This window comes from Calidris pugnax, unplaced genomic scaffold, assembly GCF_001431845.1.
Source record: "Calidris pugnax isolate Ruff unplaced genomic scaffold, ASM143184v1 scaffold94, whole genome shotgun sequence".
Taxonomy (NCBI): domain Eukaryota; kingdom Metazoa; phylum Chordata; class Aves; order Charadriiformes; family Scolopacidae; genus Calidris; species Calidris pugnax.
In genome coordinates this window covers 614601-675157 of record NW_015090822.1, presented here as the reverse complement: position 1 = coordinate 675157, position 60557 = coordinate 614601, and the positions used below count along the sequence as shown (strand labels likewise).

General features: G+C 45.1%; 4 protein-coding genes across 7 annotated transcripts in view; all 4 read right to left on the bottom strand.

The window, feature by feature from the left end:
• Positions 1 to 710, bottom strand: part of EIF4A2 (eukaryotic translation initiation factor 4A2) — a 6641-nt gene extending 5931 nt beyond the window's left edge. The window contains exon 1 of the mRNA XM_014939854.1: positions 599 to 710. Coding sequence (XP_014795340.1) covers positions 599 to 627 — 29 coding nt within the window. The 5' untranslated portion in view covers positions 628 to 710. The remainder of the gene's footprint in view (positions 1 to 598) is intronic.
• A 15213-nt stretch (positions 711 to 15923) lies between these two features.
• Positions 15924 to 31118, bottom strand: KNG1 (kininogen 1). 3 transcript variants are annotated; one of them, XM_014939827.1, is made up of 11 exons: positions 30750 to 31113; positions 27772 to 27882; positions 26735 to 26819; positions 23983 to 24155; positions 22225 to 22332; positions 21551 to 21632; positions 20327 to 20490; positions 19314 to 19421; positions 18671 to 18760; positions 17029 to 17188; positions 15924 to 16680 (listed from the first exon to the last, which is right to left on the bottom strand). In XM_014939827.1, the coding sequence occupies exons 1-11, from the start codon at positions 30942 to 30944 to the stop codon at positions 16475 to 16477; spliced, it is 1482 nt and encodes a 493-aa protein (XP_014795313.1). In that variant the 5' UTR covers positions 30945 to 31113; the 3' UTR covers positions 15924 to 16474. The 3 variants fall into 3 exon arrangements, with proteins under 3 accessions (XP_014795313.1, XP_014795314.1, XP_014795312.1); XM_014939828.1 differs by having other exon boundaries at positions 17035 to 17188; positions 30750 to 31111; XM_014939826.1 differs by having other exon boundaries at positions 15924 to 17188; positions 30750 to 31118.
• A 1346-nt stretch (positions 31119 to 32464) lies between these two features.
• HRG (histidine-rich glycoprotein) lies at positions 32465 to 40689 on the bottom strand. The gene is made up of 7 exons (XM_014939910.1): positions 40422 to 40689; positions 38408 to 38515; positions 37373 to 37460; positions 36708 to 36874; positions 36381 to 36497; positions 34891 to 34977; positions 32465 to 34286 (listed from the first exon to the last, which is right to left on the bottom strand). The coding sequence occupies exons 1-7, from the start codon at positions 40617 to 40619 to the stop codon at positions 32958 to 32960; spliced, it is 2094 nt and encodes a 697-aa protein (XP_014795396.1). The 5' UTR covers positions 40620 to 40689; the 3' UTR covers positions 32465 to 32957.
• Positions 40690 to 47173: 6484 nt separating this feature from the next.
• Positions 47174 to 55670, bottom strand: FETUB (fetuin B). 2 transcript variants are annotated; one of them, XM_014939911.1, is made up of 8 exons: positions 55337 to 55670; positions 53448 to 53558; positions 52224 to 52311; positions 51511 to 51677; positions 50433 to 50546; positions 49430 to 49519; positions 48864 to 48956; positions 47174 to 47576 (listed from the first exon to the last, which is right to left on the bottom strand). In XM_014939911.1, exons 1-8 carry the CDS (start codon positions 55556 to 55558, stop codon positions 47286 to 47288), a joined length of 1176 nt encoding a protein of 391 aa, XP_014795397.1. In that variant the 5' UTR covers positions 55559 to 55670; the 3' UTR covers positions 47174 to 47285. The 2 variants fall into 2 exon arrangements, with proteins under 2 accessions (XP_014795397.1, XP_014795398.1); XM_014939912.1 differs by lacking the exon at positions 48864 to 48956 and having other exon boundaries at positions 47174 to 47669.
• Positions 55671 to 60557: the final 4887 nt, after the last annotated feature.

Genomic DNA, 60557 nt, shown 5'->3' with positions numbered 1-60557 from the left:
CCCCTGGGATTGCGCAAATGGCCGCCGGGCGCAGGCGGGGGAAGGCGCCGGGCGAGCGCCCGGGGGCCGCGCCCCTCCCTCCCTCTCGCCCCCCTCCTCCCCCTCCCCCGGCAAAATGGTCTCGCCCTCAGCCCAGGCCCGCTCCGCCGGGGCGAACCAACGGAGGAACGCGCGGGGGGGGACTCGGGTGGGCAACACGATTTAAAAGAAAAAACCAAAACCCTAAACGAGGCGTTTAAACACAGTAATTACAACTCACGCGGTAGATACGGCGAAATTAAAAATATCCCTTTTTTCAGGGGTAGGGATCGTTCAGAAAAATCAGCAGCGGAAAACCGAACCCCAAAGAATATAACTAAACCCTCGCCGAACAGCGGGGAAGGCGCAGACGGGACCGAAAGGTCTAGAAGCGGGAGGGGCCGGGGCAGGAGGCGCCGTCTGACCGCAGCGCCCAGCCGCCCTCAGAGCGCCGCTCCGAGTGCGCAGGCAGCCCCACACGCGCAGCCCCCTTCCCCTGACCATCCCCGGCCGCCCCCACACAGCCCACCGAGCCCCCTTCCGAGGAAAAGGCCCGGGGCCTCGGCACGCCGCGCCGTACCTGCTATAATCCGCGGAGCCGCCTGACATGTTCCGAACACCAGCTCTGTCCTCAACTGAAAAGGCAATGCCTCCGCGGCGCCCGCCTTATATACCCGCCCCGCTGCCGGACTCGTTTCGCTCGGCTCTGCGCATGGATATACACCTCACTCCACAGCGAAAAAAGCACGAATCCCCCCGGATTGAGCCCCCTTCCCAAGAGGGTCCCCTCTCCCCGCTTCCTGAGGTACTCCGGAGGGGGTGCCTGAGCCGCTCGGGGCCACCAGCTCGGGGGAATGGGGAACTACTTTTTCCCCTCCAGAGCGCGGAAGGATATTGCAGCATTGACGGTGTGACAGCGTCTCGCTCCTTCCTCCCGCTCTCCCCCCCCGCTGCTCCTGCGCACGGGGTTTCCCGCTCCGGCCCCTGCTGCAGCGCAGGGGAGGGGGAGCGGGGGGGCGGCGGGAAGGGGCGAGGGCGGCCCGGGCATGGCGGGGGGCAGCCGCGCCGAGGGCAGCACCGAGCAGGCCATGCGGCAGCAGCCGGGGTGCACAGAGCGGTTCCCTGTCATGGCTGCGTTTCCTCCGCCATGTCGGTTATTTTTAAAGCCCTAGAGCTGGGGAGGAGAGCGGGTTCCTGAGGCGGGGGGGCGGCGGCTCCTGGGCCGCGGGGCTCGCCCCCTCTTCCCCGCAGGCAGAAATGGTTCCCTCCTCCCTGCTGGGCAAAACGCACCCCGAATTCTGCCTCCTCGCCTTCTGGTGAGGGGCAGGCCCGGTTAGCGAGGGGGGGCGGCCGGAAAGGCCGCGAGGTGAGGTGAGGTGAGGGGAGGGAAGATGGCGGCGCCTGAGGGGGCTGGGGGCGGCCTGCGCTCCCCGCCGGGCCCGGCCCGGCCCGCACAGCCCGGGGATGGGGGCTGCGGGATCCCCCCCGGGCCCGCCCGCCCGCAGATTTGTCAGGGGGTGTTCGAGGTGGATAATTGCTAAAGGTGGCGAGGGCGGATTTGGGGAGTATCCGAAGGAAATAGGCAGGATGGCTCTCGGGGAGGACGCGGGGCTGGGATAACGCCGCAGCTCGTAGCCGTGTCCGCGGAGAAAAACCTGCCGAGGCTGAGGTAAAGGTTAGTGCAACCAGGGAAAGCAGCAGGGAAAGTGTTATGTGCAAAGCCACGCACTGAAATCACCGGGGAGCGTGCCCCTTGGTTTTGTACTGTGGAATAAATATCAATCATTTTAACACTCTTCTCAGGTTTTACAATAATCCCTTCATCAATATCTCGTATGTAGGCAAATAATATAAATTGTAAGCAATAATTTGTGCTCGCTTTAATGGCTCTATGTGTGTCACTTCTCAGCCTTGTTTCCATAGCGATTATATATGAACAAATGGAGACGGTGCTTGAAAAACGCAACCCTTTACTAAACGTCTAGAATACTGTAAGTTGTCTAGAATGATCTAGAATATCCATGAAGGGAATCTCTAAGAGACTAGATGTACATGAGCTCTGGCTGTGGTAGCATCTGCTGGGACAATGTTATCTGCAGAGACAATGCAACCCTTAGGAGCAGCCCAGCTGTATTATATAAATGCAGCTCTTCTCTCCACCCGCCTCGATGCTCTCAAGTGTTGTCCATCCGTGCTGGGTAGAAAATATGGAGGATGCTTCTTGTACTCGCAATCCAGACAGCCCCACAACAATAACTGGTGGCCTTTTGAAACGGCTGGTGGGCTGATGTGTGACCCATGAACCTCTGGTTGTAAAAGAGACAGGATGGACTGAAGAAAGAACATGAGCACAGGCTGGGGCTGGCACAGTTACTTTTGCCATTAAAAATTACTTCGTGTCTAAATGGAGGAAATACTAGTATGGAATATTTGTTTTTATTAAGGATCCTGAACATTTATTAAGAAAGCTGTAAAATGTATATACTTTTTATTAAAGTATTGCAATTAGGCCTTAGTGTATTTTCAAACCTGAGTGGAAAAGATTTCTTGACACATGGGAATTTCAGGAAGGTGAGCCACCATTTTCCACAGACTTTAAATGTCTTTTTAAAAAAAAACCTTTGTCGTCTCAGAAACAAGTATCTAGTTTATCTTTTCCTGTAAAGAAATTAGAGTCGTTTCAGATTAGCTGTGTATTCAAACAACTTTGGAAGTTGGGTTTTGACGAAAGTAGTTTTTAGCCAAGAAGGCTTTCCTAGCTTGCTTTGGGGATGGTTATAGGAGAAACTTCCTGTTGCTGGGAGTCTTTGTTTTACTGCACTTGACCAAACTTCAACCTGTTCAAAAAAAAAAAGAAGAAGAAAAGCCCCCCAAAACCCCTCAGAAAATGTTTTTTTGACTATTAACTTTGGTCAAGGGACAATTTTTTAAATTGTTTCTGTTATTTACTGTCTGTGGTAAGGGGCACCTGGGAGTCTCTCAGTCAGATGCAGAGATTTCTTTAAGCAGCCAAAGAGCCTCACTTGCCCATCACCGGCCTTTATAGGGGGCTTGAAACTTCCACGTCTGGGAGGATTTTGTTCATCTGTGGTTTACTTGATACTGGAATATAAAGGAAAGTCTGTGGGCGCGCTGGTATCTCCTGTCACGTGGTCGTGGCAGAGTTTGACAAATCTGATTAGTTGGCCGTGTTATTTGCTCTAGTTCATCGGTATTTTAATCCACTGCTATAAAATCAGATAGTCCCCAGTCAGGTGGCCTCTCGTCAGATGCTCAGCATTTGCCTTAAATGTTGTAGGCTGGAACTATGAAATTACATTTTAAGAAACAAATCATCAGTTCCCACGTTAAAGAAATTCACGTGGATGTTCCAGATGGAGGGATCTGAGGCAAGGAATCCAGCGTTTCCCCCACTGAAAGTCATTGAGGTGTTTCACCAAATGAAAAGAGGAAAGAAATTTTGTTTCATTAACTTTGGATGAGCAAAGGGTTGGAAACACTGAATCAGTCCTCTCTTTTTGTGAAACAAGATAGCAGAGCTCCAGGATCCTCACCCTGGCTGTGACCCTCCCTGCACTAGAGGAAGACCTTGCCATGCGGTACTGGTTAGCCCCGTGTGCCCCAGTGCAGCCTGTGAGGGGTATGGTTATAGCTGGGCAAATGGCCATTTCATGTGTGACCTCCTATCTGGTTTGTGTATTTTTAGACTGGTGGTAGCTGTGCTCTGCCTGGGATTATTTGTGTTCTGGACACGAAGCATCATAGTGAGAAGTATCGAAAGGTCAGATTTTGTTACTGACAAAATCTTTGATCGACCCTGGGATTTGTTATAGCCCCCAACCTGAAATGTTCCTAAGCTTTCCAGAGCAGTCCCCACTGAAAACTTACTCCTCAAGGGCCAGGTTCGTGTCATCATGAGGCAGAAGAGATACCAAAAGATACTGAATAATATGTCTGTGCTGCTAAAGATAGGATCCAGGGCCACATTTATATGTGCACACTATATACTTCAGTAGATGTCGCCCCAAAAGGCAATCCTGGTGAATCATGAGCTCTTTAGAGAGAGTGAACATAATTACACATTTATTACCAGGGGCTAACAGATGGACTAGCTGGTTTGGCAGCTGGCTTTCCAGTCATTATTCATGCAGATTGAAGTAAAGAATGATGTTTCTAAAGAAAGCAGTAGGAGCTGACACCTCCTGAAACCCAGCTCTGGTTGAGCAGTCCCTGCTCACCAATGTTCTGGCAGAGGCGATGTCACAGTTTGCATTAGGAAATTGCAGAAATCTCCTGTTAGAAATCTCACACCGTGATTTGATTTTGTGATGGAACTGCCACGTACTGCACAGGAGTCCTGGAAGGTCCCCAGTCCCTGTGTGTTTGCAAGCCTGCTGCCGGAGTGTACAGTGTATTACTGCATTGCCAAACTGGCAGGGCAGGGAGTCATCGCACACAGACAGAGTTTATTCATAGCAGGTCATGTTGAGGATCAAGATGATTTGTTAGGGTGATGTGAGCAAGAAGTAATGTTTTCCAGTTCATCGTTCCCAGAGGATCCTGCCTAAACAAAAGCTGCTTCCTCGGCTGCAGGGGGGATAGGAGAGGCTCTGGAACATCTCCAGGGGAGAGGGAAAGTCCAAATTCCAGGAGTCCCATGCTTGTTATTTAAATGCAGTCACAGGGTTTATTTATTTCTAACTTACGCTTTCTTCAATCATTCCATTGCAATTGTAATCTAAACAAACTGCATAAAAAGAATTTGTAAGATGCAATGGTTTTAATGCTCTGAAAAATACTGTTGTATATTCTTTAGTATCTCAGTGTAATTTGAAATCCACATTATGATGACTTTAGTACATTAAGCTGCGAGGCTCGCTTTGTCATCCTTTTTTAAAGTTATTTTATAAATTTGTTATGCTTTGACAGATATTTCTACTCTTTGTAACTGTAATCAATCTTGTGTTGTGAAATCTCAGCGATGTCCTCGTTGAGTGAATGGAAAGTACATCCAGACGCGAATTTCTCTCCCAGTTGAAGTTTTGTCCCACTGGGTAGTTGTGTGCTGGGACAGCAGGGAATGTTTCCCAAACACTTCCACGACGTAGGAGCCAGGCAGTGTGGGAAGCAGGGGGGTTTCAGCTGGGGTAGTTAATGGCATTGTCCCACCTGCTCAGTCTGTTGGGGATACTGAGCCCTGCGCAGGGCTGTGGGGTGACAAGGTCTCACCTGCTGAAACCTGTGCCTGGTGCTCGGGGCTTCTCCCCCATCCCTTCGGCTATGGGTCTGCAACGTGTGCTCCTGCTTCACTTTACATTGTTTTGGTTTTTAGCCAAAGTTCTCCTATTCCCAGTAAGACTGTTGTTTTTTTTCCTTGATGATATTCATTTGTTAAACTGCTTAAGACTAGTTCACTTGTTTTTTAAAGAAAGGGCAAATTGGTGTGAATTCCATATTTCAGCTTACTTATCCATTAATTCATTTCCTGTTTAAGTTTGGAGTTTAAATTCAGACTTGTAGTGACCTTAGTGTCTTCAGAGGTCTGAAGTTATCTGTTACATATTTCTTATTCTGCAATAATGAACTTCTCTATGAATTTTTTAAGAAAGATGGTTTCTCTTTTATACAGTGGGAAAGTTCTTGTAACCTGCTGCTGGAAGGAAGTGGCAGAAATGTTCTGGGGCCTCGGAGGAACCTGGGATTCTCAGCCCTGTCTCAAAGGGCTAAAAATTGAAAGAACTAAGGGAAGTTAAATACTTCTTATTTTTATAATAGATACACATAGTTTCATCCAGTGGCCTTTGAACACATGAAAAGGTTCCCATTTCCTTCAGTTACTGTTACATTGGGCTTCTAATGAAATACTCATCTTAATTTTAGAAAATTTTCATTTTACAAGAAGTATGTAAATTATTGTTAATTCTTTAAATGAGTATAAAGTAAGAAAACTATCATATGGGATCACTTATGGTGGTCTTGTGATTTTAGTAACTATTCGTGTAATAAGAAGAATGTTGGCACAATAAAATCCCAACCCAAATACTTGAAACAGAAATACACTTTTGTTTCTATGATTTTCTTAGCCATTCAGTGCTCTGCGTGCTATAAAACTCAATCGGCGTGGTTATAGCTCTTGAACATTTGCCTTGGTTGAGCAATTAGGTTCTTTCTTGCAGTTTTTAGGGCTTGTAGTTGGGCCCAGGACATGGAGCCATCTTAGCTCTTTTCTCTCTTGTGTTGGAGACCCCGGCGTGAGCAGGGTCATGCAATTTTAGCTCTGAAGTTGAGCAGGTGCTATTTACTAGAGACTTGTCGTTGACTTTTATTGGAATGGGAGCTTTCTCTGCACTTCAGACCTCTCTGGGGTACGGTGTTTGCCTCAGAGGGCAAGTGTTTGAAGGCTGTGGAGCTCAGTATTGGGAGGAGGTGGAGAAATCTCTGGCAGAAGTTGCACTCAACTGTCCAGGGCAGAGCTTGTTCTTTCTGTGACACAAGTAAAGAAAGGCAGAGAGACTGAGCAGGTGGCACCACTGATAACGCCGTGACAGAGTGCTGGGGTTCATTTCTTACCTCAGTTGGAAGACTTGTGCACTACCATGGAGTACTGCATGCCATGTATTTCTGTGAGACGCTCTGCAAATAACAGTTCTTCCAATTCTGAGGGAAAGGTGGGTATGAGTCTATGCATTCTTTTGCAGAAAACATTTTTCCTTCTGATATTGGTAGACCATCTATGGGAGTTACTTACTCTCATGGTTATTCAACTTGGAATCCACTGACAATGCTTGAGGTTTTTAATTGCTGAGCTGATTTCAGTTGTTTAATTTTTGGCACAGCCACCGCAGGCAGACCGATACTACGTATTTTATTTTGAATACTTTTCCTCGTTGATAAAAAAGGTGAATGTTAGGTTCTTAGTAGGAGGAAAAATGCATGGAAAGGAATGCATGGGAACCAGGCCAAGATGGAAACACCAGAAAGGCCAAGCAGGCCTGTGATTTTGCAGGGGTATATTCACAGGACCAGAGTTTGTAGTAAAGAAATAGTAATTTCAGTATGTGTATGTTGTGGATATGCTCACCTTGACAGATGCCCTGTGTCCTGACTGATGAGACCGAGTCATATGACTCTGTCCTTCCCCTTCTCAATGGCTCTTTTAGGCATCAGAGCAAGCTTTGGTACGAGTGTCTTACAGGCCTTTATTGTCAGCATCTTTAAAACTTGTACATCCCTAAACAGCAAGAGTGAGATGTCACAGAAATTAGTTCATTATTCTTTAGCAGAAGTGCCTTCTGTCCATATCCAGCCTTGTGTGCGAACTGGAGTCTCTTCCTCCTTCTCTAGCAGAGCATTTTAACCTCAAAAACAGTATTTTGCAGTTTATAGAGCTTGTTACTACATGTAAATGTTAACAATAAAGATAAATACTTTGTCATTAATAAGATGAGCTGTGTAGTCAGAAGTATTGCCTCAAGGTAAATCTGAATTTCTGCAAACTGAAAGCTTTCCACTGAGCTTTACTTCTTGTAAGAAAATTGAGTCTATTAATTTCTGCAGGTAACTGTAGCTCAGATTCCCTGAGTTATGTTTCTGTCACTGATACTGACTTAATATGAAGTTATAGATGAGTAGTTTCAGCTTTGTGTCCTTGGTTCACCTGCCTGTAAAATGGAATTATAACCTCCTGCCTTTGAGGGATCTGTTAGATTGGAAATGGTTTGTGGCTGGCAATGATTGCTCTGTGTGCGATGGTTCAGCCCACAGAGCAGTCCCTTCGCGGTGGGAAGCTGAGGGTCTACCTGGGGTAAAGCTTAACAAATCAATCAGGACTAACATTGTAACTTCTTTGTTTGTTTGTTTTGTTAATCCTTCTGAGATTTTTTGCATGAGAAATGTAAATTTCACAAGGGTTTTCTCTTTAACAGTACTGCAGATGTTTGGGATTGGCTGCTGGGCTCTGAAATAGGTGCCCACGAAGCTGGAGCTGCTGGGGGGGCTGCTCAGAAACTCTTGTGACTGTTCTGCTCTGTTGTTTGAGGGGGCTTTTTTTTTAGTGTTGTGTAGGCTCTGTAGGCCAGTCCTTAGTCCCAATTTGTGCTTTAACCCATCCCAGAACGCTAGTATAGATTATTTTTTGTGTGCTAATTGAATACTGCCAGATGAGACAAAAATGACCATCTAAGATGCAGGATAATAGGGAGTTCATTCCTTTCCTCTCAGGTTGCACCCAGGAACAGCTGCCCGTGTTTTCCTGGGGTCACAGACTCACACATGGGAGCACAGAGGGATGCAGGGCACTCAGGTATTTAGCCAGGAGTGACTGTGGCTTTGCTTGTGCTCACCCAGGGCACACACTTCCTACCACCTCATGTCACAGCAGCTGGCACTGGCCAGAAACCTTTGTTCTTTGCGCAGCAGGAGACAGAAATGAGACATCACGCTGAATTATGGAAATATATTGATTTGTTTCTTGCATGCCTCTATTGAAAGTGATTAGATTATAATTTATGGGTACTTTTTTTTGCAGTAAATAAATGAAGAAAATATATGTGCCTCTATTCAAAATAGTATCTTGTGCTAGGTATTTTCCTTCAAGAGCTTCCGGTAAAAATTGTTTCTGAGTGTTAAGGAGTTGTTTATTTGCTGTCATATTCAACTTTTATTTGTAGCTCATGCTGTCGAATATTTTAAAAGTCGCAAAGTCAGGAAAATGTTTATTTCCAAGCAGGCTGATACTATAGTATTCAGTGATCACACAGTTACTGGTATTTTTGCTTTGCTTGCTCTGTAGCTTGTGTTGCCATTTCTAAATATATTCTGATACACACTTTTAGGTATAATAGACTATAGGTTATAAGACTACAAAATCTTGTATGCCATTACCCCTTTTATTTCAGCAGGAATTTAACAAACAAACTGCTGGTTTCATTTGTGTATTAATAACAAATACAGACTCAAACAACGACAAGACACTTAGAGTTTCAGGACTTCATTTGGATGTGATATTTTGTTTTTCTTAAGCTCAGAAGGGTTTTTTTTCCACATTTCTGGCCAAGATAGCTAAGTATGATAAAGATAATTTAGCAGTATATTACACAACTTTGCCCTCCCGGGAGCAGGTTTTTGCTGAGCTCAGGTTGGCCTTGTGTTTGTTAATCCACAGCGCAGCGGAATGGCCTTTGCGGATCCCCCGGGCAGACAGAGCGTGCATCTCCTGCAGGAGCAGGGAGAGCTGGAGAGGAGGGGGTGCCGGCGCTGCTGTTGCCATAGAGCTGCCAGGGAGGAAGAGGCTCCGCATGGATCTCTGCTGCTGCTGGAGGTAAGCTGAGGGCACAGCACAGCCTGCCAGGGGGAGGGGAGGCAGAGGGAGGGCCAGGAGGAAGAAAGTCCACGTCCTTGCTGTCTAAAAAAGGAAATTGAGTTTCAGTGTTCCTGAGCAGAACTGCTGGTGCAGAAGAACAAAGCTCTCTCAGTTGTTTAGGGTAGCAAGAGTGATGAGCAAGCAAGCGCGCTCCCCTGCTTTTGGGAGGAAACACTGCAAAGGAAGGAGGGAGGAGTGCCTTTACCATTTAGAAAATACTCACTGCTGCTTTGAGTTAGCTGCTTTTTGATACTGCTTTGGCATTAATATTGTTCCCCTGGGCAAAGACAGCTCTGAAAGAACTCAGTAGGTAGATAAGCAAGAAGAAAAAGAGGTGCCAAAAAACTTCAGCATAATGTTGAGCTTATTAATTCTGTCTGTATTAAAATGTGTCAGTTGTTACATTCAGCTGTGCAGTGCTGTAAAACCTTCCACAGTGCAAGTGAAATTATGGCTTTTGTGGTAAGATTGTTAGGATAAATTGATCCGTTATCAACCTTTTATTAATGATCTTTTATCTAAGTAGATGTCTTTTCAGTGAAAACGTATGAATGTTAGGTACTCAAGAATGCAGACTACAGAACTGCCATCAGACATTCTTGCTGTGGAATCTCTTTAATGGGGTGAACTTTGTAGACCAAGACACTTCATGATCATTGCAGAATTATCTGCAAAACACTTACCTGAAAGCTGCTGCTGCTGTTTCTGCATCTCTCTGGCGTGTTCTATATTGCAGGCTTTTCCTGTCCTTCCCCTGCTCCTCCTGGCTCTTTGGGAGGTGAGAGTGAACCCAGCACAACTGCCCCGTTTGCATAGTGGGGCCTTGAAGAGAACCAAACAGCCTTCAGAGGCCGTGAAAGCAGTCTTAGCTGTGCTGATAATAGTGTGTTGATACTGCTTAACCCTCTGGCTGCTGTATTGCTGAGTGTGCTGGGATAGAACAGCTCTGCCTCCCAATTTCTTTTGCACTGATCACCATTTATCAGACGGTGTCTGTTTCTCCTGGAGTCTGGTTGACAATCGAGTCAGAGGGAATTTCTCCTATCGCAGCCTGTTAGCTTGATCGGGAATCAGCAATGCAGGGGGTACATCAATGAGAGTATATTTAGGATTCAGATTTTATTTTTTTTAGCATTACGGTTTCTCACTGTGCAATTGTCATTCTTTGAGCTCACAGCTCATACCTTCCATTTCCCTGGAATGAACGGCTCTGGGTGAGGTATATTGATCGTGAAAACATCAGTTGCCATTTCAAAGGTATGTCATAAGGATGTGAAAGTGTATTTTTACTAGGCAGACTCATTTTGTGATTCTGACTCATACTGTCAGACTCATTAGTTGCAGGCAGTTTTTCTGCAGTCTTCAGAACCACTCTTTTTATTTCCTAGAGGCCCCAATGCAGTCAGTGGTTGGTGACATCTTGTTAAGATCTGCATGGGTCCCTTGAGCAAGCACATGAAGATTGAGCCTTGATCCATGATTGAGGCAACCCCTGGCAATAGAAGTGGTTGTGTCAGCAAAGTGTTTAGTCATCTTCTGCTCTGAACAGTTGTTAGTATCTTGCTGGAGTGGATAATTGTGTTAGCACTCTGTTCCGCAGAGCATTAAGCGCTGCAATTCAGAAGAGTTCACTCGACTTCTGGATCAAACCAATTTGGGTTTTCCAGAGGTCTGAGGTGATTATTCAAACAAGTATGACTCTACATAATAAACACCTCTGTGCAGAGTAACTGTTCAAGAAGAAATGGATGGTCCCTAGACTAAAATTTCATTGCCTTAGGTAAATATTTAGTGGGAGGTTGGTGTTGCAGTCTTAGATCAATTGCAGGTCATTCTTCATTGACAAAACCAGGCAGCCAGAAGCACACGGTGTTGGTAATTGACAGGTTATTCTCAGGAGTTTGCAACTAGTCTGTATGTTCATTGGTTCCAAGTGGTGGGGGCTGATACATATTTACAGCACAAAAGAGAAGAGGTAGAGTAGTGCTAATCCAAAATGTCTTGGCTGGTGGACTCTGGCCATGGGGCACAGGTGCTTTAGAACCTTCCCTTCAATGCTATTGCTGTGCTGGGCTGTCAGCTACCACCACCAAATCCAGCAACTTTAGTGACACTTTCACAGGCGTCTTGGTTGTCTTGTGGTAGAAAAGTAACTTATTCTGAAGCTGAATGAAGCAGAGGAGTTGTTTGTAAATCTACTGACCTGTCCATACATTTGTACAGAACTCTGAAGAATGAGGCAATCTGGTAGTTTATGCTTGTTTTTCCTGCTTCTTCTTCCATTTGATTTGTATTGTGGTGGGTGGTCAAAAGAATATGGAAGTGTGGCAAAGCATTGCCCAAAACACTCTGATCTCTGTATTTGGGCCAGGAAATAAGCTACTAAGTCACTAGGGCTGCTGTGGTTAATGCCAGGACCTGCACCAATTCCCAAAATATCTCAAAATGTAACAGCTCTTTTGAGGGTTAATGCTGCCTGTAATTACCTTTTTCTGCTTGCAAGGAGGTGTTGCACCGCTCCGTGCCCATCTCAGCCTCTTCCCAGGGGTGTTGGTGTCCTACACCACAGGTTTTGGCTGGGTGCTCTGCAGCCAGATGTCTGGAAATGCTGCGCACCTGCAGCGCTGCGTGCAGTCAGCGGGAGCACAGGCTCCTCAGCGCCCTGGGAAATCAGGCCTCTGTGCCCAAACAAGAGATTGGAGTTCAGCAGTCACAAGGCTGCTTACGTGACCAGTCTGCATTCTAGATACCTGCTGGAATGGATGTTTGGTTTGTTTTTAACAAAGGATATTGCCAGTACTTGATTGATTCCTGGGAAGTTGAGGTGTGTCCTGTTATACCCCTTGATTTTTACTAATTTTGTGAGCATTACTACTCTTTTAGTTAATATGTAGCTAGTAGAACAGCAGGCACATGAATTCAGAGAATTCAGCTATAATAGACTTACTTCTCTCTGATGTTTTATGGCATTAATCTTTTTTTGGTTGGATTGAATAGCAAGGAAAGCACTTCTGCTGACATGCTTAAAGGTTAGAATAAGAATTAAAACAATGTTCCTTTATTGTTTAAATTTCTTTACATGTGTCTGGTGGATTTTTCAAGGTACCCAACTATAGTGTTTTGGGCATGTAGGTCAAAGTCTTTCTTTAAACATGCTATAGGTCCCCCTGTTCTCTTGATGAACATTATGTTCCCCCCTTGAAATCAATAATCCTCTGGTTTTGTCTACCCCAGCTGTTTGAGTTTTTTATAGTAATGTAAGTTTCAGTTAGAAATCTGCCTTCCCTGGATAAAAGGTGCATCCTCATTCATGCCCTGCCTTAATCAGTTTTGTTTGTTCACTCCCTTGTTTATTGCTCACACGATTATTTTTTCTTTTCGAGTGAAGAGTCCTGTTAGGGCTCCTGTACATCCAGTGGTAGACAGAGTCATCCACTGAATTTGTACAGTAACTTCTCACAAAAGATATTTTGGGTTCAGGCTCTTCAGTTTTAAAACTAATATACTGCTTTTGCATTACTCTGGATTCTGTAGGGAATTCTGATTCTCTGTGACTCACTTTGAACTGAAACAGCAAGTAGTTTGCTGTGTTAAACCAGTAGTTTAATGCCTGATCCTCAACTCCCAGATGAGCACTGTCAGTGTTTATGGCAGAAAAGGATCTCTATCCTGCTTATAATCCCTGATACTCCCCACTGATAGGAGTTACTCCCTCGGGGCTTATGTTTGGGTTCTCACCAAGCAGCAGGTTGAGCCCAGCTCAGGAGCAGCAGTAATACTGATAGTCATTCTAGCAAGATGCCTTACCCAATTAGGAAAACCTTCACTCTGTTCTCCCTAAAGCAGCCTTCCTCCTCTTTGAGAATGCAGTAGAAACATGGTGTTATTAATTACATTTTACTAAATGAACTTCACTTATAGCTTAATGAAAACTGTGGAAGGTGAATTCTATTAGTGTAATCTTGTAAACACAGCAGAATTGGGAATTGTGCGAGTAACTGGTCACAGAACTGAAAATACCAATCCCCATTTATGTTTCTTTTTTTCTAGAACCTTTGAGGAATTGGTATACTGGATTTGGTACAGCTCTGTCTACACGGCAGTGGCCAAGCAGCGTTGTCACTTCTGATTCTGTAGCTGCTTAGACCCATTTTATCTTCAGAGGTGATATGCCTAAATAGGGAGCAATTATCTTGCTGGCTGAGAGACATGAGAAAACAAGGAAAGAAAAGGGTTCTCAAATTCCAACGTTCATCACTAATTCTTTCCCATTTCTTACATCTTATCAAATGTCTGTGCTCATCATTAATCCTCCCCATTTCCTGTTGTCAGGTGCCTGCACATCTCTCCAGTGGCCAGTGGCACTATGTGAACATAGCATTAGGGGATTATTGGAATTGCTGAGTGTGATTAAAAGGTCATTTCTGAATGACAGCAAAAATCCAACAGGCTATCCATAGGAAAGGTGAAGAATGTTTCATATGTCAGTTAGAACATGTTGTGACTCATTGTCCCAGAGCGATGGAGAGAGTTACATCCAGACGTCTGCAGAGCGGCCATCAGGTGGCTCTGGATCTCAGCAGTGTCATGAACAGAGGCTTAATTCAGACATATTTGCATGCCTCAAACTCCTAGTGCTGATTATCTGTATCAATAAGAATGCAATTTTTCTGGTGCAGGACCAGCTGTTATTTTTTATGTTTGTGAAATTACACTTTGAGCATTATTTATACATCTTGCTGATGGTGAGTAACTGGCAAACTTTATGCTCTATTGATAGAGCTTAATATTTAAAAGAGATTGCACGGATGTGGTGGGTTTTTTCTACAGTGCTACTAACCCAGAAGAAACGCCGAATGTTAGGGCTGCTAACCCTCTCCTGGCAATCCCAAACCACTCCTTTGGAATCAGCAAAACCTTGTGGCAAAGTATCTGCCACCTGGTGGGCACAGAGGGAGCCCTGGCCCAGCACAGCACCCGGCGGGGTCCCAGCAGCTCCTCAGCAGCAGGGCTCACACAGGCCTGGGCAGTAGTTTTCTGACAGCGTATTTTTCCATCAGAAAGTGCTGTTTTGTTATAATTAAAACTTTCTGTAGGATCATGTCAATGAGAAATCGAAATGTTCCATTCCAAAAATATCAGAACATTCTGTTTCAAAATTTTAGACTGGAACTCTTAGACTTTTCTCTTATTCCAGAATGATTTTTTTTTTTTTCTTTTAAACTAATTATCCTTGTACATTATAAAAACAAGAAGTTGAAATTTTCATCTTTGTATTAAGCAGTAATGAAACCTGACATCATCACTGTAGTACATGGTAAATTCCAGGCAGACAGGAATTTTGGTGGTCATCTCCCACGTGAGCTGAGGAAGTCAGTGACCGTAGGAGGCTGCGGACGTGGGTGGGAGGCAGGCGTGGAGAGGGAAGTGTCCCCACGCTGGCAGGGGATGGTTACAACCATACAATTCATTCAGGAAGCACGAGTTCAGGTCTGTGATGTGTAGGGGACTGTCCTCTCATGATTGCAGAGACCCTCCTGCACAGGCAGGTCTTTTGCTTTTTGTTTTTGCTCTTGTCCCCACTCTCTAGTTCCTGTCCCTTTTTGGTCCTTGACTGTGCTACCTCCACCACATCACTTCTCCATCCCATCCGCTCTGTTTCCATTTTGGCCGCTAAACTGTTGTTTTCTTTTGCTCTTTTCACCCCATCCATATCATTCCACCCTGCTTCTCTCCTTTCCACTTCTGTGTCTTCTGACCTTTCCTCTTAGCTATCTTCTCTTTCAAGATCCTCCTGGACCTTTCACGCCAAGACCTCTTGACCCTGTGGATCCCTCTGTTGCACGTTCTCTAGGTAGCCTTCAGCTCTCTACTTCTTCCTCACCCGCTGGTGGGGTGATGGCAGCAGAAGGACTCATCCCAGCTGCTGAGTATATAGTCTTGGTGCTGCAGCAGCCCCAGCAGCTGGGATGAACGATTTCAGAGAACACCCTTTCTGTCTCTGGAGCTGTGTTGGGGGACACTCATGCTGGGGTTTCAAACAATGTGGTCTTTTACAACAAAATTGGTGAAGTGTTACTATTTGTAGCGCCTTTCAATAACTTTTTGCAGGACCGAGTGGTGGTTCAAACTGGTGAACTCATCTGGCATGAAAGTATTTATTTATTGCTGGCTGTTTTTTCAGCTGAATGACTTATTGGATCCATACTGAGGGAAAACATATTTTAATTTACCAGAAATATTAAATTTTTAGCTAACGTACCCCACCAAAAACTCAACCTTTGGTAAATATCTAGAATAGAAAATTTGGTCCGGTCTCTAAATTACACACAACCTAATAATGGAAGAAGGCAGGCAAATTTTATGTAACCCAAGTGTTTGCAATTTTGTCATCTGATCTGTAATATTTGTGCACCTCTGCCACATGGAAATCTGTCAATTGTAGTGCCTGTAGTGTGTAGTTAACATAATGTGCATAGGGAATAATAAAACTGCTTTATTTAGGATTCTCTCCACTGTCCCTGTTATCTCATTCAACAGAACAGCCTGCTAGTAATATTAATTTATTTAAAGAAATTGTCAGGTTAAAGAGGTTCCTTTATTTTGTTGTTTAAAAGATTCACTCCAGTAAATTAGAGAAATACTATTTCAGATATCTAAGAAAGGTACCCTTGTTCTATATTGGCTTGCTTTTTTCTTGCCCATATTTGGTTGAGATTCTTCATGTGATCTGTGAAATTCTTTGTGCCATTGTTCTAACCAGTGGGATTTGGTGCAGGGATTCACTTATAGCAACTTGAGGCAGATGAGATACAACTTTAACTTCTGCAGCAGAAGGCTATTGACTTGCCTGGTCCCTTTACTAGACTGGTTCTGAATCCCTGGTGTCACTGCCTGATTTACATCTTTGCAAATATATGCAAATACAGAGTATTGTCGTTTGGTCTTCGGTCTGCAGAAATGCTACTGACCTGCTTGAGTATCTCAGTAACGGAATAGGAGCCTTTCCCTCCTCATATTTTATACATTTCAAAAGGCAGTATTTTTCTTATTTTTCTATGTCTAATTTCTGAAAAGGATGCTGCAACGCGTGAGTTATGGTAAAGCATCTGAGAGATCAAGGTCTTTCTCTTCGTTTTGAGGAGGTGTTGAGCCATCTGTTGCTGGATCGGTGCTTTCTGCTGCAGAGGGCAAGAGATCCTCATTTGTGAATTCTCTGGGAAAAGTAGAAGCAGCCGGAAGGTCCGTAATCTGTTTCCATGGTTTTCCAGGACATCTGGGGAGAGGGGATCCTGCGCGATCTGGCAACCCATTAAATAAAGAAGTATCAGGAGGAATTAGTGGTTCTGCAGGTGGACTGGTTTCCTCTCTCACAACCCCTGCATTAACTAGCTCTGATGCTGTTTCAGCACTGGACGATGGGAGGGGTTTGTTTTGATTAAAATCCCTTTCATCAGACTCCTCAGAAGATTTGAGGTCTGGATGTTTGTGTTTACCATTCCTACTGTGGTTTTGATGCCCACACCTATGGCTTTTTCTGTGCCCACAACGAATTTCATGCCTATGCCTTTTGTCAGACTTGTGATCCTTTTTATTTCCATGCCTGTGTTTATGCCCATGTTTATGCCTGTCTTTATGCTCGGGTTCACCTTCACCTTCTGGTTCCTGTCCTCCATCTTTTCTCGGTTCTTCGCCAGGTCTTTCCTTTTCTTCTTCATTTTTATCAGAGCATGAAATTCCAGCTGGCTGATCCCGCAGAGTAGCGCTTCGGAAAGGGGTGAATCCAGGAGGCCTTCTCATAAGTACTTCCTAAAAAACATTGCAATAATAATCGTATGTGTTACATGAATGAGAACAATAGCTTTAGGTTTGGGAAATTCAGAAGTTGGCTTATTGCAGTGCATGAGTCATTTAGCAAAAATATTATCAGATTTTTGAAGTAAACTAAATAGTTTTTTCTATCTGTGAAAAGAATGGAAACATAAACATCCTCCCAAATAATATATGTTAAAGGAAAAATTTCTATATCACTGAAATTCTGCCAGTTTAACATGAAAATGAAATTGTGTACTGCTTTTAATTTATGAACAATGTAGTTGACTAAACGTCCCTGCCCTTGTTAGAGTGTAACACTCTGATGTATAAAACCCTTTATGCTAAAGGCTAACACATCTCTGGGTAGTCTCAGTAGTCTCAATATCAGAATATACAAAAGTTCTGCATCATTTTGTTATATGAGATGTAATTATTCAGTTATTTCTTTCTAGATTTGACATTTGCATTTCATAAGACTGCCTAGAACTAACACGTATAGGTTCAAGCTGATGATAGAAACCATTCTGTTATTATTGAGTGATCTCCGTTTCCCCATCCCCGTCCGCTGGAGGACAAGGCTGGATGCCTGGGGCACAGCCACTCTCCAGCCTGGGTTTCACTGCAAAGTGTCTGACCACTGTCTCCCTGCAAAGCAGAGTTGTTGGGGATGCAGCTAACTTTGAAAGTTGATGTGAATACAATATTTTAGTGAAAACAAAGAGGAGAGGCATTTATTAGTTGATCCATAATGAATGAATAGGTAGCTATGGAGGTACTGAGCCCAGTGAAGTTCTGCACTATGAATGCAGGTTAATCAATCTCACTTTATTCACTGTATCTTCTCTTCTTCACTGGGGAGCTAGGGAGTCCCTGCACTTATTAAAATACCTGAAATTATCAGAACTAAGAGAGTACTGATGATAAACAAGTTTTATATTGCATTCTGAAATGTTCAGGCCTGCCCACGCTCAGGGCTAGTTAATAGTGGAGCTGGGCAGGAGGGAAACGGAAAGATCCTCCTGCAGAGATTGACAGCTGGTGGCAGGAGATCTGCTGCTCTGCTGAACATGGAAAGATTCGTGGGTGCTTTTGAATGCTGTGGGGTATAATTATTGTATTGCCAAATACATGTTTTGTCTCAATTTCTAAACCTAGTAGGAATAGTAATTCAAATAAGATGATGTGGGTTGATACTTCAGAGCTCAGCTGATACCGCAGTGGAGCAGCCACCAGGCAGGGGGGTCTCTCTGGCCCGTTGCTTCTGTACTTGTGTCATCACTGCTGCCCACTGGCTCACCTCATGGCACCAGGCTGCTGAGGTGAGAGGGAGCAGTGTGGTTGCTGAGGTTGTTAAAATAACTGTGTTTCTTTGGTTTTGGTACACAATATGGGATAATTTGGAACGGATAAAGAATTTAATGACTGCCTGGGTTCCTTACTCTACTTGTGAAGCTGGGTAATGAAGAGGAATCATACCATTGACCGTCCTTTAGAGCAGTTCACCTGCGGAAGGATTTTATTGTCCCATGGGATCACGTGAATTTGTGCTTCACAGGGCAGGGGTACCTGTTGACAAAACAAAAATCAACACATTAAGGCAACAGAATATCAAAGGAGGAGTGTTGTACATGAAAAAAATTATGATTTATTTAATAATACTCTGAAATACAAATATACTTGTCCTTAACACAGGAAGGACATGGACCTGTTGGAACGGGTCCAGCGGAGGGCCACGAAGATGCTCAGAGGGATGGAGCACCTCTCCTATGGAGACAGGCTGAGAGAGCTGGGGTTGTTCAGCCTGGAGAAGAGAAGGCTCTGGGGAGACCTTGTAGCGGCCTTTCAATATCTGAAGGGAGCTACAGGAGAGCTGGGGAGGGACTGGAGCACAAACTATTTAATCTTCATGATATTCCTAAAAATATTGTTTGTTGATGATATTTCTCCTATTAAAACTTGGGAAACTGAGATAGAGAGAAAGAGACTTTTTTTCCTATTCAGTGCCTGCTGCACAGGTAACAGAACTCAGGATGTGATTTTAATGAAGTGCTTACGATTTCGGGTGCAAATGAACTTGTCCATTAGGAACATTCCAGTTGGCGACATCACTGTTACTTACACTGTCTGATGTGGCTTCACAGTCTTCAGGAAATTTTTCAAACTCTTTCTTTGAGCAGTTTGTCTTTTGGACTGTGAATGTTAAATGGTAGTTTTGTCCCGCAACCACCTGAAAAGTCAGCAAGAAAGTTTTCTGTGGTAAAGGCATTTTATTGAAAAGGGCTCACAGGAAAGATGGCTTTCTATAAGCTTATACTACTTATGTGCTACAAGTCCTACCCACCGGGACAACGTATGTTAAGAACAATATTAAAATACTTGGCAGCAAACCTATCTGCTTCTAATCATCTTATTTACTTCATTCTCGAAAATTCCAGCATTGGAACTGAAGGAAAGAGGTCAGAATAATATCAGGCCCACAGTTTTGGCTTTGTTTTATTGGATATTTGTAGTAATTTCATTAATAACAAATGAAATCATTAGAGACACTGCTGCAGAGAGCCAAATATGATGTAAGAAAAATGGAATGTGAATAAAATGAAGTGTGTAATGAACCGGCTCAGTTGAAAATGAACGTATTTGCCAAATGCATTAAGGGGAGAAACTGCCTGGGTTCAAGAATGTGCCTGGTACGAGTTCTCTTAGTATATTTTACAGAGCCCGAGCTAATATATCTTGCTTCAGAGACAGCAGGCAAAATATGAAATTCTGTCTATTTTAAAAATGTATCAATCATAATATGCAATATCAATCATAATATGCAAATGGAGAAAGAAGAAAAAAGTTTGAAAGAAGAAAAATGGTTTAAAGGAAGAGAAAGCACAGATGTTATTGGTAAGATAATGTGAGCTCTTGTTTTAAGAAAAATAAGAAGATCAGAGATGGGCGATTTTTAAATCACTTCTGAATGCAAGCCAAGATGGATAACATTTTGCAAGAAAAATTGCCTGGATATTTCAGTTACCACATGTACCAGCACTTAGAAAAAAACCTTATTTCAACTCTAAATGCAAACTTTAGCTAATGTTTGACTCAGAGCAGTAGCACGGCCTCCTCTCTGTGGGATAGCCCAACCTGAACTGTCGCCGCTTGTATTTCTCCACCTTTATAGTAGAAATCATCATTGCTCTCCGAGTTATACTTCTCCATAGAAGCCTTCAGCAGTTCCTTCAGTTCTGGGCTGTCTCTTGGGATGCTCTTTGGACAACCAGTGCGAGTGGCAGAAATTGTCTCTTCAACTGGAAGAAACCAACAGATTTCAGATCTAAGGCGCAGAAGATTCAATGTAGATAAAGACTGGGGAAAACAGTCAGTTATAAAGCCCTGCCTTGTGGAATGCTTTGAGTTTGGTACCATCAGTGTTATGATCTCTTGGTTGTGTAAAAGAGCCCTCCATCACACCCAGTGTGGCATTGGAGCCTTCACCACAGGTTCCTCCCAGAAAGGAGAACTGTGCCCACCGACTGCGGGCACTGGCAAATAAAGAGAGGGAAAGCCTGCACAGATGGAAGGACCTGAATCAGATGAAACCAGAGGTGCATGGTATTGGCAATGAATGAGGGTGGTGAAGAATATCATTATCATTTCTTGAAGAAAAACCAAGCCTGAGTGGGTGAGAATGTGGCACTTCCTACGTGGAGTTGTGCTGTACTCCCTGCTCTGGAGCTGGGATAATCTGTTTCCAAATGGATGGCTGGAGGAGAACGTAACAGCAAGAAAATTATTTGGGAGTTTGATTGTAATGAACTAATAAATTCCAATTTATATACTAGGGAATAAGCCCCATCCTCTAACATATCAAATAGCAATAACCATGCAATATGAACTAAACAATGAGAGTGTCAATAGGTGAATTGCCAATTTTGGACAAGAGCTTGAAGTCCTCAGTTCCTTTGCCCTCGAAAAGAATACACTGGAGCTCTTTGGAAAGTTAGAAGTTACTTATTTAAACAATGGGATATAAACTCACTTGTCATTGTGGTGGAAAAGATACAAATTTTTGTTATACTCCTTGAGTTTGTATGTGTTACTCTGCAATGAGACTCGGTACCAGCTCCATGTCATAGAAACAGGATACAAATGATAACATGGAATTTCCAGCTGCATATGAAATACTCATAGGAAGTGATAAAATCTGTGGCAATATTTCATTATGGGGCAGTGCTTTTTTGGTCTCAGAAGAATTATATTCTCTTGTTATTATCTGTTTTCATCTCTTGCATTTTTATTTCGTCTTTTTTTACAATTGTAAAAAAACATTGACAATTGCAGCACCTTTTTTTGGTGCCCGTGACGTACCTGGGAGCTTGCACTGGTGTGCAGTGTCTACAATCTGCCCATGAAGACTTTCATACGCTTTGGCCTCACATTTACCTACACGCTGGAGTAAAAAATGCAAAACAGCTCCTTATTATTTAGAAATAATGAACAAGCTCACGTCCTAAATACCTTCCTGCTAACAGAATAAGTCAAGCATACTACTAATAATTGCTTGCTTGCTTCCTTCCTTCTTTCCAGGGTGCAATTCTGGTCTTCCCATTTCAAAATGAATAGTGAATAAAAGTATGAAACCACTCCCATGGGAGAGGTTAAGTCCTAATTCAGCTACTTTTCTTCCAAAATGTGTCTTTAAGCTTAAGTAAAAATGGTGCTAATTTTACTTACCACTTTTTGGGTTGTATCTGAGTAACTCCCTGAATATCTGGATAGGAACTTCTCGAGGGATTTATTATCTGGGTGGAACTGTTTAGATCCTGTAGAATAATCTGTAAACATTTCAGTGACCGGCTTAGTCACTGATCAGGAGAGGACGAGGGTGTTCCCATTGCATAAATAGACAGTCTTCTGTAAGCCTGGATTTAAACTTCATTCACAAAGTGAAGCAAGACTACAAATATTTTCTTGAGTCAGATCTCAATGATTATTTGTAAATATGATATTTTCTTGATAAACAGATTTTGAAGATTACTTACACCTCTGGAAGTGGGTTTGCATTCTGGAGTTAAATCTTGAAATTGGTCTTTGGAGCAATTAGTCTCCTCAATTTCATATTTAATTACGTAATTGAATCCAGCTACCACCTGGAACAGATATTTAGAAGATACATTATGTAAAGCAATACAAACTCAGAAATTAAACTATTAAACGTGATTAGCAAAGAAAGCAAAACTACTCTTCTATTGCCTCCCATCCATCAAATTACTTTGCAGTCGTTGAGCCATAGAGTATTTATGGACAGCAAATAAAAAATCTTGTGATACAGGAAGTAAATTAAGTCATGTGTGTATTAGAAGTGCCCTTTGTGTCCGGAGCCCGTGTGTCCTGGCAGGGCTGGTCTCGTGCCCTCTCCTCGCAGGTGTTGGTTAGGTGTTAGTCCCCGTGGCAGGGGCTGGTGGAGATAGATGGCTGTGCTGATGCAGCTTGGCACCTCCTGTCTCCCTGAGCGTGGGGCGTAGTAAACCAGTCTCTGAGTGATGTACCTGCGTGTGCTGGCATCATTTGTTATTGCCTGTCGGGCATTTATCATCCTCTGGAGCTCTGTCTGCCCTGCCTCTGCCTTCCCCCGCCCGCTGCCTGCTCCAATCTGGCACCCTTTTTTGCATTTTCTCTCCAGGAAGCAGTTTGGTTTTCCTCACTGTGGCTACTGCTTCTCACCCGTGAAATCTCTCTGTGCCAGGGTTGGGTCAGGCAGTGTTGGGCTGAAAAGGGGAAATAAGAACCAAATGCAGGAACTTTCCATCCCAGCTGGGTTAAAGTGGAGGGCTCTGACCTCCCCTTCTCTGCTGGCCAGAGGTGACGGGATGGCTCTCTTTCCAGCGCTGGATTGCAGTCTGTCTGTGACATTTTGTCATGTGCCCTAAGTGTTGTGTAAGCTTCTCTGTCAGCTGAGAGGGTCCTCGCCATCAGTAAATAAAAGAGGACAGTCTGAATTCAATCACGAGTCAAATTGACGTGAGACCAGCAGAGGCTTTTTGGCTGAGTATATACATACACATTCGAAGAAAAGGGCCCGTCTTTGGTGTCAGGTTATGTACGAGTTATCAACCAAAGGAGAAACTTGGCTTCCCAGCAACATCCCACCAGTCATAGGAGAGCCTTTCCCAGGGCAACAATTGCTGCATGGAACAGCAGCTGACTCAGTTTCTGCCACCCGAGCAGTCATTGCTCACAAAGCAGATAATCCTGCGTGCAGAAATCCTTCAGCAAGTGACATGCTGGCTTTTGGGGTTTTCTGACCCATTTTTCATGGGATTTCCCCATCCTATAGCACACAGCAGCAGCTGCCATAGGTGTCCTGTAGCACTGCAGCCCCATAGGTGCCTGCTGTCTCTGGGCAGGCTGGCACAGAGCCTGGCAGGGGGCTGCTCTGCTGGAGCTCGGGGAGAGCCCGGGGGCACGGCCGAGCCCCTGGAGGTGACACTGTGCCTGGGTCAGCACTGAACACCAATAAACTGGGGCTAAACACTGGTTAGATGCAACTGCAGATAAAGAAAAAATGTGTTTGCTATCGCTTGGTAAAGTTGGCAGCTCTGAAAATCCAGTAGGTAACTGCTGATGAGTCCTTATAAATGAAGAGAATTATTTACCCATTCTACACCCTATATGCATTTCATAGGCTTTTACTATGAAATATAGGCCACCTTAAAATCAGAAATGTGTACAATAAACAACCAAGGTACCTAGTTTGAGGAGGTTTTTTGATAAAATTCAGAAAAAAATCATACACAAACCTGTATTTGGGCTTCTTTTATTTCCACAAGCTTATAAAGGGCGGTCTCAGCGCTGTGCTGGTTAAACTTCTGGATGGTTTGTTTCAGGATGTCTGACACTTTCAAACTGTCTCTCGATATGGGTTGGAAGCATCCAGTACAGATGGCCTCAGTCACTTTTATCTTTGGCGTAGCTGGAAAAGAGACAAACCAAAAAATATAAGCCTTTGTGCAAAACAGCCTCAGGTTCTAGTCGTTCTTATCTGGGACTGAGAGAAAAGGTCCAATGAGCAAAAGCCTTTCCTGCTTTTAATTGGAGTTCTCAGCAACATTTCAGTTTCAGGACCTGCAAAGACATACGCTGTGTTTAGAAAGATGCTTTGTTTGTGGTGGTGGGGGCCACCCATGCCGTTTGGGTCCAGGCATGGTTTCAGCAGCAAACTTCACCCCGAGGGGGGAGTTCAGGAGTCATCGCATCTCCAAAAAACCTTGGCTGTGGTTTTTCCGTCCCTGGGCAAGGGTCATCCCTTCAGGGAAGAGCCAGTGGAGGCCACTTAATGGCTTTAAGTTGGGAAGGGGCAGATCTAGATTGGATATTAGGAACAAGTTCTTTACCATGAGGGTGGTGGAGCACTGGAACAGGTTGCCCAGGGAGGTGGTTGAGGCCCCATCCCTGGAGATATCAAAGGAGAGGCCCGACGAGGCCCTGGGCAACCTGGTCTAGTTGGGGGTGTCCCTGCTGACTGCGGGGGGGTCGGACTAGATGGCCTTTGGAGGTCCCTTCCAGCCTGAACCGTTCTACAATTCTGTGATTCTACGACTAAGGAGATGTTCATCACAGTTCTCAAAGCTGTGTGCAGCTGGTACTGTCCTCCCCACCTCCAGGATGGGCCTGAGGGAGGAGTGTCTTGGCTGCCCTGAGCTCCTGGGGGTGGTGGCTGCACTGTTCTGCTGGGGGGGTTCAACCCCTGCCTGTCCCTTTGGCTGCCAGTCACCATTTGGGGTTACCTTCAGCCTTCCCCAGCTGCATTGGCTGGGGATGGACAAGCGTGACAGGGATGCTCAAACTTCTGTTTCCTACTACTAATCCTATTAACTCTCTTTCCTTTCTAGTAATCATGGATTAGATTTTCATACATTAATTTTATAGTTCAGTACATAAATTAATTTCATGATTCAGTGAGCTTCAGAATGAAAGTGGGACAATATGTGGTCTCTGTGGAATTGAAGTAAAATCTGTGTGCCTGATCCTCAGCTGGCATAAACTGGTTTTAATGGAGTTATGCCAGTTTGCACCAGCCAGGAAACCAGTGCAGGGTCACCCTGATCCCCCTGTCCCCCCAAGAAGGCAGAGCAGGGGGTACCCAAGGCGGGTACCCTTGGGGCCCCTCAGGGGCTGCTCTTCCCCTCTTGGGATCCTTTGGGCTGGGTTTGCCCCCCGGTACATTGGGAATCGCTCGGTGTGAGCAATACTGGTTAGTCTGAGCTCTCCGGGGGGTACTAGCACAAAGTCTGGCCCTTCCTATTTCTAGTATCGCTTGTTTTGACTCAGTAATGACAAATATATAGATGTTACAGCAAAACGTGACCATGTTCTCCGGGAGTGACGAGACGGGAGATAACAGCCCGCCCTGACTGTCTCAGCGTTGTCCCGAGTGCTGAACAAAGGGGATGCTTTTTTCAGAGCTGCTGTAACTTGGTAGCAAAAGATGAGCTTCTTATGCTGGATACGTGACATTTAATGTGTGTCTCTGTTGTGAGCTCTGTAAGCAGACCCACAGGCCGGGTCCCGGCTGCAGTCCCACACCGCACACTAGAGGGCCCCCTCGGCCCGCGGATGCGCTGGAGCGGTGTGCGGCACAGTGTCCTGCAGCGCGGAGGGACACTGCTGCACAGACACGGACTGGGGCTTGAAACGAGCTCACGAGGAACTACAAACAAAGATGAGATGCCAAACATCTCACAAACCGTGGTAATTAGTTCTATAGTTCATATGCACTTGGCTCCCGGCTACCAGTTAGATGGGTATTTTAAAAGTTGCTCGTTGTGTTGCATGAGCACTAGACACAGGCACAGAGAGATCTCAGCTGCAAAGCTCTGAAACGGTGTGATCTCTTTCTCATAAAGGAAATAACTATATGAATATAAGAGTAACATATGAACCTCCCATAGGCAAGAAAGGTAGTGCTGCTTGTTGAGGTCTGAAGGATATCACGGTCTCTCACATACATCACTCAATTAAATCACGTTATTTTCTAAATAATTTCTTTTGTTCTTTTTTTGGTTGGGGGTAGATAATTGTTTGGGTAGATGTTAACAGAAATAATTTAGTCATTTTCAGTTGGGAGAAAATTAAGGTACAATTTTGTCATGTAAAGTTTTTTACTAATAATCTCTGGCATAATTTTATACTTGAATAAGTAAGGACAGAAAACTAAAGTGTGACAAGTTGTATCCAGTCTCTACGTTATTTATATGCTTCTGGTCTTAGGCAAATTCATTTTAACTGGGTGTAATTGCAGTGTCTGAGGAGACTCACAGCACACTCTGTGCCCCAGACAGACACTGCCAGTGCTTCACTGACCGACCCTGGGTGTCTGCAACAGGAAAGTGGAAGTTTATCTTTAACATGTAATTGCTTATGGAAAATTATTCATAAATGTCTGAATAGGGTGATAAGGAAATCCTACCTTTAAAATTACATCAATACTGTGTTTTTCCCATTCTTGTTTGTGAACGTACTTGTTGAATGCTGCCCGGAACAGTTACATACCTGGAAAAATTTTGCAATCTTGGGAAACATTACTTGTTTTATCAGCACCATTCACGTGAACTTGAGCTGTGCATTCTCCTGTTCCCTGCAAACACATAGGACAACATTTGTGTTAAACCTGCTGAGGAAAAATCCAGTGCCATATATTCCTCTGGCTATTGAACGACACTGACAGTTGCCAGTTCAGTTTGGGGAACAGGCTCATGTGCACATTTGTAGTTGTGTCTGATTTGCTGGTTTGTTACGGGAAAAGGAAGGGGTTTGTTGGTTGTGAGGAGAGTAGGGGGTGAACCGGGCAGATAATTTGAGAGATTGCTTTGTGTCGTGACTGATGCTTATTAATTAACTAAAGAATTTACAGACGGAATAGCGGAAATGAACACATCCTCATAAAGTCTGTCTAAATTGTGTATTTACCTAATCTCCTCTCTGCTAGATATGCAGCAATGACCACGGCATGTCACATTGATCCAGCTGATAGTATCACCCTCACCCCTTTCTCTGCCCAGTGTGAGATCAGGGTGACTGCACCCTGTGTGTGCCCGGCCCTTCCTCCCCCGGGGGCTCTGGAGCAGCAGGGGCTGCCCATGCTGGGCCCTGCCAGGAACCCCCCGTGCTCAGCCCTGCCAGGAACCCCCCATCACTCTGCTCCCACACCGCCTTCCGTGCTGCTGCTTTTGCTGGTGCAGATCTGAAGTCAATTTGGTGATGCAAGTTGGCATTATACATAATTAATAGAAAGTTTTACAGCCCTCACGCTCTCACAGCGTGTGTATCTTACGTTGAATTTATTGTGAACCTTCATATTGAAGCAATGAAATGTTTTCTTCTGCACGTATTCAGGATTACAATGCTAAACTCACAACTAACTTTAGAGTTGTAAACATTTCTCCACTGTACTTTAGTCCTAAAAGCTCTCAAAAGCAATACAGCTAAAATAGTTAAATTCTCTCCTGTATTTTTCCCCAGGTGACTGCAGGCCTGTTATGATGCCAGTGTTTCTGTACAGAGAACTTGTCAAGAGGACAGATACTTACAGCCTCTGCAGGTACTTTGTAATCACAGTCTTGCCAGAGTTTGTTTTCCTCAATGGCACAAGTGGTTTCTCGTATTCGATATTTCACATAGAATTGTGTGTCAGGACCTGCCTGGATAAAAACGATATGCATATCATCATTTGCATAGTAATAAATCAGTGAAAAGACACGAACTTCAAAAGGTAAATACTGCCCATTGGTTACATTATATTTTACAGCCTGGTTTCAGATTAGCTGCTGGTCTCCATGCAAGGTCTCCCAGATCTTGGTAGTTCAATAATTAACTTCTCTAATTATATTACTGAGCCCTTACCTACAGTTGCAATATATTGATCCAATAGATCAGGTTTGCTCAACTACCTTCATTGTGACTTGTGGTACTACCCTTGTGGTACCAAGGGTTTAAAAGCAGGAAGAAGGGGTTAGGTTTTATACTCCTATCCAAACGTCCTGCAAACAAGCATGCTTGGGTTGAGGCTTGGACAGTCAGTGTAATTACCCACTTGGGCTGGCTGGCTCCCCCACTCTCACTCCTGGCCTGCTCCCAGATCTGTCTGCTTCCCTTCTGCCAGCTCCACGGGCAGCCCAGAGCCAGGGGCAGTGCCCCACGGGCAGCCTGGCAGTGCCCACTGCCCCTGCTCTGTGGGAGCAGGGTGTTCCAGCCTCCCTGGCTTCTGGGGCTTGCTCTGGAGCCAGCCTGGGGCCGTGCCTGCAGCCTCCTCCAGGCACTGAGGGCTGAGCTGCTCACGGGGGGAGCCTCAGGAATCCCCCCAGCTGAAATACAAGGCATTAAGCAGGGTTTGGCCTGGCCCATGGAAGCATCTCAGCTGTTGGTAAATCAGCAGGGGGCATTTTCTCCTTGCCCTAAATTGAGTGAGCCTGTGCCTACAGGTGATGTTCACACACTGCAAGGTTTCATCCTTTAGAGGAGACATAAAGCCAGAAGTCACTAATCTTTTACAGCCACTACAAAGGCTCTGCCAATGTGCCTTTTCAAGTACCAGCCCAGGCAGTTGCCGTACTCTAACACTGGTTATCCTCCAGTGGTACTGCTGGGAGCATTCAACGATAATTCCTGCCTTTGTGGTACCAAGAAAGTGAAGCTGAGCTGGTGTGGGTGGAATATACTGGATTTATGCTGGTGTAGACACAGAATTCTATTCTGTGCTCTCTCAATTCCTGTTGTGTATTGCTGCAGCTACAAAGAGCTGTCGAGGTACCTGATATAGCGGTTGCAGGTTGTAAAAGAGGATGAAAGGGTCTCTAAAAATATAATGGACTTAATCCTCAGCAGGTATAAATTGGCATTTATGGAGCTGCATCAGATCATACTATCTGGGATGTGGACTTAAAAAGAGCCAGATCCCGTTCTCTGTTACAGTGCTCTAAATCTGCAATAAATCAGCTCAGTGAGTAAACAAAATAGGTGAGAGAAGCCATTGTTTCTGTATGTTATTTGTTGTTGCTTTATTTCATTATTATTATGAATAGCTGTGCCTTTAACTGGGGCAGGCTCAGTCTTTCACCACTCAGCTTTTATGTTTTATTACCTTATCAATAATGAATGTACATGAATATGTAATAACCAGCTATTTAATTAATGCATTCAACATTGTGAGACTAGCAATGAGTAAAATCTATACTCTTTTAAGAAAAAGAATAGCGAATATGAGGAACTCTCTATTGCAGGTTCCTTTTCTCTGTTTTTCACTTAACATCGTAGCCAGATCAATGCTTCAAAGTAATAATTGATTCCCACATCAGATCTTTTAAGAAAAGGAAAGATGGATATCTAGAGAAGGAAAGATGAATAATAATTGCAATAAATATGTGTTTTTAAAAATAAAACACTGTTTAAGATAAAATACTGAAACTAGTATCGGTGCTTTGGGAGCATCAGCCTAAGGCAGGTGGTGGCACAGCCCTGGTATAAAGATGTTTGCACTTGGCTGTTGTTAAGGACGTGTAGTTCAGTGAAGAGAGTGAGACTATTCATTTGTTGAATATTAATTGTATAAAGGGTTTGCCAGATTTTAGTCTTTGTAACTACATGCTAAAACCTCCCCAGTTTGAAACCAGGAAAACCAGTGGGTAGGAGCCAGGAGATGTGGGTAGTTTATTGTAAGGCATTTAGCAATTCATGTCCCCTTTCTGAGGTCAATTTCTAACTGGGTGAAAGTGCCTCATGATTTTAGAGTACAAAATATTCTCTCTGACACTGGGTTTCTTGTGTTTTACAGCTGAAAATCCAATCCAGCAGAAAAAAAATGCTAATGTTGTTTTCAAGCAAAGTAATGCTTGTCATTATTATGGTAATACCATCTTTGTATGCCTCTCAGAGGTAAATACTCTTTTGTTAGATTAACTCTATACAGAAGGACTCCAGGCAAAGGATCATGTTTCATTCTTTTTCTTCTGTAATTTTAGCTGTCACCCTATTTGACTAAAATACCACCTAGTGCTTTTAGATAGATCTGTGACTCGGGACTAGTGTCAATCAAATAATAGTCACAAACAGCTTATTCAGAGTATTGCCAAATTTTATCAGGTCATTCTTTCTTGTGCATGGTACCAGCTCTTCCTAAGTCAAGATAATATTCGGGTTTTTTAATAAACGTGGTTTTGCCTTGGTCTGGAAACCTTCCTGCTGATGGAAAGGGGTAGAATTCCAAACAGAGACAGGAGAAAGTGGAGTGGACTAGTCAAACAAATTGTATTAGAGATAGAAATTTGCTATTCTTTAGTCCCTGCATTAATAAGCAATTCACCAGCACAGTTCCCCTGATAAGAACATAGCACATATCCCTGCTTGTCATGGTAACGACTATCTTCCTGTGCGAGCCATTTCTTTGATTTTTTAAGACATTTTTGGAAGACACTTTGCTGTCATGCTTGCTCTCTTATGAACAAGATGGAGATAATCCGAGTCAGAGTGCACAAACAATTCCAACTTCTTTTCTTTTGCAAAGTCTACTTACAGTTCTCTTGGCTTCCATCACCATGTACAGAGCAAATTGATTCCCAGTCGCTCTCTCTCCATTGTATTTCTTCAGCGCTGCGTCCACAGCCTTGAAGACATCAGGGTCATCACAGTCCAAAAACTCAAGTGGAAGAGGGTTGGCCCCGCTGGAGAGAAAACTACAGCAGAGCACTACTGCAATGAGAGGTTTCATAACTGGACAAAAACAGCCTCTTGAATTAGAAGGCTCTTCAAAACCCAAATGGAAAAGGAATGCCTGACGGGGCTTTAGTCACCGCTTCTGTTTTTCAGGAGCAATAGCTGAGCAAACAGGGTAGGCTGTTGAGGTTGGCTGGTTCTCCTCATACCCTGTTTATACTGCAAATAAACTTCTGGGTTTATCTAAATAAACTTTGTGTGGTCACCAAGATGACACAGAGGTTATCCACCTGCCATCAGGATCACGGCTAAATGGCTGCAGCTGGGGACAGGCTGAGACTGAGCAGGACGGCCCCGAACAACAGAGAAAGCAGAAGGACTGTGGCTTTCTGGCTGCTTCTCTTAACATCTAAACTGCTGCCGAGAATGAATTTTAGGAGGCTTAAATAAAACACTCCATAAGGTCACAGTGGCAATGAAGTTCTGGTTCTGGACAACAACCCTGTAAATTTTATAGATCTGTTTAGTGTTCAGACTGCAACAGTTCTGAGAAGTCAGACCGTGTTTGAAAAAAGATGGACATTGCTGAACGGCACCTGACTCTGCAGTAAGGCTTGGTGAACCTCCTCCTTCGTGTTCCTGCTGTGCTGCCACGGGGACCTGCCTTTGGGCTGGGGGTTACTCTGCCTCCAGAGCCACTGGGGATCGGTATGGAGAGGGGGAGGGACACCCCAGAGCAGGGGGCTGAGTGACGTTGTGTGCCTCTGGCAGAGCTGCAGTCAGGGCTGGGCACAGCTGGTGCTCCTCTCCAGTGCTCAGCACCCTCAGCTCTGCTGGGAATCTGTGCACACCTTGGGCTCGCCTCAGCTCCAGTGGCCCAGCTGTGTCTTGCTGCAAGTTTTGGTTAAGGAACGTGGACTTGAGTGACTTTGTGAATAAATGATGCCAGAAATAGGGTTGTTTGTACATGATAATGCACTTTAAAAAATTAGACAACCTTCCCTCAGTGACACAAAATGCTGTCTCTATTTTTGTTTCTCTTTCTCCAATGCAGCCCTCGCACTGTATTTTACTTTATGCCATAAAAAAAGCTACTTTGAGGACCAATTTACTGATTTTTTGAGATTAATCCCATGTTCTTGCTTATGAGATAAGTGTTCTGAACTTACTCATCGGGGTCACAGGTCTGTCTAAGTGGACTTTACCTTGATGGGGGCTAGAGTATAAAGAGACAACTGCTTCTCCCAACTCAGATGCCAAGGGGGAATGTTCAGTGATGAAAAAAACATTTACATGAAAGAGTTATTACATGCATCTGCTTTTCTGCTGCCCCGAGAGCAGTTATGAACTATTTGTGAAAGGCTGTCCTTGAAGGCACCACCAGCACCTGTAGCACTGGGAGTCCCTGGCAGGGCACCCTGCAGTGTTGCACTGCGAGTCACTGACTGCTCTCAGACCTTCTCTAGATAACAGTGGTGACCCAAACACTGATTTCTGCTAGAGAATGCCTCAGTGATGTTCACTGCACAGCTAAACAGCTGTAGTAACAGAAAAGACAAAACTTTGGCAACTGTGTCAAGAGAAAAAACAAAAGCTGTCATATTTTTATTTTCTTTGAATCTTTACAAAGCATGAAAGTAGTGCCATGGATCATGTTTTATGGAAGGCGACCAAATTTTCTCCAGGTCAGATTTCCTCAGAGAAGTACATTGTAATTATAGATGATGAGAAAATGAAAGATTTTAGATGGTAGTTTTCACTATTAGTTTTCACTATTATGGAATTTTCCTTTTTGTTACAACTAAAGGAGCATTGTTTGCTGGGGAGATTGATACGCATTCCCATTATCTGAGGGACTCCGAATTTTGAGGCTTTCAGTGACAGTGGAGTCAGAGATAGATAGCTGGGAGCACGAGGCAGGTAGGAATACTGGTCTTAAACACTATTTTCAGTTCTTCTCCTCCCTAGAAATTGTATGCTTTTCCCCCTTCTCTGTGTGCTGTTTTCATTCATGGTACGACTGTCATTGGCCCTGTAACTCTCAGACTAGGAACGTCTTTTTCTGAGGTCATGGAGGAGAATCTTCTGACATGGAGCTACGTGGAAATAAAGGCAAAAGTTTTGGAAGAACAAGTTTGGGGGTTCCGGGGCATGACTTTGACTGTTGATCTGGAAAACCCAGAGCTTCTGGCATCTCCTTTAGAGTTAAGCCAGCAAATGGAATATATTCAGCAGGGCTGGAGGAGTGAGGGCCGCTTTGGGACAGCTCAGGAAAGTTGGCAGTGGGAGGTGTGAGAGAATCCTGCTGGTTTTGAACTGGGATGCGATAGACAGCTCCTGTGATTGGGAACGGAAAGTGCTTTCCTGAGACACGGGTCTTGTTGTAGTGATGTCTGTGATAGTGATGATGGACATGAGGAGGGTGGCCTGGAGGAGGAGGGTGATATGGTCCATCATGAGGAGGAGGATGGTGGTGATGTGGTCCATGAGGAGGGGGAGGAAAGTGTGATCCATGATGGGGAGGATGGTGGTGGTGTGGTCCATGAGGAGGGGGAGGAGGACAGTGTGGTCTGTGGTGATGAGGAGGATGGTGATGATGTGGTCCATGAGGAGGGGGAGGAAAGTGTGGTCCATGATGGGGAGGATGGTGATGATGTGGTCCATGAGGAGGGGGAGGACAGTGTGGTCCATGATGGGGAGGATGGTGGTGATGTGGTCCGTGAGGAGGGGGAGGACAGTGTGGTCTGTGGTGATGAGGAGGATGGTGGTGATGTGGTCCATGAGGAGGAGGAGGACAGTGTGGTCCATGATGGGGACCAAGAGGAGGATGGCATGGTTCATCATGGGGAGGAGGAGGAGAAGGGAGACCATATAATTGCTCTTGGGGAGGAGGAGGAGAAGGAAGACCATATAATCTGTCTTGGGGAGGAGGAGGAGAAGGGAGACCATGTAACTTCTCTTGGGGAGGAGGAGGAGAAGGGAGACCATGTAATTTCTCTTGAGAAGGAGGAAGATGATGTTGTTCATCATCTGGAGGAAGAGCAGAAAGGGGATGTTGGTGCTTCTCTTGGGGAGGAGGATGTGGACCATCATGGGAAGGAGGAGGAGGAGGGTGGTGATGTGGTCCACCATGAGGAGGAGGTGGAGGACAATGGTGTGGCGGGTGAAGGTGGTGATGTGGTCCATCGTGGGGGGGAGGAGGAGCAGGTCCTTCATGGCTGTCTTGATGTTCTTTGTTGAAACTATGGTTATGCTCAGAGTCTTCAGGTCTGGATTGAGAAGAGGGTGGACATCCATGCCTGTGATGATGCCTGGGATGGTGTCTGTGACCAGAATGATGATGGAGATGGGGGTGTCCCAGAGTTGAATGTCTGCATCTTTGCCCACGGTGATGCTGCTGTTTATAGAAACACCAGGGGAGGAAATATTAAGCGTGATGTTAATAGGACAGAAGAAAGTGGTGAGAAAGAGAGGGAGGTGGGAGTTAGTAGGTTTGCATTTACAGTTCTGGTGATCTGTAAGAAACGAAACCTGTGGTTTTTTCAAGGTAGAAGAGAAGGAGTAGATGATAAAATGCCAAATTACTGAAAATAATCTGGAAATACTACACCATAACGAAACGAAATAATATAAGCAACTGACCACAATTTGTGATGAATCAAAACAAACTAAAGCCCACACTGGAGTAGCTATTGTCAAACAAACTGGAACACCAGGTGTGATAAAGATCATCTCCCCTCCTCCCGCTTTCTAAAATTCTTTTGAAAGTTTGCCAATTTCTACTGACTTTAACTTAGGAGTATGATTGGACAGAGAGGAGACATCCTTGGAGGGAGTATTAGGGGCAGCTCAAGTCAAAAGCCAGTCTGTCCTGACCTGCTGTGTCACCCCCAGGTGACAATAGAGGGACACAAAGCCCCCCTGCCATGGTCTGTCCCTGTGGGGTGGGTGAGGCTGGTGTCCCTGCAGGGACAGGGGGTGTTCAGTGTGGGGGTACGTACGCAGTGATGGTAGATCTCACAGCTTATGGCTGTCCCATCAGGGCCCTCCACATCACTGGTCATTCTCGCCTTGCAGAATCCCACGTGCTGAGCAAAAGAAAAGAAAAAAACAAAACAATGCCCATCTGGGTCCTTCTGATGGAATTAATAGAAGCTCCTGAAAGTTCAACATTTAAAAGTTGGGATACTTCCTTCCATACCTAAGTATGTTTAATTAATTGGATCTTGAGCTTTCTGACCAAGGTTAGTTGCCAGTCATTAACAGTGACTAAAATATAGGCTATTTTTGAGTGTTCTTGACTGTGAAGACCACTTTGCCGTGTGTGGCCAGGGGACTGCTGCTCTTCTTCTTGCTTCTCTTTGGATCTGTAAGAAACTGCTCAGCTACGGATGTCCCCAAAACGAGTACCCTGGGGGCCGCTGGTTTTTATTCCTTTTTCTCCATCTTTGCTTGTCAAACATCTGTTCAGATTGGGCTATGCTGAAATTTTGCTCAAAGTCCTCAAAACTGGAGACTGAGTAGCTGTGTGGTTTCAGCCAAGGCTCAGGGGGGAGCTTTCTTTCCTGTTTCTTTTTTGTTGGAATCTCTCCATGTTGCTTCCCTCAGCGTCCCGGTCGCAGTGACTGTCCCCCGCTGCCCGCTCACTGCCTGGGGGATCACTGGTGAGGAAGAGCAGGGAACTGGGGGGGAGATGCTGTGTGTGCTCTCCCCAGGGGATGCTTTGTCTTGATATGGGCTTGGGCCATTAGTAGCCAGTTGGGATCAGTGATTACAAATGTTAATAGCATTTTACACACACCCCCCACCCCGTGAGGGAGCATTGAGAACAGAATTCAAAACCTCTAACTGTCTGCCTTGTGCTTCATTCTAGTGAACTTCTGGCTTTTATTTTGATTATGTATTTTTATTAATATATTTTTACTCATATCATTATATTATTATTATTTATTATATTCCTTCAATTCAATTTCTGGGGAATAATTTATTCTGAAATTAGGATCTTGCCTAATTGCTTCTTAGGTACAGACTATTATTGCAGTGGGAAGGTGGGGTGAGGAGAGCACTCTGCCAGCAATCTGCAGACAAGCCTGAATTATCCCACTCCCCGTTCCCCTGCAGCAGTGGGAAACAAAAGTAACCCTGGGCTCACATGCACTTTTTTCAAGATCTATGACTCATGTTTGTGTTAAAGTATGAAATAGCCTGAATGATTTCCTAGGGAATGGCCACGATTGGAACATGCCAGACCCAAAGGGAGTAGCTCAGCCCTGGGTCTGTAGTACGCCACTCCAGTTAGGTTAGATTGGAGAGTTCAAACTGGGTCCTTATTCAATGGAAAGGAGCAGCTGCAAAATTAGGATCTGGACTAGGACTTTCTGAATTTTTAATTTTGAGATGGGTGCATGCTTATAAGAAACACTTGGAAACATTGTGGGAAGGTCTTCCTGGTGCCCCCCTGTACCAGTTCTCATTGTAAGGCTTTACTTACAGCGTGCCAGTCATCCAGAAAATCACATTCCCCCACCTCATCTGCTGCTTCTGCCAGTTTGGAGCAGTTGGTCTCTTTTATAGAGAATCCTAAAATGTAACCTTCATGGGAGGCAGTCTGAAAGCGAGAGGTCAGACAAGAACTGGTAACTAGGTGTACTTAAAGCCCTAGAATTTTAAAAACAAACAAACTTCATATTGTCAAAATCCTGTCTATCTCATGCTTTCTTTACCTGTGCTGTTCAAATGTTCAATGTTCCCATAGTTTTGGAGCTGCTCACAAAATTTTGTCATTTATAAGTAATTCTAGGACAAAATGCCACTTTACCAGCTTTAAAATCTTTTCAACTTTGTCCACGTTGAAGTAGTTTGTGTGGTTACTCTCCCTGTTGAATTTCTCCAGGGCCTTTGCAGCAATATCTTTATGTTGCTCGGTGACTTCTAAGGCTTCAACTTTCTCAGGACAATCTTTGCAGTCTAATAGATCAGGAGGAACTGTGAAAACAGAGAATTCCTAATATTGCAAGGGGCAGTAATGCTCTTGGGAGTGTGATGTACCTTTAACGGGAACTCTTAATGAGAAACTGAACTGCAAGTGAAATACCTATCCCTCACAGGTTTGCCCTGTAACATGAAAAAAACCCAAACCTGTGAAAAGGAACATTCTTATAAAGCTTTTAGCTCCACCTTAGAATCTTGCCACTCCAACCAGGCATTCTTTCCAAGTTTACTTTTTTTCTGATATTCATTATGATGTTTTGGTGGACTGGAATGGAGCTATCATCTGACATTAATAAAGGCTGCTGTAGAAGAGCAGGGTAGCCTTAATTCTATTACTCATTCTTAACATTCCACTCGAATTATCTCAAATATGAATTGCAAGCAGATGAGTGAGTCTGTTAGGGTTCCCATACAAGGGTAGTGCACAGAGGGGTAATTTGGCACTAGGGCTGGTTTGAGGTACGTATGCACTTACAGCAGGGGTTACTTTACCTGGACTTAATGTACAATTAAATCCATATAGTTGAGGCCTCTTCAGCAGCTGCCTTGTATATGTGACAATCTTACACTGCCCATAGTCCTGAGAGGAAAAAGGAATAGGTGATTATGATGTTATTTTCACTGGATTTAATTGGATATAGGTGATCATAGAAATTAACCTCCTTTTAATGTACAGTAAGAATAACAGATGTGGTCATTAATGGAATGTTTGATCTGCTACCAGTCAAAATTTGTGTTTGGATAAAATGGGATCACCCTCTACAAGAGCCTTTATTTTAATTCTCCGTTTGCTTGACTGAGTAGACAATGGAAATTCTAATAATTATTTCCAGTGAGATAATAGCAGCAGGGGAAGTTGGGGTGCCAGAGATACACAGGGTTATGCAAATCTTTATCAAAACATGGAGGGACCTTTTCTTCCACTCCTTTTCCCCATCCTAACAAAAAGAGTAGAGGCCTTCTCTTGTCTCCGTGTGGCCTCCCTGCTTTGTCCTGTGTGGCAGTGACACCGCTCTCCTCTTTAAGCGAAGTCTTGGAGGGGTAGTTCTCACCCCAGAGCGTGTCACTGGTTTGTGACAATAAAGGCCAAGTATCACTCCATGTCAGCTGTGTACTGACACTGCCCATGTGTCACGTTCCACAAACACTATGGCAGAAAACTGACAAGATATGGCACCGGTATCTCTGGCTAATACACTAGGAACGTGCTTGAAAAAAGGATTTCTCATGCCCTTTAGTTGTCAGCAAATTATTCTTAAACCATCAGTACTGCCACCAGCAGGGGAATGGGGACTATGGCTCCTTTGAGACAACCAGTTAAATAAAGTTGTGCTTATTTGAGGAGTCATCTCTTTTCCAGAACTTTAGCTTATGTCTGACAACTCCAGATTTCAGTAGATTTTATTTTCTAGTGAGCCATATTAAAGCCTAATCTTCACTTTGGGATTTCGGGGCACAGGCATCTCTGGGCAGGTCAGACAAAGCTCACGTTCCTGAGCTGTGACTCCTCCTGGGGCCGTTACTTGCCATGGAGTAGGTGTCACTGTATCCACAGGACTGCCAGTGTCTTCTGGACAACACAGGGCATTCCGTTTCCAGCACATCCAAAGTTAAGTAGAGGACTGAGGAATTTCCCTGGAAGAGAAGGGCAGGTAAAAAAGAGTTTGTATACGAGAAGTTTGGTCTGGAAGAAACATTTCTTTTGGAAATAGATAATGCAGCTTCCCCAGTTCCCTATGAAGGTTTTTCTGAGCTGAGAAGCATAGAAAGAATTCAGGCTGGAAGTGACCTCTGGAGGTCATCTCGTCCAGTCACTTGCTGAAGGTAAAGCTAACTTCAAAGATAGCTTCAGCTGAGCTCTGTGTGTCACCTGGACAGATGTTCCACAGCCTCTCTGGGCTCCTCCAGTACTTACCCACTTTTTCTATGATTTTGGGGGCTTTAAAATCTAGTCTGAATTTCCCTTCCTGCAGCTTACAACTGTTACCTCTTACCCTGTTGTTGAGAATCCCTGAGAGGAGTCTGGCATCCATCAAGTAGGGGAAATGCTGCTGTTAAAACGCTGCTGTTCCCTCTCTGTGAGTTTCCCGTAGAACACACTGGTCTGTCAGGGGACAGTTGTCTGGGCAGCCAGTGTCACAGCTACAGCCAGGCCAGCTGAGCCCACAGGCCACAGCCTCCTCCAGAACTTTCCTTTCCTGGTTATTTTATTTCTCAGTTTATTCAGGGATTGATGCAACAAAGCTGTAATAATCCCCACAAATCCAGGAGCCCTAGCTCTGACATTCTAGTATGTTCTGTCTCCTGAGCAAGCAGGATGGAGAATCAGAATTTGAATTTTGCTGCCAGCATCATGGGATGTGGTGGTAAGAACTACCTGTGGCCCACAGAAAGAGTTTTGTATTTTTCTGCAGGAAAATGAATCTCAGTTCACATTTGGAATAGATTATTTAAGCTTCATGCAACCCCTGTCTGGACATTCAGAATGAACACAGACGTATTTCACTTTGTCATTTAGGTAAAATGATGCAAAGCCCTTCACTGTGAATAAAGGTCCTCAGGTTTTATGAAACGTCACCCATTCAGATTCCTTTTTCAGAGTGTTTCTATACAGAGCAGACCTTGAGAAAGAATTACCGCAGTCTGGTGTAATGTTTTCGTTAGTGAGAGCCCAGCAGTGTCACGTTAAACACCGGGGTTGCTGTGTGTGAATGTGCTGGTGTTGTCTCTGGGTTTAAAGTAGGGGCTCAGTGGTTTGCACAGAGACACGTGTGATTCAGTTCCAGAGTCAGGGAAAGACTGGAGCTGCCCTGGGCACCATCCTGCTGCTGGAGTGCTCTCTGCTGAGGGGCAGTCACCATTGCTGCGTGTCCTTGGTCTCTCTTAGCTCCTGGTTAAAGACATTTGGTATTCTTTTGCTTTTTCTGCTGTTGATTTGCTTTGGCATTTAGGCAGTCATTGGGGAAGGCTTATGTATCCTCTCTAGGAAGCAGAAACAGAAATAGGAGGGCAATAGGAAATGACTGACACGGGTTTGCTCTCCAGCCCTTCCCCTGCTTTGCAGAGCAGCATTTTCCTCTCCTTTGGCTTCCTCTGCCGCTTCCCCTCCCATCCAGTTATCCAGTTCTCTCCAAAATTCAGCTAATAACATAATTCCCATCTTGCAGGATACATTGTTCTAACTAATGTTAGACATTTGCAGATTAAAGAAACCCTCCAAATGTAAATGTTGATTGTAACATCCAAGGCCTGACAGCAGACCCAGAGAGATTAATTTCTGCTGGTGTACAGAGCTTTCAGAGCATCCTTACCCCAGCCTCCTGCAGCCGAGAGAGCAGAGGGCGTTCAGCAGCCCTCGAAATCAAGCTTACGTACAATAAATCATGCCCAAATGAGTACTGAGATAGTGTAAATCAGAGCTGATGCATTGAGTTACATCAACATTTCTCTGTTAAAAGCAATAAACATACGCTTTTAATGATCTGGCTCATTATTTTAAAATCACAGCCCTGTGTGGATCAGCCTTGGGGTTGGTACTTACGAGGAGCAGTCTGTGTGCGTCGGCGACACGGAAGAGCCCCAGAGCGTAGCCGTCCCTGCGGTGCCTGTTGAGCAGGTCCAGGGCCACCGCTGCCTCTGCTTCCACTGTGGTACAGTCAGCAGGGACCAGGCTGGGGCTGGGCCGGGCGCCGGAGGGAGGCAGCAGGGCCAGGAGCAACGCTGAAGCTACAAGCAGCATTTTGTTTGCAGGGTGAAGTCACTCCTGCCCATGCTCCGGTACAGCCAGTCGTCTGCTCTTAAATCACAGTAGCCCCCCAAAGTTATAAATAAATGCTAAGGCAGCATGGTTTTATATAAATTTAGGTGTTGTGTCAGAGGGCCGTTACCTTGACCCTGGATTAACATTGGCAAACAGCAGGTAAATGATTATATAATGATTGAGCGGATTTTTGAGGAAAATAGGCCTTATAATAGTCTCTGGAGTACCCATCAAAGGGACTCTGTTTGTAACTCTTTAAGCAGGCGTTGTGCAATAGTGTTTTACTGTGAAAAATACTTGTGGCAGTGTGCTGCTGAGCCAGGCATCAGGAAGGTCCAGTTGATGTGTGCAGGTATTGTGCAAGCTCGATCTTCTGTTGACTGTAAAAACAGTTGGACTGAAGGAATGCTGAAATGTTTGTGGTCAAGTGACAGCTCTGTCCATACCCCTGTGCTTACAGACCCTTACCCAGCGGAGAACTGGCACACGGGAGACAGGGAGATGGCTCAGATGTGGAAGAGCTGAAGGTGCAGTTGCAGCTGGTGCTCTGTAGCTGCTGGGTGGGTACCTGCTGCTCTTCCAGCAGCAGGAGAGGGGGAGCAGGGTCCTGCCAGCTTTCCATCATTCCGGACTGGTACCCAGGGTGGGACAGACTGGTTCCATACCCATGTCATTAGGCATGGCATCAGAATGCCCTTGCATTGTCAGTCTGAGCAGGTCTGTGAGCTCTTGGGCTGGAGCAGCCTTCATGGGCTTCTTTAGAGAATGGCTGGTAACTTTTTGTATTTATGAAAATAATTCGGTACCTACTAAATTCATACCTTTCCCAGGATACACCCATGTCCTCTGCTACGCAGAAAGGAGAAGATGTTGTTTCATTGTCCTAAAAATCTTTTATTCAGGATAGTTTCAGACATTCTTAAAAGACAGTAATCACTTGTCAGGGAGTGGCTGGAGTTTGAATACAAAATTCAAACTCTGAATAAAAAAATACATCAATTCTATGTGAGTCCAAAATGACAAGGTCGGACTCAGATGAGAACATTTCCAAATCCTGGTTGGTGTGAAGGGTTGGATCAGCTGTAGAAAAAGCTGTGAGCTACATAATTGACTTGGGTTTACATGTTTGGCTTTGAACTTTTGCTCTAACTTATTTTTATGAGAAATGTTGGGGAATATAATGGGTGATCATCCTTAACCCTTACATCATTTAATTAATCCTTATTAAAAGAAAATAATGACATTTTTAGAATGTTTGGTATCTAAGAAATCACATTTTAGGCTGCATAGAGCTGAAGCAGTGGCTTTCTTTTACAGTTAGTTCAGGACACACAGTTCTCTGGTAGTGGATAAGCTAAATGGAGAATTTTACAATATCAGAACCCAGGGCACTCAAAACTAGCGTGAATCAGTTTAAAATGGATAAAAATAGTCCCCGCACAATGGGGAGTGAACTTCTGGAACTTGTTGCCACAGAAGAAGGTGGAGGCAGAGAGTAGTGGCAGGGTCGGCAATGGCTTAGGAAAGTTCAGGGGCAGCAGGTCGTTCGGTGCTGCTGGAAGGACCCAGCAGATGAAGCGCTCCCTTCAGTCCCCAGTACGATGGTCTGGGCACTGGAAAAGTACCAGGGCACTGGTTTGCAGGAGGGGCAGGAGGGATGCTTCTCCAACCACGATTCTCCTGTGCCATGGTGAGACAGGGATACTGGGCTGACGCAGGAGGGCACTTCTTTTGTTTATGTTTTTATAATGTTTCATTAGAATAATTTAGAATTTCTTGTGGAAGACTGAAAAAAAAAAAAGTGTTGAAAGAATAAAGTATGAAAGTATAAATAATCAAAGACATTTGAAATACATCTCATCGGTTAAAAATCGTATTCACATCATTGCTGTGTTCCCAATCGCACCCCCATTCATTACTTACAATACTCTTTAATTTTTCAAATGGGCAGTCGTATTGCAGAGAGGCATTAGGTAATTTATAACATAATTCCCCATGTCGTCCATTGTTTGCAGATTGCTTGTTCTTTTATTCTCCTTTTGTTCTGTGCTGTTCATTGTGACACCCATCATTTTCTTGACAGTGGCTTATGTACTTTATATGTATGAAATAGAAACACTATGAATAAACAGTAGAAAACGTACAATTCCTGCAAAATTGACTGCAGAAGTAAAAGTGAGATTCTGATCCCACTGTAGAGAGTTCTGGCCTTGATTTCTTTGGAGAAGAAAGATTGGACTCTCTGATTGCAGTGCGGTTGGACAAGCACTCCAGGCACAGTTAATTAAACACTGGTTGTACTTGAGTCAGTATAATGTATTGTTATCATTTATCATCCAGTTTGATATCTTTTTTAATACTTATTTTGGTTTTATATTTATTGCTTGTCAGTTGTGTGGTTTGTTTTAGTGAAGCTGTTTCTTCAAAGAGATAGCTGGCAGGAGTAGGAATAGTTATCCAAACGTGGCATTTCTCTTGACTGCCTTGTCAAAAGCTTCTTTATCTCTGTGGCTTCTCCCAAGGCTTGCCTTGCAACGGGAAGAGGCGATCCATATGCAGACTTGAAATAACTGGTAATAAACATCCAGCTTAAACCTCTCCCCAGAAATCTGTGAGAACACACCAAGAAGTGGCTTATCTTCCCCACTTGAAAAACAGGGTATCAAATGCTTAATAAATAGAACTTTATTCTAGAGGGGGAAAGAAAAAGACAGCTGACACATGGAGGAGATAATATTCAATAAGTAATTACTTCTTCCCCAAAGCACAGCCGTAACTATTGCAGATGTGTGTGGTTTCTGGGCTGCTCTCTGCCCCCCGCAGCCGCGCTTCGCTGGGGCTGGGGTCTGCAATCGCGCAGCTCGGGCACTCCTGGAGCAGCAGGACCTTCTCCATCTCACAGCCCCTGCTGCTCTGCAGCTCCTGGGGCTTCCTCTCCTGAGCAAGGCACAGCCAGCAGACACCTGCGGCTCCACTTGCTCACAGGAGAGCTATTTGCTACCTTCTCTGTACATTTGTTTAAGTCTGTGATGCCTCGTACCTTCAGATCAGGGTGGGCCTGATTTTACACCTTGTTGCAAAAAGAAAAAAAAAAAAAAAAAAAGACTGTAGTTTTTGGAGTAGCTTCACATTTAACAGAAATGCCCCCAAATATGATGGAAAAAGACCTCCCTCCTGGTCTGGTGGGAGGTGTCCCTGCCCATAGCAGGGGGGTTTGAACTCGATGACCTTTAAGGTCCCTTCCAACTCGAACCATTCTATGATTCTATGAAAAATATGTAAATGTGTCAGGTCTTTGTTCATGCCCTGTCATGTTCGTGCCCTTTGTCATGCCCATGTTCATGTCATGTCATTGACACCTGCTGGCAGGGTGCCCTCTGATGCAAATGTGACATTACACAGATTTGCCTGGGTTACGGTCTCCAGAGCAGCCCTCACAGCTCTGGCTGCCCCTCCCTGCCTGCAGCTTGTTTTTCTCTACCAGTCACCAGTTTCTTATCAAACTTTTAGAATCTTTGTCATCTCCATCAAATTCTGTTCAAACAGACCTTCAGTTCAGCAGCTGTTTGGAGGAGAGGAGCTGCCAAGTGAGCAGGCTGACAGCCCAGCTACAGAAGTCTCGCTGCTGAGGAGGCCTGGAGAGCTAAGGGAGGGAATGAAAAGGGTGTCAACGCTCCTTCTCGGGTCCTCAGTGCCTTTGGCTGCAAGTTATTTTCTGGAAAAAACCACCCTAATTGTAAGTTGATGAGCTTATGGATATGGTGCAGGACTGACCTGTTGGCTGAGGGGCCTGAGAGCCTGGGGAAAAGGAGTTTGATGTTAAGGATGGGGTCAGAGAAGGTTCCAAAGGATTTGACTCTTTCAGGGCTTGTGCCATTATACTGTTCTGAAATGATAAGCTTTAACTCATGCTTACAAGTTGTAGTGCGTTAAGGGAAGTATCAGCAACTGCTGTGACTGTATAGTATTTATGATTATATCTAGTGGGAGGTCTCTAAAATCTACCTTTGCAATCAAAATGCTCTCTGCATATCCCAGATACGGCTGCTCAACACGTACGGTCTCAGAGATGCAGAAGAAAGTGTTTAACTGTGTAGTGTGTACAATGGGCAGGTTCTGAAGTCAGACAAATAGAATTTGTAATTAACTTGTTTTATAAAAAGCCTTGATTTTTAAACCCATCTTGAGAAATTTGATGTCTGGGCCTTGCTTTTTTAAATCTTTTTGATTGGCCAAGGGTGAGTGTAGGAGAGGGCTAGCTGAAAACTGTAACCAAATGCAGAGCCAGTGCATGCATAAATCAGCCATCGTTTCTGGCTCTGTACCCTTGGAATGGTCATTCCCTTGGAATCATCATTCTGTGATTCTGTAACGTTGCTGCCCCCGTGTATTAAATCTGTGGAATCAGCAGCAGGATGTGAGGTGGTGATGGCTGAACTCACACCAGTGCCACCTGGGAGCATATCCTGGGACATCCCGAGGACAGAGGAAACACAGAAACTACCCATCTTCAGATCCTACTTGCAGTTCAAGCTGTCAGCCTGGCGGGTTAGCTCCAGGCCTCAGCTCTGGCAAGCACTGGTGGTGGCCTAGGTGACACTGGAAGCTGGGGACAGGCCCTGCTGTCCCGGGGTGGCCACAGCAAATAAAATGCCCGTGGATGTGCACCGGCCGCTGGTGTTGCTGATCTGCACTGCAGATACACCTATCACCTAGATAAACAGCCCTTCTCCTATTTATTTTTAAACCACAGAACTCTTTGAACTCAAATCTCAGATCCAAGCTAGAGAAATTATTGATTCAAATGTCACTTCTGAGCCTCGTCTGGGAGCAGGGTAAGCAATACCCAAACCGAAGCTGAGAGCCGCCCATCCAGACTCTCGGGTGTTCGCTTTAACCCCCGGTTTGTGCTCCCACCAGCTCCACTCATTTGTCTTCCCTTGCTGCAATCCCTGTTCCATTTACCCTCGTGAGCAGCTGGTGTCAGGAGAGAACTGGCTGAACTGGGCAGCGCTGTCTGCGCCAGCGGTGAGTGAAGCTGATCTCCTCCCCAGTGCTCCTTTTGGGAAGAGTCCGGCCCCACACAGGGACACAAACCTCAGCAGTGTCAGTGGTGCGGGCAGGGAGTGTCCCTGGGGGAGGCAGGACACGCTGGGGGCCACAGGGAACCCCCAGCTGGTGAGGGGGGGACATCCCGAGGGCACCCTGGGCTGCTGGGATGTGCTGACTCGTAAAACCGGGAATGTTGGCACAGCCTGGAGCTCGTGCTGCGGGAAGGGCTGGAGGGAATTCAAATTCTAACATTTCTGGTGAACTACCTGATTTTGAATTGTTTTCTCCTCTGAAATGAATGAGACCAGAATGTGTTGAAGTTTCTCATGATGTGGAATTGAAATGGAATTCTCTTTGGCTCAGCCGATGTGTTTCACACATCACTCTTGGGCTTGTTTTAATCTTTGAAGCAAATAAATTACTCCTTTATATAAAATTTATGGTTTTAAGAGTTTTGCAAACTGAAAAAACAGATATATTTGTTGTGAACCTAACTCCATACAGTATTTAAATATTATTTCATCTTAACTTGAAAGAAAAGAATACTTTTATTTACATTTTATTTATAATAATAAAATAATATATTTTAATCAAATTGTGTAATGTCAGAATACTTTAACAAAACCATAATTTTTTGTTGAAAGGCTCTGTGAATGGAGAAATTATCCAACATCTCTAGGGATGATTCAGCAGCATAAAAGCTTCAGAAACAATAATATTTTATTGATTATGTTCTGAACAAATGATTTTACAGATCTGGTGGCAACTAGAGAAAGGCTCTGTAGCCTCTCATACGAGCCCCATAATTATTGTAAATATCACTGTACTCCTGGCCACAAATGACATTTCTTTCCAATGTTCACTCTTTTTCTTCTTCTTGTCTCCTCATCTATTTATATTTGTTATTGTCAATAAACAATTGCTATGTCTGGCTTTAGTGAAATTGATTTTTCTTAGCTCCGGGCTGTAGAGTGTCCCTGTGGTTTTTATTCTAAGGCAGTTAATGTGACCTGTCTCAAGAAAGAATTAGGCTGAATTTGTAAATCATCGTTTTTCCTGCAGAGCAGGGTCAGTAAAGCAGAAGGATCGGAACCGCCTGGTCTTGATCCTCCTCCGGCCAGAACACCCTGCAGAGGTTTCACACCTTTCCACCTTCTTGAGGCAAGGGTATAAAGCATTAGAAAAAGAGTCACCTTTCTTGAGCTCTCCCAGGGCAGGGCCCACCCGACCCCCCTTTCCTCCGAGCCGCTTTGTGGCCCCTCCTGAGCTACGGCTCCTGCTGCGCCGCGGCTCTGCCCCTGCCCGGCCACGCACCCGCATCCAGCCTGGCACCTTCCCTCACCACACACAGTAACCTTCCCTCTGGGATCTACCCCTGGGGGGAATCAGAGAATTAAAAGCCAAAATCTTTTGTTGGGAAATGCCCCAGTTAAATTTCTTTTTCTAATCTTGTGCTTTCTTAAAACTGAGAACTCCAACGATGAAGACGGTAATAAGCAATTTATTTATTTAAGGACATAACACAAATGGAAAGATTGGGTTGCCATTGTGGCTGCTGTTTTGTGTCAGGTAGTTGAGGTGGTTGGATGCTGGCTAGGCTTTGGTAGGCTTTTTTGGCAGCAAAGATTGGATGATGTAATTTGTCTCCTTTGCTTCTCCTGGGCATGAGTCTGATAGAGAAAGTTCTTCAGGAAAAGGGAGAATAACTGGTCCAGTGACTGGTTTGGTCAAGTCTGCTTTGTCTACTGGAGTCTTTTCTCCATCGAGACCGGGTGTAGCTCCTATAACTTCAGGTGGAACTGGATTTCCATCTTCATGTTCATTTTGACCTTCTGGTAGGTGTTGGGAAGACATGTCCTCTGTTGAAGGGGGTAGAATTCTAACCCAGCCCACCGTTTTTTCCAGGTGAGGGGAGAAGGGGTTGGTTTCTGAAGGTGTCTGAGTCGTTGGCTGGTCCCCCTCTTCAGTGGCAGGATCCTAGATAACAGGCACTGAGCATTACCCCTACTGAAACTATGCCAAATTCTTTCAGGTATGAAGGTCACCCTTCACACTGAGGATCTGCTGCAATTCCCATCTGCAAAGACCAGCTGCAGAGCAGAAGCTCCAAGGACAGACAGATTGAGCTCCTTGTGCCAGTGGGGACGGATGCCTGGAACTTGGGTAACACCACAGTTACTGCTCTTTGCATTCCCTTCCTTATTTACAATGTCTTTGCAGAGCATTCTGAACAGTTTGGGTATGATACACTTACTCTATGGCCCTTTTATCCTTTTATCCACCCAGCAACACTGTTTTATCACAGGAGAGATTTCCTCCTGATCTGGCCCATATCTGGCCCATATCTTTGTGGATAAGAAACCTTAAAAAAGGCTGGGCTTTCAAGACTTCCATTATTGTTTTGTAAAGAAGTATTACTCTTGCAATATTAAGATTAGATTAAGAAATACCTGCGGGCTGTAGATTTCACAGGATACTGTGACATACTGTTTATGTTCCATGTCACTCCTTACTACGGAGCCTTTGCAGAAACCTGTTTTCTGGAAGAAGAAAATGCAAGAGCTTTTTCACATTCTAGCACTGATACTTAGCTCCTATCTTGTAAAAGAGGTGATTATGAAAGGCTGAATAGTCAGAGCTTCTCCAAGTATTTGTAGGGATAAGCAGCTTGGGCAAACCTTTATTTTGGGCTTGGCAGGCTTACAAAGGCAGGCAGCGTTTGGAAAGGGCTTTATGTTTGCAAAGGAGGGTTAGGGAACAGGAGAGCAAAAATAAGCTGCCACTTAAGCCCAACAACAACAGCACACACAAGTTCTGCTGCAGCAGAATATCCCCGTGCAGGCAAGTCATGTAATAGAACATAATAGCATTTTTTTCAGGCAAAACCCATTTCACACCGTACTAGTGGAGGGAACCATGAGAACATGTTGTTTCTCCTGGCTGTGGTGTGACTGGGCTGCAGGTGCCATGGCTGGGGCTCGGGGGCGGCGCTGGCAATGTTCTCTCCTGGCAGTGTGCCTGTTTAGGCTTTCCCTTTCTCCTAGAATCTTTTCCTTAGTACCTAAATGTTCTCCTCAGCTGAGCTGGTTGTGGTATGAGTACACTCGTTATGCATTGTCTGTGACTCATTGTGTGGGTTCACTTGGAGGAGATCCTTAAGAACAGATCAACCCAGCCCACCGTTTTTTCCAGGTGAGGGGAGAAGGGGTTGGTTTCTGAAGGTGTCTGAGTCGTTGGCTGGTCCCCCTCTTCAGTGGCAGGATCCTAGATAACAGGCACTGAGCATTACCCCTACTGAAACTATGCCAAATTCTTTCAGGTATGAAGGTCACCCTTCACACTGAGGATCTGCTGCAATTCCCATCTGCAAAGACCAGCTGCAGAGCAGAAGCTCCAAGGACAGACAGATTGAGCTCCTTGTGCCAGTGGGGACGGATGCCTGGAACTTGGGTAACACCACAGTTACTGCTCTTTGCATTCCCTTCCTTATTTACAATGTCTTTGCAGAGCATTCTGAACAGTTTGGGTATGATACACTTACTCTATGGCCCTTTTATCCTTTTATCCACCCAGCAACACTGTTTTATCACAGGAGAGATTTCCTCCTGATCTGGCCCATATCTGGCCCATATCTTTGTGGATAAGAAACCTTAAAAAAGGCTGGGCTTTCAAGACTTCCATTATTGTTTTGTAAAGAAGTATTACTCTTGCAATATTAAGATTAGATTAAGAAATACCTGCGGGCTGTAGATTTCACAGGATACTGTGACATACTGTTTATGTTCCATGTCACTCCTTACTACGGAGCCTTTGCAGAAACCTGTTTTCTGGAAGAAGAAAATGCAAGAGCTTTTTCACATTCTAGCACTGATACTTAGCTCCTATCTTGTAAAAGAGGTGATTATGAAAGGCTGAATAGTCAGAGCTTCTCCAAGTATTTGTAGGGATAAGCAGCTTGGGCAAACCTTTATTTTGGGCTTGGCAGGCTTACAAAGGCAGGCAGCGTTTGGAAAGGGCTTTATGTTTGCAAAGGAGGGTTAGGGAACAGGAGAGCAAAAATAAGCTGCCACTTAAGCCCAACAACAACAGCACACACAAGTTCTGCTGCAGCAGAATATCCCCGTGCAGGCAAGTCATGTAATAGAACATAATAGCATTTTTTTCAGGCAAAACCCATTTCACACCGTACTAGTGGAGGGAACCATGAGAACATGTTGTTTCTCCTGGCTGTGGTGTGACTGGGCTGCAGGTGCCATGGCTGGGGCTCGGGGGCGGCGCTGGCAATGTTCTCTCCTGGCAGTGTGCCTGTTTAGGCTTTCCCTTTCTCCTAGAATCTTTTCCTTAGTACCTAAATGTTCTCCTCAGCTGAGCTGGTTGTGGTATGAGTACACTCGTTATGCATTGTCTGTGACTCATTGTGTGGGTTCACTTGGAGGAGATCCTTAAGAACAGATCAGTTTTGGAAGGCGATGGCTACCCCGCCTGGTTTTGAATGTTTGGTTGTTTTTTTTTTCTGTTTTCTTTATTCATGGATTTCTAGGTAAAAATTCAGAATTTTTACTGAAATGTTTTCTCTGTTCTAAAGCAGTTTGTACAGTTGCAAGACAGTATAGGGCCATAACCCTTAAAAAGGCGCCTGTGGGCTCTGATTCCTGTCTGCAAAGAACCAAAGGGGTAGCTGAGTATTCCCTGAGGAACCCCGGTACCCGAGACACAGGTGTTTATACGAGAAATACTCACAGCTGGTTCTGGGGCAAGAGGCTTGCACTGGGAGATGTCAGCAATCGTGTCGGTTTTGGAGCAGGATGTCTCCTGGATTAAAAACTCTACAAAATATGCAGGACCAACGACCCACTGTTAATGAGAGACCAGTGACAATTAGACCTTGTGCATGTGTCAGGAAGAAGGAAGGTTCCTACAGACCTTGAGACAGATGTAAAACTCCTGCTGAGTGTGGAAGGGGCAGGTTGGACTGGGGCGTTACTGTTAGTCTATTACAGGAGGATGGGTTTTTGCCAGTACTGCCTTATTTCCTGTTGGAGGATGGGTTTTTGCCAGTACTGCCTTATTTCCTGGTTTGTTTTTTTTTTACTTCTTATATATGTGCAATCTTAGTAACTCAGGGATTGAAATATGTAGTTGAAATGAGTTTGGGGTTTGTAGTAAGTTAGCATCCATATAGAACTATGTATCAGTGCCTTGGTGATTGTTTCTTGCTGCTTCAATGAACGGGATCGCTTTTTGTATGTCTGAAATGCAAGTACCCCAGGGCTGGAAAATGGGAGCAATTAAATACTGTGTTGTAGTAATATCAAACAGTTTGAGACAAAGAGTGAACATCACCTTGTTAGCTATATATAATGAATTTTAGAGACACCCAATATTACGATGGTAAACAAACAGGATTTAGCTAGGAGATCATTAACTCTCTGTTAGTCTAAAAGTAGTTTTAAACTGTGTTTAAACTCATTCAGTGTATTACAGGTACCTGTTGGAAGGGATGACTGTGAGTACTTTCTATTAGGGACTCACTAATTCATGGGGCTTATAGAAGAAAGAGCCCAGAGTGAATCTTTCCTAAACTTTGGAACCCAAATCTGTGTCTTCAGCTTTGCATAAAGCCCTTCTTTTTGCAATAAATCGAGTCAAAGTCTTGAATTAAGGCAGATGCTTGTTTCCCAGAACTCTGCACAGAATTATTCTCTGGGCTATACAGATAAAAATTCTAACCAACCTGTAAGACACAATAAACCATGTAAATAGCAGGTGGATCTGTAGCTGTGGAGGGCTAAGGCAGGTCAGGTGAGCCAGTGCTTACCTGCATTGAAGCTCTGGTGACATTGAGGACAGAGAAATAACGCGTTTCTTCACTCTGCTGGTTGAACTTGGCAAGGCTTTGAGCAGCAGCCTCCAAATATTCGGGCTTGGTTGGACAGTCATCAACCGGGCAGTCAGGACATACTCTCCAAATGTATCTGCGTGGAACTTGTTAATCAAACAAAAGATTGTTTCTCTCATTAGAGAAAGCCTAATCCCAAGAGCAGGTTGACAGTGTAGGTCACTGTCAATGTCTCTATGCCCCCAGCCCTGCCCACTTCTCCTCCGGTCCCCTGGAGTAACAATGTGTGGTTTGATTCACTCAATGGGCTTGAATCTTTATGAATTTGCAGACCCACAAAAGGTTGCAGTGGAGGCAGAGACACTGCAGGAGAAAGCTCACCCTGCAGACAGTGGGTTTGCTGGTTTTACTTCCCTCTCACAACCCATAAAAACACTTTTTGGACCAGAGGGTAAAAGCCCACAGAGAGGCTCTGCTGGGCTTCCCAGAGATGAAACCCATTATTGCTGCTGGGCTTGGAGCTGCAGGACCACACTGGCCTTATGATCACTGACTTGAGAGAATTAGGGCAGCTGAAAGCTAATGGGGATGCTGTGGTGCCATAATCACAATTAAAATTTAAAGTAATGCTGTGTGGCAAAGAGTGAATTTCCAGTCCTCTTTTAAAGTGAATGTGTTAAATAAAGACGTACCTTGTTGCAAAGTGCACTCATAAGTATTAAGATGAGAAATATTTCTTGCCTGATTAATGTAGATAATTGCTTTGCATTGACCATAAACCTAAAACAACATAAACATTTAGAAACAATTAATATTGCCTCCTTTGCACTGATCACCCCGTACCTCCACAGCGGGTGGTTCATTTTCTCCTCACAGTCAGGAATTGCTTTTCAAGACAGAAGTTGTTAGTGCTCAAAGGGCAGCAAAGCCCATTTCTCAGTGGCTCCTTTGGACAGAGCAGCCCCTTCCCCTGCCGTAGCCCGAGCTGGGGAGAGCCCCTGCCTGGGTTTGTGGCACAGTCACATCACCCGTGTGCACAAACTCTGACTTCACGGCAGAAAAAACCACTGGCCTGTTAATATCTAGTGTGCCTTTATGGTAAAAAATTGAATGTACAGTCTCCGAGTGCCTCTGAGCTCTTGCCACATACATGACCTCAAGGACAGGCATTTCTGGACCTCACAGAAGCCGTGGTGACCTCACACGCTTTGCTCCCTCTTCCTGCTGGAAGCGCTGGGAGCAGCAGGGAGCAGAATTCTTTCTATTTTTTTTCCAGTTTTTCATTTGAAAATGAAAACTGATTAACCTAATAAGCAGCCCAGGACAATTTAATCATAACTTCTTTTTTTTTTAACATGAATTTTCTTTCTCATCATTCTTCATTTTATAAGGGTTTTTTCCACTTGTTCAGAATACTTTTGGTCACCTGCAGCAGCCTCAGACCACTTGCTGTCTTTGCAGCTTATCTGGCTGAGCTTTCTTTTATCTCTGCTTTCCATACAATTTTTGCAAAGCTGTCAGAATAGAAGTGGAGTTAAGCTAAACCAAAAACCTCATGTTATGTAAAGGGGAGTTTCTTTTATTCCCTTCTTGACATGCTGTCTTTAAACTCTTACATGGTTGTTATAAAAAGTAAACCATTTATTCTAGGGAGTATCCTAGCATGGCTGTTAGTTACCTCTGCTTATTAGCTCCGGTCAAAACCGTTCTTTTCATTTTCACTTTTTAAAATAAATCTTACCAGTCTATAAAAGGACTAGAAAGTACAGAGGAAAGCTGTGGACCTTAAAACATGAGGTTTGATTTCTTCTGAGCTCTGGTACCTCCTACGAATGCATACATAGGGATTCTGCTGTGCTCAGTGGTACCAGAGTAGCTCATCCTCCCTGAGGTTAATAAGCAAATCCCATCCTTACAGTTGCATGAGCTTGTCTGGCCGGACAGTCCTTCCATGACTTTTTGCTGAGTACGTGGCATTCGGTATCTACTACATCCAAGACGAGGTAGAAGACAGAACCAGTGATCTCCTGAAATCAAACAAACAAAAGGTCATAGCCCAGTTTCCTATAGAATAAAGTAGGGACAGATAAAAGGGAGATACAGAGAAACACAAAATACACGGGTAGGACACACAGGTATCCTGAAGACATCAGCTGACTGTCAGGGGGGACTGACTGGAAAGCGTGGGGATCTTGGAAGTCCTAATGCAGCCAGGGTGGACCAAGCTGTGTTTCCTGTTGCCTGTGGCTCTCTTCTATAAAACCAGCTCGAATGTGCAGATGAGGTTATTATAAAATCTTTCTGTCTACCTGCTTCTGTGTGCATCATCCTCCACTGGGGAAAGGATAATTTGTGGCTTATTCAGAGCTCAGCAGATCTCTGAAGGTTTCAACTTCCTTATTTTAATTTTCATTAAAAAACCGTTATGCAAAGGCCTTTTGATATCTGCTTAGTATTGAATAGAAGCTTCTAGCTTTTCTGCCTGGCCAGAAAGAAGCCTTTCCCAGTGCTGCTGAGGCAGGGATGGCCGGGGAGCCAGCAGGACGTGGCAGCAGTGCCTCTGCAGCAGGATACCTGCCACGAGGGAAAGAAATGACATATTTTGGCGTGTTTTGTAAATTTGGTTAAGTGGCTGTCAGTGAAGTTAATCAGGAGTACCTTGTGTGAAAGGAAGGCTCTGTCCTACTTGCATACGAGTTAGCGGCAGATGGCTCATTAGTTTCAATTAGAGCAAAGCTGAACCACGGGTTGCTTAAGGGCAGATTTGAATTTGAAGTAACTTCGAGAATATTTTCATCCTGATAAAACCCTTCTGATTCCCTCCCCATCACAAGGGGGGGAGCGAGCGAGTGGCCGCGTGGTCCTGGCTGGGGTTAAATCACCACAGGGGTCCAGGTGCTCAGTGGGATGTTCTGTCACTGGCACAGGGCACTACAGAGACCGTCGTGCAAACCCATCAGAGCGTGCGTCCTCAGGGCTCAGGGTGCTGGAGGCCACTGGTGTGAGAGCACAGGGAGCAGAGCCGAATCCTTGCCAGGACAGATCTTTCCACCCCTGGCAATGAGCCTGGTTTTCTTTGAGGGCTGAGAGCTCTTCCTTTCAGGTGAGATTAGGGGAAGTGAGGGAGCGTGGCAGGGAATGTTAACAGTGTGCCTGAGGTACTGTGGGCCTTGGGCACTCATTTCAGGTTCTTCCTGGCTCGTGCCAGTAGATTCAGCTATTGTAACGTAAAAAAGTAATAAATTAAGCACACAGAGGGAAATAAGATACTTGAGGATATGAGAGTGATATTCTGTAGGTACTCCCAGTGTAATTTTTGCGCTTGAACTGGTTTCAGATTTCTTCTGGAGAATGAGTCACCGTTTCAGGGGCTGTGCTGGAATTCCCTGGTCCCATGCTGGCCGTGTTCACACACCTGCGAGCGCTCACATCTTTTGTGCAAAAGGCACGATGACTTAATAGCCTTTGCACTCCAACTGCTCGAGGCAGCGGGAGGAAGGTGTAAAATGAAATTAAATCAGAGTAGTGGTGTTTCATACAAAATTTGAACTGATGCCTGGAGCTATTCCAGGGGCAGGCAGCAGAGAATCGTGACTGAGATTTGCTCTCTAATTGCCCACAGTGGTGATGAGACTGTTTCTAGTCATCTGTGCATAAAGTTGACACGGCCTCTGGAGTCCTGCAAACGGAACTTTACATTTGCCTTCTGAAATATTTCTTAGTTCAAACAGGTATTGCTAAGGAATAGCGATAGACACGGGGCTCTTCACGGGAGAAGCAGGTACAGAACAAGGGGGTAACTCACCTGAGGATGCTCTCGCACACTGAAAATCCGGTAGAGCCTGAGGACGTAGCCCTCTCTTCGGTGGGCGTTGATGTGGTGGAGGGCCAGGTCCGCAGCCTCCTCCGCTGCTCTGCCGTCGCAGCTGGGGGACAGCAGCTCTGCTGGCCCCGCACTGGTGGGACGGGAGGCAGCCCAGGGGCACAGCGTCTGCACGCCAAAGAGCACCAAAACCAGGAAAATCATGGTGGTGAGAGAAGCAGGGCAGCAATCGGGGTGGCAGGGCAGAGTGGAGGGGCTGACCGGTGGGAACAGCAGACTCTGGTAATGGACACTCTTTATAAACTCCTGTCCCCTTTTTATTTCACACTGACCATCACCTTTAAACCTGCAACTGTGACAGCAAACACCAAGTCAATGATTACAAGGTTTTATGAAAGTGCTGTCCCTGCCTCTGAGACCAGAGATCACTTTTTCCTTCTGGCTTTACATCTCTAGATCATATAACTTTGACCTCATTGCAATGGACAAGAATATACACACAAAGCTGCTTTCTTAAGAAACCAGAATTGCCTAAATAAACCCATATGCAGGAGAGGCTGGCTCCACCTCTGTTCTGTCAGTGATCTGGGTCTTATCAATGACAAAGGTCTTGTAATTTGAAGGGCTACAAGGATGACTGATTTTACACTTTGTATTTGCTAAATGCTAATTGTAAACAAATTTACCGACTCTGTGTTCTATGTGGTCAGTTTGGTTGGGATAGAAAGCTCAGTTTGGGTTCATTCTTTGAGCATCTCTTCTCAGTTGGGTACCTACAGATGGACCTTAGCCCTTAGCCCAGGCCAGGCCAGCGCAGTGCAGTTGATGTATAAAGCAGCAGCCTATGGACAAATGACCTGCTCAAACCATGAAATACTCTTAGATGACACAATAACAGGGCAATGTAAAGAATTAACGGTTTCATCGGGATGTCTGCTTTTAAGCAGAAATTTCCACTGTGTTTATTTGGGACTTAACATTCACTGTAAATGAACATAGTACCAGATGTGGTAGGTTTTGTTCTGGCCCCAAAGACTTCACTTCTGGTGGTGGGATGGTGCAAAATGAGCTGCTGTAAGAGGTTAGACAGACAATAAGTGACCCAGGGTGGTCCAAACAGTCTCAGGCTATTGAAAGCTCCGTTTCAGGATTTGTTCCCTCTCAATGCCTTGACTCCAGCCCACTTGTCTTTTGTCGCCTAAACCTCTCAATTTATCAACACCTACCAGGTATTGACCCCCCACTCTGATTTCCCTGAGCCCTGAACATTTCCTGTTTCATCCCACCTTTCCCCAGCTTCTTTGTTCTCACTGCCACATTGTGCAGAGCGCTCTGTACCTTGCCAGCATGACGTGTTGCTTCTGACGCCAAAGAACGAGTCTCGTTTCCTTTTATCTCCTCCCATCTGAACATTTTGGCTGCCCCTGGTTTCAGCCCTCGTCCGGCAATGCCTGCCCCTGTGTCCCCGTGGGCTCGGGGGCAGGTACAGCTGCAGAGGAACCCACTGCTCCGTGTAACGTGCTGCTGCGTGGCTAGTGCCTGAGAACCAGACTCAGGGATGAAATAAGAACTGCCTGAAATTAGATGGTGGGAGGGGAGAGGAAGGTGGCCTGTGAGAAAGCTGCAGACCTGGGGCTGACTGTGCTCCTGTCGGTGCCAAAGCTCTGAAAGGAGAATCTGGCAGAAAGAACTTTGTAAAGAAAAGAAAGCGCGTAACATAAACTGCAGGGTGAGATGCCTTCGTTTGACTTCATGTAGCCAGTGCCTCCCTCCTTACATCGCCTCTTGCTCTTTTTTTTTGCCTGTAAATTATTCTTTTTGTCCTTTGAATCAAGGAAAATGTACATCCAGTTGTTTCTTTGCCAGTCCACATCACCTTGTGTAGCTCTCCCAGATTTAGTCCAGACTTCTCTGTGCACTGATCCCATAACTGCCTCTTGGCCGCCTGATTTAGGACCTTACTTTTCTTTCTTGTTCGGTGTTACTGCCTCCTTTATATCGTATGGTCAGGATTGGCTCAAAGAAAAGATTCTCACCTGCTTAATTTCCAGCTCCTTGGCTTCTCTAACCACCGCCACATCCTACCCCGGTTTAAATTGAAGGAGGCCCCATGAGAATCATAAGCTCATGGCTACAGGCCTGAGGAGCAGAGGAACTGGTCCAGCAGTGTCACTAGTTTAATTATTTTAGCACTACACGGTGCTCTGCTTTCATTCCTTTTCCACAGCAATAAATAATACAACCCTGATGTGAGCGGAGATGGCGACTCTGGGGGAAGCCCTTCACTGACCCAGCGCTCCCCCCAGTACCCAGAGCTCCCCCCAGGCTGTGCAGGTCTGTTTTACCTTTGGCTGATCCCTCCCCGCTGAACTGAGCTTGGAGGCTGCTTTGCCAGCACAGAGACTGCACTGTGGTCTCTATTGATTCTCAGGTGATTTGCTGAGCACAGGTGAAAAAGGGTCATGGAAATTTCTGCCTGGAGAGCTTTCAGCTGGAGGTGACGGTGGTGTGCCACCTGGCTGACCCTCAGGAGCTCCGGGCTGCAGACAGGGAACAGCCCTACAAATAGCTCTTGTCCTGGGGATCCGGGGAGGTGACAACCACCACTACTTGGGGAGGATCCTGGTGAAAGTCACTGGTTTTCTGCCAAGGGGTAATTCTGCAGTATGTCACCTTGAAGGATACCAGCAGCCAGGTACCCATTTCCTTGGCCCTCATTTTCTGTCACAGGGGTCTCTGTGGTCACAGCTCTCTGCTGGATGGCACCACACTCTCTGCTGGATGGCACCGAGCACCTTTAGGTTTGAGGGTTGCCCCTGTATTGAGTGAGGAAGGAAAAGTAAAAGTGCAAGTGAAGGACATAATTGTCTCTATTTAATAGTGCTGTAAAGTTTGGAGTGGGTGTTGAAAATTTTCTATCTTGTCACTTTTTTTTCCTGGTGGTATAAAGAATGTCAGCCCTTTAGCCCAGCAGTGCTCAAAGCCTGTGCCTCTGGGGGACAACAGGACACGGCCCAGGGAATGTCCATGGAAAGCTGGGTGGGATCAAAGCCAGGGAGCCCTGCAACAGCACTGGGGCTGGAACCCTTCTAAGGAGACCTGGGTTGGTGGCAGGAGTGGAACCCTCAGGCAGCAGGAGAGAAGGGACACGTGGCTGCTGGACCCAGCCACCTCAGGTGTCCCCAGCTGCTCTGCGCCTCAGGGTGAGGGATGGTGCAGGGGCTGTGTCCTGCAGGGAGGGGATGCAGGGGTGGCTGTGGAGGAACGCTGCTGTAGCCATGGCAGGGGAAGGGCAGGAGCAGCAATGCAGGCTCCCACTGCTCCTCCTGCCTGGGAACGTTCCCCTGCGGCGAGAGGATAATAACTCATTTTCTTCATCCTTACAGTCCATGGCATTTCTATGGAGATGGGTGCCAGTTAGCACTGGCTGTGGTGGTGCCTCTTATAATGGGGAATTGTTATATCCCTGACTGTTCTTTGTGTGCTTCCTCCCACTGGAAAGGAAAAAATGTCTCTGTTGAAGTAGCTGAGCTCAAAACAGAGACACAGCTGGGAAGTCTGAGCGTGTCCAGCCCAAGCAGCACATGAAGTACATACGCTTCAGCAAAACAGGGTATGAAAAAGCTGAAAAACATTATCAGCCAGCAATGCAGACCTGACAACACTCTCCATGCTGCATCTCAGGGATGGAGGCATTTGTATTTTATCTATTGCCATTTCACAGCACTCGCTGCCCAGGGAATCTGTTACTAAACCCTGACTGGTGTAAGGTGCATGTGCATGAATCCAGGGCCGCACTCGGGGGAGACAAAGTGACTGCTTCAAAGCAGGCATGGAAAATGTGTCCTCAAGGGGCAAAATGTGTCCTTAAGAAGGCAGGTGTTAAGGAGAAAGAAGCTGAGGTGCAACCACCAACTGGAATCACAAGAGAGCACAGAGTAATTCTGGGTTTTTCTTATTTTTTTTTTTTCTCCCTGTTTTAGGAAGCAGCGGAGTAGTTGGGCCAGGTGTAGGAGAACATCTGTGGAGTGTGGAGGCTGCAGATATCCTGCTACATGTCCTTGTGTTGTGTGCCTGGAAAAGGCAACAAGGAAATGCAGCATTTCTGGAGCTCAGGGATCCCTTTTGTAAACAGACTTGTGTCTACTGTCAGAGAACTTTCTAAGCCAGGAAAACACTGTCTCCTCTATGACTTAGTGCCCACTTTGTTATATACAAGACAATTTCTACAGTTTGGTTAGGACAATTCCCAGTTTTAAAAGTACAAACCCAGGCAAAACAGATTGCTCCAAGCGAGTTAAAACCTCAGGCTCGTGTGTCTGATGTCTCAGTAATGCAGGTCATAATAGTGGGCATGTCATTAAATCCTGTACCGTCTCTCCTGCAGTGGGGCGGGATGACCACCCACCTTAACCACTTCCAGAAATGTGTCCAGCTTAATGCCAGCACTTTTAAACCAGTGGCTGTGTGTGCAATGTTCTGAGAGCTGGGCTCGTCTCCCTCTCTCTTCCCCCTCCACACACCAGCTGAAGCACTGGTACCAGTGCACAGGGCTGTTCCCTTCCCCACGGACACAGACCCCGTCCTGCACAGCCGCCTGTTGCGCCGTCACCAGAACAAGCCTTGGTTGTGTTGTTTCCTGTGTGCTGGCAGGGGGTAACCAGGAGAACAGGACAGGTTATTGCAGCAGTTCAGAACCGACATGTGTTCTGCAGCTTTTGCTGCCTGCATGATAATTATCTTGTAGCGAGTGCTGTTCCTGGTTAAAGATTCATGATGTCTCTGCGACTGCTCCCCGGGGCCTGCGGAATTCCAGGCTGGCTGGCAGGAGCCATCCTTCCGGCCCCTCTCCCTTATTACTTCTCTACCCAGAGTAGATTTTGCCTCTAACCCGTGTCAGAAACTCAGGGAAGGTTTGAGTGCTGGGACAATGGTAAATTGCCATCACTGTCTGGGTGCTGTTCTGAGGGATACAGGTCTGTAGTATATTTTTATTGCCTTGAGTTGGTGCTCCTGCCCGTGCACACAGAACCCCCTGGTCACCCCACACCGGGGGTCTGCTGGAAGGCAGATATTTTTATTGCCTTGAGTTGGTGCTCCTGCCCGTGCACACAGAACCCCCTGGTCACCCCACACCGGGGGTCTGCTGGAAGGCAGAGAACACCCATGTGTTTGGCTGGAGGGATCGACGCCTTCAGCCTAT

Bases quoted from the DNA above. Each gene is read 5' to 3' on its own strand.
- KNG1 (XM_014939826.1), bottom strand. From the start codon at position 30,944: ATGAAACCTCTCATTGCAGTAGTGCTCTGCTGTAGTTTTCTCTCCAGC. The intron at 26,820-27,771 runs GTAAGTATCTGT...ATGTGTTTGCAG, and splicing joins ACAAAGTACCTGCAGAGGCT to GGAACAGGAGAATGCACAGC. The intron at 17,189-18,670 runs GTATGATTCCTC...AATGTTTTTTAG, and splicing joins GCTCTAAAGGACGGTCAATG to GAAGTACTTATGAGAAGGCC.
- HRG (XM_014939910.1), bottom strand. From the start codon at position 40,619: ATGCTGCTTGTAGCTTCAGCGTTGCTCCTGGCCCTGCTGCCTCCCTCC. The intron at 38,516-40,421 runs GTAAGTACCAAC...CTTCTCTTCCAG, and splicing joins ACGCACACAGACTGCTCCTC to GGAAATTCCTCAGTCCTCTA. The intron at 37,461-38,407 runs GCAAGTAACGGC...TTTTCCTCTCAG, and splicing joins ACAGTGACACCTACTCCATG to GACTATGGGCAGTGTAAGAT.
- FETUB (XM_014939911.1), bottom strand. From the start codon at position 55,558: ATGATTTTCCTGGTTTTGGTGCTCTTTGGCGTGCAGACGCTGTGCCCC. The intron at 49,520-50,432 runs GTGAGTATTTCT...TTCTTCTTCCAG, and splicing joins CTCTTGCCCCAGAACCAGCT to AAAACAGGTTTCTGCAAAGG. The intron at 48,957-49,429 runs GTATTTCTTAAT...CCTGTTATCTAG, and splicing joins GTGAAATCTACAGCCCGCAG to GATCCTGCCACTGAAGAGGG.